Genomic DNA, 72,089 nt, shown 5'->3' on the forward strand with positions numbered 1-72,089 from the left:
AATAGAATTTCAAAATCCAAGAAAATATTTTAAAGACTTGGTCGTCACTTGTTTAAATAAATTCATTTATTTTTTTACTTTGCTTCTTATAACTTTCAGAAAGACAATTTTAGAGAAAAAATACAACCTTAAAAATGGTTTTCGGATTTTAAAACACATAAACCTTTTTACCTTTTAAATTTCTTTCTCTTCTTTCCTGACAATTTAAATCAATGTTCAAGTAAATGTATTGTTTTTATCGTAAAGAATAATAAATACATTTTAATTCAATTCTTCATTTTAGCTTCTGTTTTTTCGACGAAGAATATTTGTGAAATATTTCTTCAAACTTATTATGATTAAAATTCAAAAAAAATATTCTGGCAAATCTAGAAAATCTTTAGAATCAAATTTAAATCTTATTTCAAAGTCTTTTTAATTTTTTAAAAATTTTTCTTCTGGAAAATCTAGAAGAAATAATGATTTGTCTCTGTCAGAAATATAGCTTGGTCCAATTGGTTATATATTTTGACAAAGGGCCGATTGTATTTTAACCTATTTAAAACAAGTCATCAAAATTATAAAATTAATCTTAATCAGGAAAAATTACTAATGATGTTCCATAAATTAATTTTTTTAATTTTTTCAAAAAGATTCGAATTATCTAGTTTTTCTTTTATTTTTTTGGGGGTGAATTATTAATTTTAAAGAGTCGAAATTGAAGATAAACTATGTTCCAAAATTTAACTTTCCATTTTTTGCTGTTTTCTCCTCTTTTAAACCATTCAATTAAGTGTTTTTTTCATCATTTATTCTCTACAAAAAAACCTTCAAAATGTACGACGGAATAACGAACAGAAATACCCATTTATATATATATATATATATATTAAAGGTAAATCGAGCAAATTGGCTATTTCTGGCAATTTATTTAGGTGTGTATCAAACTGGTAGCCCTTCGCATTAATCAGTACCCAAGAAGTTGCTCTTGGTATCAAAAATGTTGGTGACCCCTGCTGTAAAATCATACATTTTTATGGATACTGCAATTGATATGCGTGCAAAAGTTTAATACATACTGTATGTTCAAACCAACCAAGTTATTATAGCAGATTGCAGAACGATATGCCACAGTGTAACTCTAAGTAAAACTGAAACAGAATAAATAGTGGCATCTATATTGCAAAATGTAGTGTGACCCAAGCCTAATTCTCTGCTATGACCTTTCTGCTAAACTAGGAGCCTCCTCTTTTCTGATTGGATCACTGCTTTGTGCCAACATCAGAGCATTCCTTGCTTCCTTTTAAGGAGTAAGGTCAAACATGTCTTGGCGTGTCAGCTTACACGGGTCTTCTTGCTTAGGTTGCATGTTTATTTCTGGTGGACAGCAGCTTTATGTTGTAAAATTATTCAGCAACTTAAACACCTGTGTTGTTATGGAGAAAATTGACATTTTATTACAATAGCTCTGCACTCAGTTGCAAATATACAACATAATTAACAGTCAACAATGAGATAAAGTGCTTCAACTTTGTCATCATGACTTAAAATAAAATATTTTCATACATTTGTACAGTATAACAATATGCTGATGCTGATTTCAGAATGTGAAGTGTTATTTCTGATTGATTTACGTGGACCCCGACTTAAATAATTTGAAAAACATATTTGGGTGTTACCATTTAGTGGTCAATTGTAAGGAATATGTACTGTACTGTGCAGTGTGTCTCCCATAACAATGTGACCTCGGACTACGTTAAGGTAACGTGTGGAGTTCCCCAGGGTTCGGTCCTTGGCCCTGCACTCTTCAGCATCTACATGCTGCCGCTAGGTGACATCACACGCAAATACGGTATTAGCTTTCACTGTTATGCTGATGACACCCAACTCTACATGCCCCTAAAGCTGACCAACACGCCGGCTTGTAGTCAGCTGGAGGCGTGTCTTAATGAAATTAAACAATGGATGTCCGCTAACTTTTTGCAACTCAACGCCAAAAAAACGGAAATGCTGATTATCGGTCCTGCTAGACACCGACCTCTATTTAATGATACAACTCTAACATTTGACAACCAAACAATTAAACAAGGCGACACGGTAAAGAATCTGGGTATTATCTTCGACCCAACTTTCTCCTTTGAGTCACACATTAAAAGCGTTACTAAAACGGCCTTCTTTCATCTCCGTAATATCGCTAAAATTCGCTCCATTCTGTCCACTAAAGACGCTGAGATCATTATCCATGCGTTTGTTATGTCTCGTCTTGATTACTGTAACATACTATTTTCGGGTCTCCCCATGTCTAGCATTAAAAGATTACAGTTGGTACAAAATGCGGCTGCTAGACTTTTGTCAAGAACAAGAAAGTTTGATCACATTACGCCTGTACTGGCTCACCTGCACTGGCTTCCTGTGCACTTAAGATGTGACTTTAAGGTTTTACTACTTACGTATAAAATACTACACGGTCTAGCTCCATCCTATCTTGCCGATTGTATTGTACCATATGTCCCGGCAAGAAATCTGCGTTCAAAGGACTCCGGCTTATTAGTGATTCCCAAAGCCCAAAAAAAGTCTGCGGGCTATAGAGCGTTTTCATTTCGGGCTCCAGTACTCTGGAATGCCCTCCCGGTAACAGTTCGAGATGCCACCTCAGTAGAAGCATTTAAGTCTCACCTTAAAACTCATTTGTATACTCTAGCCTTTAAATAGACTCCCTTTTTAGACCAGTTGATCTGCCGTTTCTTTTCTTTTTCTCCTATGTCCCACTCTCCCTTGTGGAGGGGGTCCGGTCCGATCCGGTGGCCATGTACTGCTGCCTGTGTATCGGCTGGGGACATCTCTGCGCTGCTGCTCCGCCTCCGCTTGGGATGTTTTCCTGCTGGCTCCGCTGTGAACGGGACTCTCGCTGCTGTGTTGGATCCGCTTTGGACTGGACTCTCGCGACTGTGTTGGATCCATTATGGATTGAACTTTCACAGTATCATGTTAGACCCGCTCGACATCCATTGCTTTCCTCCTCTCCAAGGTTCTCATAGTCATCATTGTCACCGACGTCCCACTGGGTGTGAGTTTTCCTTGCCCTTATGTGGGCCTACCGAGGATGTCGTGGTGGTTTGTGCAGCCCTTTGAGACACTAGTGATTTAGGGCTATATAAGTAAACATTGATTGATTGATTGATACTGTGCAATCTACTAATACAAGTTTCAATCAATCAATCAATTAATTTAAAATGTTACTTGTTTTGAGACTATCAAACACCCTAACAAGTTGACATTCTTTAATATTTAGAAATAAAAACATGCCGCCGAGCTTGCACAGAAATATAAAGTAATCTCCAAAATATAGTCAGAGCTATTTATCTTTAATACAAAAATAAACCTAAGAATATGACCCAAAAAAGTTTTCATAGATTCCAAAAATATTTCCAAACAAGTCTTCATTTGGTTCTTATGCAACAGTTCACTACCACTCTAGGAAACACAAAAATACACCACTTGGTTCTGTACATCTGCAGCAACAAGTTTCATTTTTCCATTAAACAGTATGGATATGGAACGTTGTTTGACCCTATTTATTTTCTAATACAGTTGAATCCTTATTTACTTTTTAATAAGGATGGAATGTTTAGCAATGTTTTTAGTGAGACTTTGACTTTATTTTATTGTCATTCAAATTTGAACTTTACATTAAAGATCAGATCAGAAATACTTTATTAATCTCTGAGGGGAAATTACAATTTTAAGCACAATCCCTTTCAAGATCAGACAAACATTACAGGTAGACAGAACGGAATCCCCGTCTAAGCTTGGGCCCCTGGAAAGGGGGTCCAGACTGAGGCCAAGAGAAAAAACACTCATAGCCATAGCACACATCCCTCTTACATGTGTGTAAGAGGGAAACATCAAACATCAAAGAACACAAAGGACATTATAAGTTAGGAGAGCAGAGGTGATGCAAAAAGACACTTCTACGTACAGCTATGAATAAAAAGTAAAAGAAACATATACACTGTGGCCATCATCTGCTGTGGTGGAGGGATCCTAGCCAGAGACAGGAGCAGACCCAACAAAGCAACCAAGAGAGCCGACTCCACTCTCGGCTGCCCACTATTACGGCCAGTGTCCAGTCAAAATGGATGAGCGAGGATACGTCCAAGAAGACCGAGGTGTCCGATACCTGCCAATTCAGCCAAGACACTGTGAAACTTGTCCTTCCCGGTGCTCAGCACTAGCTCTGCAGTCCTGTCTCTTCATCCACATATCCTCTCCTCCAGTCTCTCCAAACGGACTCTGGTGTGGCAGAGACCAGGCAGCTGGTCTCCATGGCCAAAAGGCTCCCGGGAGGCAGATCCAGAAGTCCACAAAAAGCACCGCAGAAGTCACAAAAGTGACACCCCTTGCCACACAGTCCCAAAGGATCCCGGACCAAAAAGCAAAAAAAAAAAAAAAAAAATATGTATATATATATATATATATATATATATATAGTCATCTGTATTCTTATTGGTACTAATGTATATGTAATAAATGCAAAAAAACATGTGATTTTTTTTTTTCAATGACAGCACAAGTGGTTGTACACCAATGACATAATTTAACATCTCACAGAAGTAAAGTCTTTTATCATCACCTCCTTTTAAAGTCCTAAACAAATCAACTATGTTTGCAGTGCAAGGTGCAATGCCGTTGTTTTGTCACCTTCTTGTAAAGACCTCACAGATCCATCAACACAGTTACTTACGATTACACTATTAATTAAAATTACACTCAGTGAATTATTTTTTATGTATGGCATTCATGTGCAGAGCACAGACCTTTTACATGATATATCCTCTAAGACATGAGGTGGCGACTTGTCCAGGGTGTACTCCGCCTTCCGCCCGATTGTAGCTGAGATAGGCGCCAGCGCCCCCCGCGAGCCCGGAAGGGAATAAGCGGTAGTAAATGGATGGATGGATATCCTCTAAGACAGAGGTCACCAACCTTTTTGAAGCCAAGAGCTACTTCTCGGGTACTAATAAATGCGAAGGGCTACCAGTTTGATACACACTTAAATAAATTGCCAGAAATAGCCAATTTGCTCAATTTACCTTTAATGAATAAATCTACATATATAAAAAAATGGGTATTTCTGTCCGTCATTCCGTCGTACATTTTTTTTTCCTTTGACGGAAGGCTTTTTGTAGAGAATAAATGATAGAAAAAAAACACTTAAATGAACGGTTTAAAAGAGGAGAAAACACGAAAAAAATGAAAATAAAATTTTGAAACATAGTTTATCTTCAATTTCAACCCTTTAAAATTCAAAATTCAAGCGAAAAAAATTAAGAGAAAAACTAGCTAATTTGAATCTTTTTGAAGAAATTAAAAAAATAATTTATGGAACATCATTAGTAATTTTTTCTGATTAAAATTAATTTTAGAATTTTGATGACACGTTTTAAATAGGTTAAAATCCAATCTGCACTTTGTTATAATACGTAACAAATTGGACCAAGCTATACAAAGACAAACCATTATTTCTTCTAGATTTTCCAGAACAAAAATTTTAAAAGAAATTCAAAAGACTTTGAAATAAGATTTAAATTTGATTCTACAGATTTTCTGGATTTGCCAGAATAATGTTTTTAAATTTTAATCTTTATAAGTTTGAAGAAATATTTCACAAATATTCTTCGTCGAAAAAACAGAACCTAAAATGAAAAATTAAATTAAAATGTATTTATTATTCTTTACAATGAAAAAAAAAAACCTTGAACATTGATTTAAATTGTCAGGAAAGAAGAGGAAGGAATTTAAAAGGTAAAAATGTATATGTGTTTAAAAATCCTAAAATCATTTTTTAGGTTGTATTTTTTCTCTAAAATTGTCTTTCTGAAAGTTATAAGAAGCAAAGTAAAAAAATAAATGAATTTATTCAAACAAGTGAAGACCAAGTCTTTAAAATATTTTCTTGGATTTTCAAATTCTCTTTGAGTTTTGTCTCTCTTAGAATTAAAAATGTCGAACAAAGCGAGACCAGCTTGCTAGTAAAGAAATACAATTTAAGAAATAGAGGCAGCTCACTGGTAAGTGCTGCTATTTGAGCTATTTTTAGAACAGACCAGCGGGCAACTCATCTGGTCCTTACGGGCTACCACGTTGGTGACCCCTGCTCTAAGATATATAATATAAATCAATCAATCAATCAATCAATGTTTATTTAAATAGCTCTAAAGCACATGTGTCTCAAAGGGCTGCACAAACCACAATGACATCCTCGGTACAGAACCCACATAAGGGCAAGGAACAACTCAGCCCAGTGGGACGTTGATGACAGTGACTATGAGAAACCTTGGAGAGGACCGCATATGTGGGCAACCCCCCCAGGGGAGACCGAAAGCAATGGATGTCGAACGGGTCTAACATGATATTGTGAATGTCTGGTCCATAGTGGATCCAACATGACAGTGAGTCCAGTCCATAGTGGATCCAATATAGTAGCGAGAGTCCCGTCTATCGAGGAGCCAGCAGGAGACCATCACAAGCGGAGTCGGATCAGCTGCGCAGAGATGTCCCCAACTGATACACAGGCGAGCGGTCCATCCTGGGTCCCGACTCTGGACAGCCAGTACTTCATCCATGGCCACCGGACCTGTGCCCCCCCCCCCCCACACTCCCCTTCCATAAGGGAGAGGGGGGCAGAGGAGAAAAAGAAAAGAAACGGCATATCAACTGGTCTCAAAAGGGGGTCTATTTAAAGGCTAAAGCAGTGTTTTTCAACCACTGTGCCGCGGCACACTACTGTGGCGTGAGATACGATCTGGTGTGCCGTGGGAGATGATCTAGTTTCACCTATTTGGGGTAAAAAATGTTTTTTGCAAACCAGTAATTGTAGTCTGCAAATGATGTGTTGGTGTTGCCTAGAGCAGGGGTCACCAACGCGGTGCCCGTGGGCACCAGGTAGCCCGTAAGGACCAGATGAGTCGCCCGCTGGCCTGTTCTAAAAATAGCTCAAATAGCAGCACTTACCAGTGAGCTGCCTCTATTTTTTAAATTGTATTTATTTATTAGCAGGGTGGTCTCCCTTTGCTCAACATTTTTAATTCTAAGAGACAAAACTCAAATAGAATTTGAAAATCCAAGAAAATATTTTAAAGACTTGGTCTTCACTTGTTTAAATAAAGTCATTTATTTTTTTCTTTTGTTTCGTATAACTTTAAGAAAGACAATTTTAGAGAAAAAATACAACCTTAAAAATTATTTTCGGATTTTTAAACACATACATTTTTACCTTTTAAATTCCTTCCTCTTCTTTCCTGACAATTTAAATCAATGTTAAAGTAAATTTATTGTTTTTATTGTAAAGAATAATAAAAACATTGTAATTTAATTATTAATTTTAGCTTCTGTTTTTCTACGAAATTTTTGTGAAATATTTCTTCAAACTTATTATGATTAAAATTCAAAAAAATTATTCCGGCAAATCTAGAAAATCTTTAGAATCAAATTTAAATCTTATTTCAAAGTCTTTTGAATTTCTTTTAAAATTTTTGTCCTGGAAAATCTAGAAGAAATAATGATTTGTCTTTATCAGAAATATAGCTTGGTCCAATTTGTTATTTATTTTAACAAAAAGCCGATTGTATTTTAACCTATTTAAAACATTTACAATTTATCTTAATCAGGAAAAATTACTAATGATGTTCCATAAATTCTTTTTTTAATTTTTTCAAAAAGATTTGAATTAGCTAGTTTTTCTTTTCTTTTTTTCGGGTGAATTTTAAATTTTAAAGAGTCAAAATTGAAGATAAACTATGTTTCAAAATTTAATTTTCCTTTTTTTCCTGTTTTCCCCTCTTTTAATTAAGTGTTTTTTTCATAATTTATTCTCTACAAAAAACCTTCTGTAAAAGGGAAAAAGATCTACGACGGAATGACAGACAGAAATACTCATTTATATATATATATATATATATATATATATATATATATATATATATATGTCTTGATGCGCTTCGACGTCACTTTCAACCTGAGAAATAACAGCTACCAACCATTCACGAAACCCAACACAACACTCCAATACGTGCACCATGACAGCAACCACCCACCCACCACCACGAAAAGAATATCTACCGGAATTAATAAAAGGCTATCGATGCTGTCATCTAGCAAAGCTGAATTCGACCAAGCAACCCCCCCGTACCAGAAAGCACTTGATGAAAGCGGATACAACTTCACCCTCACATATGAACCCACTCCAGGAAACCAACCAAAAAAAGAGCAGAAAACGAAACAACATCATCCGGTACAATCCGCCATTCAGCAAAGACGTCTCAACCAACATCGGCCGCAAGTTCCTCACTGTGATCGACAAACACTTCCCCAAAGGCAACACCCTAAGAAAAATATTCAACAAGAACAACTTTAAATTGAGCTACAGCTGTATGAATAACATACAACAAATCATTTCAAACCACAACAAAGCAATTGCAAAAGGACTGCCTACCCCCAGACTAAACGACTCTGAAACCAATAATGAATGTAACTGTCGCAAGAAACCTGATTGCCCTCTCAACGGAAGGTGCTTACAGACATCAGTCGTTTACCAAGCAAAGGTAACACGCAAGGACATTAACACATCCGAAACGTACGTAGGATTAACCGAAGGAGCGTTCAAAATAAGATGGAATAATCACAACGCCTCCTTTAGAAACCAGACTTTGCGGAATTCTACAGAACTCAGCAAACACATTTGGAACCTCAAAGACAATAATGTTGAATATTCAATAACATGGCAAATTCTTGCATCCAGCACACCTTACAACAGTGGTAATAAAAGATGCAACCTATGCTTAAAAGAGAAACTGTTTATTATATATCATCCAGATCTATCATCCCTCAACAAGCGCAGTGAAATCATTTCAACATTCCGCCACAGACGGAAACACCTCCTAGGTAACACATGAGCCAATCACCACACCCTACGCCTGCTTGTACCCACCCACTCTGTGCCCTATATAAACCATTGTATGTGAATGCTTCCATTAAAATCTCCTGATGATTGAGGGAACCCCTCATGAAACAGTTCTGTAGAGATGAAGTAGTCTTGTGATTTTTTCCCACACCTACATATATATATATATATATATATATATATATATATATATATATATATATATATATATATATATATATATTAAAAGGTAAATCGAGCAAATTGGCTATTTCTGGCAATTTATTTAAGTGTGTATCAAACTGGTAGCCCTTCACATTAATCAGTACCCAAGAAGTAGCTCTTGGTTTCAAAAAGGTTGGTGACCTCTGTTCTAGAGTAACCGTGTAATACTCTACCATATCAGTAGGTGGCATAGCTCGGTTGGGAGAGTGGCCGTGCCAGCAACTTGAGGGTTGCTGGTTCGATTCCCGCTTCCGCCATCCTAGTCACTGCCGTTGTGTCCTTGGGCAAGGCAATTTACCCACCTGCTCCCAGTGCCACCCACACTGGTTTAAATGTAACTTAGATATTGGGTTTCACTATGTAAAGCGCTTTGAGTCACTAGAGAAAAGCGCTATATAGATACAAATCACTTCACTTCACTTCATGTTGAAAACAGCGGGAAGCAGTGTGCAGGTAAAAAAGGTATTTAATGCTTAAACAAAAAAAATCAACAAAAGGTGAGTGCCCCTAAGAAAAGGCATTGAAGCTTAGGGAAGGCTATGCGGAACCAAACTAAAACTAAACTACAAAGTAAACAAAACCAGAATGCTGGACGACAGCAAAGACTTACAAAGTACATTCGTACATGACAATCAAAAATGTCCCCACAAAAAAGGATAATCCATCCATTTTCTACCGCTTATTCCCTTGGGGGTCACTGAAGCCTATCTCCGCTACAATCGGGCAGAAGGCTGTGTACACCCTGGACAAGTCGCCACCTCATCACATGGTAAAAACAACTGAAACATTCTTGATTGCTAAAACAAAGTAGATGCGGGGATATCGCTCAAAGGAAGACATGAAATTGCTGGAGGAAAATGCCCAAAAAAATAGGAGCACAAGACAAGAAGTAAAACACTACACACAGGAAAAGAGAAAAAAAGTCCAAATAAGTCATGATGTGATGTGACAGGTGGTGACAGTACACCTATTTTGAGACAAGAGCTATAGTGATGCATGCTTGGTTATGCTTTAAAGTCATATCCAACAATTGCAACCACAAATTTTTACTGTCAACTGACTTTCGTTTTTTTAGTGATTTCTGCTGGTGGTGTGCCTGCGGATTTTTCCAACGCAAAAAAATGTGCCTTGGCTCAAAAAAGGTGGAAAAACACTGGGCTAGAGTATACAAATGAGGTTTAAGATGAGACTTAAATGCTTCTACTGAGGTGGCATCTCAAACTGTTACCGGGAGGGCATTCCAGAGTACTGGAGTCTGAATAGAAAATGCTCTATAGCTCTATAAATCAAGACAATCAATAGGCATTTTAATGTAGGTGGGTGTGCAGTTAAACAAGGTGTGTGTTCAGATGGTGACGACAGACCTGTCAGCGAATGCTATCTTGCTTAAGAGTTTTTTTTTTTTTAATGATTGATTGAGACTTTTATTAGTAGATTGCATAGTTCAGTACATATTCCGTACAATTGACCACTAAATGGTAACACCCGAATACGTTTTTCAACTTGTTTAAGTCGGGGTCCACGTTAATCAATTCATGGTACAAATATATACTATCAACATAATACAGTCATCACATAAATTAATCATCATAGTATGTACAATGAATTATTTACGTTATTTACAATCCGGGGGGTTTGGTTGATATCAGTACTTCAGTCATCAACAATTGCATCAACAGAGAAATGTGGACATTGAAACAGTGTAGGTCTTATTTAGTAGGATATGTACAGCCAGCAGAGAACATAGTGAGTTCACATAGCATAAAAACAAGTATATACATTACAAATACATTTGATTATTTACATTAGGTTATTTACAATCCGGGGAGATGGGATGTGAATGGAGGAGGGTGTTAGTAAAGGGTTGAAGTTGCCTGGACGTGTTGTTTTAGAGTGGTTTTGAAGGAGGAAAGAGATTACTTACTTTTACACCTGTTGGGAGTGCATTCCACATTGATGTGGCATAGAAAGAGAACGAGTTAAGACTTTTGTTAGATCGGAATCTGGGTTTAACGTGGTTTTGTCATTTACGTTAAGGAAGTAGTTTGACATGTACTTCGGTATCAGAGAGGTGTAGCGAATTTTATAGACTAGGCTCAGTGCAAGTTGTTTTACTCTGTCCTCCACCCTGAGCCAGCCCACTTTGGAGAAGTGGGTTGGATTGAGGTGTGATCTGGGGTGGAGGTCTAAAAGTAACCTGACTAGCTTGTTCTGGGATGTTTGGAGTCTAGATTTGAGGGTTTTGGAGGTGCTGGGGTACCAGGAGGTGCAAGCGTAATCGAAAAAGGGTTGAATGAGAGTTCCCGCTAGAATCCTCAAGGTGCTTTTGTTGACCAGAGAGGAGATTCTGTAGAGGAATCTCCTTCTTTGGTTGACCTTTTTGATCACCTTGGTTGCCATTTTATTCACATGAAAGATTGGCTTCTAGAATGGAACCTAGGTAGGTGACCTCATCTTTCCTGGTGATAACAATGTCACCCACTTTTATAGTGAAGTCACTGACTTTCTTAAGGTTGATGTGGGACCCAAATAGGATGGATTCCGTTTTACCTAAGTGTATGGATAGCTTGGTGTCAGCGAGCCAGGTGCAAATATTAAGGAGTTCAGCACTGAGGATTTGTTCCACCTGTGATACCAGCAGGGCCGAGTCATCCGCAAACAGGAACAATTCAGGAACAGTGTATCGGCTGGGGACATCTCTGGGCTGCTGATCCGCCTCCGCTTGGGATGGTTTCCTGCTGGCTCCGCTGTGAACGGGACTCTCGCTGCTGTGTTGGATCTGCTTTGGACTGGACTCTCGCGACTGTGTTGGATCCATTATGGATTGAACTTTCACAGTATCATGTTAGACCCGCTCGACATCCATTGCTTTCCTCCTCTCCAAGGTTCTCATAGTCATCATTGTCACCGACGTCCCACTGGGTGTGAGTTTTCCTTGCCCTTATGTGGGCCTACCGAGGATGTCGTAGTGGTTTGTGCAGCCCTTTGAGACACTAGTGATTTAGGGCTATATAAGTAAACATTGATTGATTGATTGATAAAAGTCCTAGTATACTGCCTTGGGGGACTCCACAGATTGTAGATTATTATATTGATTATTTTTTTCGCCTTTTTGACTGGATTAAGAATTCCCTGTGGATTACTTGATGGTCTAAATTTTTAAAGAGGAAGGTTGATGAAATTAGCTAGTGGTGGTCGAGAGTAAAGCGCGTTCACTTCAATCTGACACTAACTCTTAGTACCGTGTGTGACTTTTAGGGACTATTGAGGAGGAAATGTTGTATTTTGGGTGGTGTTTCTTCCTCATTTGTGATTATTCCAAGCTGATTATCCGATCATACCCATGTCATTTTTTATGCATCATCTGGATTAAAAAAATACAGATAATTGTATCAATTGTCCAGAATCTAAGCTCTTTCACGTTATCTGGTTCAACCAAGCCAAACCTCCAAGCTGTGGCATAAGCAGTCCATCGCCATGAGTTAAAGTTGCAGTACGTCACTAATTAAATGCTTAGAGGGTGTTCATGTTCGAGAGTGCTGAAACCTACTCAGTGGCCTAGTGGTTAGAGTGTCCGCCCTGAGATTGGTAGGTTGTGAGTTCAAACCCCGGCCGAGTCATACCAAAGACTACAAAAAAATGGGACCCATTGCCTCCCTGCTAAGCACTCAGCATCAAGGGTTTGTCATTGGGGGTTAAATCACCATAAATGATTCCTGGGCGCGGCACCGCTGCTGCCCACTGCTCCCCTCACTTCCCAGAGGGTGATAAATAATAATAAATAAATGGGTTGTACTTGTATAGCGCTTTTCTACCTTCAAGGTACTCAAAGCGCTTTGACACTACTTCCACATTTACCCATTCACACACACATTCACACACTGATGGAGGGAGCTGCCATGCAAGGCGCCAACCAGCACCCATCAGGAGCAAGGGTGAAGTGTCTTGCTCAGGACACAACGGACGTGACGAGGTTGGTACTAGGTGGGATTTGAACCAGGGACCCTCAGGTTGCGCACGGCCACTCTGCCACTGCGCCACGCCGTTGTATATAATAATATACATCGATGTATATAATAATATACATCGAGAAATACGCCCCCTGGTGTCTGAGCCGTCATCTCCCTCTGTTAAACCACAACAGGAGTGGTGCAACACATTCTACAAACACATTTATTGTGTATAGAAACTTTATATGTGTGTTGTTTGGTCCGGGATGGAAAAGAAAAAGGACTGCATATTCCAAACTATAGAGCGCACCTGTATATAAGCCCCGCCCACTACATTTTCAGGAAACAAAAAACTATTTTTCCATATATTAGCCGCACCGGACTATAAGCTGTAGATATATATATATGTTGTGGAGGGAGGTGTGGCCAGCGAGCCTGAAAGAGCAAAGGTCACCGCCTCCGTCTATGGTGCTGAGGACGAGCACCGTCACACGGGGACGGGGCATGTGCTGATGGCAAGACACAGCTGACAGGTGATTAATTTCCCAGGTGGCACGTGTGGATCTAATCATTTGTTGTCTTTAGCGGTGAGCGGCCGAGAGCAGAGGACGTTAAAAAGTTTGTTAAAAACTGCACGCTTGGCTCCTGTGCCGTGTCTACAGTGGAACTGCCAGGAAGCCACTTCTAAAATTTTGTAAAATTAGTTATTTTGACGGAAATATTTAGTAAATGTTTATTTACATACCTTTTATTTGTTTTCAAAGTGTGTGTGTAACACGGCAGTAAAACGGCTGATCAAACAAAACAGAAGCCATCGTCATGATGGCGCCATAGCAAACAATAACACACCTTTTATAGTAATCGCCTTGTGGTGATATATTATCTGCAGCGGACTAAAAGGCGAAAATATACACGTTGTGACGTGAGTTATTTACACAGAAAGTTTATTTACATGATCAAGGGGATGGGTCAAATGCAGAGGACACATTTCATCACGCCGAGTGTGTGTGTGACAATCATTGGTACTTTAACTTAACTTTAACTAAATCGTCGTGAACCGTCCTCTTCCAGGTTTTAAAGCATCAAAGATACCTATGATCATACATGGAAAAAAAAGACAACACCTCTTTGTTAGGGTGGTGTTTGGAGTGATTTATGGTCTCCATCACCACCCTAAGTAGCAGCTATTTTTTTTATTTTATTTGATCCATTCATTTAATTCAGGCAATGACACACGAAAAAGTACAAGGTAGACAACACATAATAATATTAATTATTATAATCCTCCAATGATCCAGTTTTGCCTAAAAGGGAGTGAGAAGAAGATAATTTATTTAATCCCACCCCCAGTTGTCCATTCACTGTTACTTTGTTCAAGGATTATGACACAAATGTTGCATCATGGAGGCATTACCAAAAATAACATTAATAATTACACTGTAACAATAATTTGTAGCAACAATGAAGAAAGAATGAACAATACCAATAACGGTAAGGGACAAAATACAAACAATGGAAATAGACAAAATAGCAATAATGGCAAGGAATTTTGAGCACATGTTAAGACTATGAGACAGAGTACAACAGCAAGTCAAATTAAAGACCCTCATCTCTATATTTTTAATAGTTTGGCATTGCTTGTGTTGTAAGTCTAGTTTGTTTCAGAGTTTTACTCCGCATACAGACACACAAACACATTTACGAGTGGTTTGAGCTCTCGGCAATGAAAACTTATCCAAAACCTCTCAAGTTATGAGAGGTTGTAGGTTAGGCGGCAATAATTTTTAAAATGCTTTATATAAGATTATTGATGCATTATATTTAACAAGGTCAGCAAATTCGAGTAACTTTGATTGCATAAACAGATTATGAGTGTGTTGTAAAAAAAAAATGTTGTGAATGATCCGCACTGCTCTTTTCTGTCATACTGTAAGATCAGAAGATTAATTGTGTTGTGGTAAGTATTCCCCCACATTTCAACACAATGTGTAAGGTATGGGAGTACTAAAGTGCATTATAGAGTACTGAGTGCATTTTAATTAAGGTATAGTTTTGCTTTGTTTATAATTGACAGGTTTTTGGAGATTGTTTTTTGAATGTGTCTGACATGGGGTTTCCATGATAGTTTACTATCAATTATTACTCCCAAAAATGTATTCTCATTTACAATTTCAATTTGGGTACCATCAATACTTATTTTTTGTTCAGACGTTATGTTGCGATCACCAAACATCACTATCCTAGTTTCATTTATATTCAAAGATAATTTATTTGTGTCCATCCATTTATTTATTACGTTTAGTTCTGTGTTGACTGTATTTATGAGCTCACTATAGTCATCACTGCTTTAGAACATATTTGTGTCGTCTGCCAATAGTATACATTTTAGTACTTTGGATGTATTAAACATATCAGTAATATACATATCAACAGAGTAGCCAGAAATTGTACTCAAGTTAGAGTACTGTTACTTTAGAGATGTATTACTCAAGTAAAAGTAAGGAGTCGTCACCCAAATATTTACTTGAGTAAAAGTAAAAAGTATGTTGTGAAAAAACTACTCCAGTACTGAGTAACTGATGAGTAACCTGTTTGTTTAATGATGACGGCAACAAGTAATGCACAAAAACATAAATATTGCAGTGAACAAATTCAGAGCCAGGAATATCTCTTTAGCAACTAAAACAATAATATATATTAAATATTATATATTTGGTTACACTGTATTGAAAACATTTTGAAAATGAATTTTACCTTTGCAACCTCACTATACTATTGGCTAAGTTTTATATTCATAAATGTAAGTTTCTCAATACCCGACCTGTTTTTTGTGCCTTTAAAAAAGATTTAGAACTTTACATTAAAGGCCTACTGAAACCCACTACTCCCGACCACGCAGTCTGATAGTTTATACATCAATGATGAAATATTAACATTGCAACACATGCCAATACGGCCTTTTTAGTGGACGAAATTGCAATTTTAAATTTCGCGCAAAGCATCCTGTTGAAAACGTCGCGGTATGATGACGAGTGCGCGTGACGTCACGGATTGTAGCGGACATTTTCTTCCAGCCCCGATCCCAGCCATAAGTCGTCTGCTTTAATCGCATAATTACACAGTATTCTGGACATCTGTGTTGCTGAATCTTTTGCAATTTGTTCAAGTAATAATGGAGAAGTCAAAGTAGAAAGATGGAGGTGGGAAGAGGTGTAATGCAGCTGCCTTTAGCAACACAAACACAGCCGGTGTTTCCTTGTTTAAAATTCCCGAAGGTAATAACAATAATAATAATAATAATAATAATAATGGATTAGATTTATATCGCGCTTTTTTATTGTTATATACTCAAAGCGCTCACAGAGAAGTGGGAACCCATCATTCATTCACACCTGGTGGTGGTAAGCTACATATGTAGCCACAGCTGCCCTGGGGTAGACTGACGGAAGCGTGGCTGCCAGTTTGCGCCTACGGCCCCTCCGACCACCACCAATCATTCATTCACCAGTGTGAGCGGCACCGGGGGCAAAGGGTGAAGTGTCCTGCCCAAGGACACAACGGCATCGACTTTGATGTCAATAGGTGGGAAGCGAACCTGCAACCCTCAGGTTTCTGGCACGGCCGCTCTACCCACTACGCCATGCCGCCCCATAAACTTGTGAATTACGCTCCCAACTATGTCTTTTGGAATGTGTAATGTCTTTGCTATTTTCTCATATCCATATCCTTTCTTATGAAGAGAAATTACCTCCTCTCTTGACTTCTTTGACCACTCCCTGGACTTCACCATGTTGCAAATACACCATTGACCATCTACAAGAAGCTGAGCGTCACAGTCTTTTTCAATCAGTTTAATCGTTGCTCGTTATGGTTCTAATCACATCTACAGGTGTTTTCAACACCTGATTGAAAAGACCTTATTCAAATTCTGTTCTTAAGAGTTATGATCTTCAAGGGGTTGAATAATTTGGTCAATGAGATATTAAAAGAAATGACACTGTTTGGTATGTTACAATCAATCAATCAATCAATGTTTATTTATATAGCCCCAAATCACAAATGTCTCAAAGGACTGCACAAATCATTACGACTACAACATCCTCGGAAGAACCCACAAAATATAATGTTGCAATTCAAGTTGCATTCGTCTATTTAATGCATCTTTATTTGATATGACTATAAAGAAAATATGGAATATATGTCCAACTTGCTAAAACACCAAAATTGTGTGGTGGTTGAATAATTTTGATCACAACTGTATATATATATATATATATATGTATGAAATACTTGGCTTTAAGTGAATTCTAGCTATATATATTTATTTTATTATATATATAAATGAAAGAAAGTTGAATTTCAGACGGCACCTATCAAATAAATGAATAAATAAATGGGTTGTACTTGTATAGCGCTTTTCTACCTTCAAGGTACTCAAAGCGCTTTGACACTACTTCCACATTTACCCATTCACACACACATTCACACACTGATGGAGGGAGCTGCCATGCAAGGCGCCAACCAGCACCCATCAGGAGCAAGGGTGAAGTGTCTTGCTCAGGACACAACGGACGTGACGAGGTTGGTTCTAGGTGGGATTTGAACCAGTGACCCTCGGGTTGCGCACGGCCACTCTTCCACTGCGCCACGCCGTCCCTAATGCACAGTAATAAAAGTAATAAAAGCACAGTTGTTCTACTAACTGTACTGTGCTTGATGGGTACTAAAAAACAACAACAACACTTACCTTTCACTATTTGAGTAACCTTTGTTCTGCCATTTGCGTATTGGCGATCTATTTGTTGTAGACATCCGCAAATGAGAACGGGATGTTGCTTCCAGCTATCAGCAAAGCCATCTTTGTCTCAGCATAAGATACACCATCGGGTCTCTATTTTGCAATATGGGCCATAATACTGGGTTGTGAACGATGCTGCGCTGCGGACGCTTTGTGCTTTGCTGACTGACCGTTCATATCTATTCACTGTTTTCAATGGAGAAGTCTGTTCTACAAAATTTACAGGCAACATACCCCTTCCCCTTCGAACTCTCCTGGATAAACTGAAATTCTTGTTTCCAATCGTTCTGGAACTTGCAAGCGTATTTCCTCATTTTGCTTGTCGACGGTGTAATATATTGGTTTGGAGTCAACAACCAGGCGACGTGATGAAGTTACTTCTCTTTACTGCGGGCTTCAGAACAGACATTGTATTCTAAGTACAGAAGATGGCAGTATTATCCTGTTTAAGAGGGTCACAACATTGAGTCAGGTTCATTGGCCTCCAGCTCCGTCTGAATTTCGGGAGATTTTCGGGAGAAATTTTGTCCCGGGAGGTTTTCGGGAGAGACACTGAATTTCGGGAGTCTCCCGGAAAATCCGGGAGGGTTGGCAAGTATGTATAGGATTTATGACAAATAAATCAGCTCCTACCTGCACGCTTCGTCCGGAGTTGTCAGTCTGCACCCTGGGAGAACGACCAAGCAGTAAGCTGCAACCCCGGCGCAACAGAAGGAAGTCAGCCATATACCGTTCTCTCGCAACGGACTTGGAGGAAGTAGATGAAGGTACAAGCAGAGTGCTGGGAGCGATGGAGGCAGAGACGCTCCGCTATTACCCTGAGGAGCTTGACAACATGGTGTGGGACCAAGGTGGTTCGCTGGTACCAAACGTGCCAGCGAAGACAGAAGCCGTCCAAAAAGGCTTTATCTCTCCGTCAACACGTGCCAATCCCGCAATTTCTTCCCAGGGCGGGGGTCAGCAACCCGCAGCTCTGGAGCTGCATATCTTTAGCGCCGCCCTAGTGGCTCTCTGCAGCTTTTTCAAAAATATATGAAAAATGGAAAAAGATGAGAGGAAAAAAACATATTTTTTGTTTTAATATGGTTTCTGTAGGAGGACAAACACGACACAAACCTCCCTAATTGTTATAAAGCACACTGTTTGTATTAAACATGCTTCACTGATTCGAGTATTTGGCAAGCGCCGTTTTGTCCTACTAATTTTGGCGGTCATTGAACTCACCGTAGTTTGTATACATGTATAACTTTCGTCGACTTTCTAAGACGTGTTTTATGCCACTTCTTTTTCCGTCTCATTTTTTCCACCAAACTTTTAACGTTGTGCATGAATGAGTTTTGTTGATGTTATTGAGTTGTGTGGAGTGCTAATCAGACATATTTGGTCACTGCATGACTGCAAGCTAACCGGTGCTAACATGCTATTTAGGCTAACTATATGTACATATTGCATCATTATGCCTCATTTGTAGCTAAATTTGAGCTCATTTATCCATCCATCATCTTCCGCTTATCCGAGGTCGGGTCGCGGGGGCAGCAGCCTAAGCAGGGAAGCCCAGACTTCCCTCTCCCCAGCCACTTCGTCTAGCTCTTCCCGGGGGATCCCGAGGTGTTCCCAGGCCAGCCGGGAGACATAGTCTTCCCAACGTGTCCTGGGTCTTCCCCGTGGCCTCCTACCGGTTGGACGTGCCCTAAACACCTCCCTAGGGAGGCGTTCGGGTGGCATCCTGACCAGACGCCCGAACCACCTCATCTGGCTCCTCTCGATGTGGAGGAGCAGCGGCTTTACTTTGAGTTCCTCCCGGATGGCAGAGCTTCTCACCCTATCTCTAAGGGAGAGCCCCGCCACACGGCGGAGGAAACTCATTTCGGCCGCTTGTACCCGTGAGCTCATTTAGTTTCCTTTAAGTCCTCATAATACAATTTATATCTCATGACACATTATCTGTATGTAATATGGCTTTTATTTTTTTGCGGCTCCAGATGGATTTGTTTTGTATTTTTGGTCCAATATGGCTCTTTCAACATTTTGGGTTGCCGACCCCTGCACTATACTGTAACAACTACATTATTTGAAATACATTTTCAATTTCAGGTTTTAAGTTTCATTAATCTTCCTTCTTGTTGAAACAGTGCGATTGAAAAGACGTTTGAAATAATAAATATACACCTTGTAAAAAAATTATTATTAGATTTTTCAAAATATCTGAGTGAATCTGAGTGAATATAATTTATTTGATATATGAATGAAACTTACACACGTAACAATTGATGTAAAGTATCTAAAAAGGCTAAACACCAAGAATGACCAATCCTTACTTATGTGATTCTAAAAGTATGAAGCATTTAAATACCTGTTTTATGTCAGCCGTAAACACTAAACTGTGGAATGAATTCCATGTGACAGCCTGTGCAAACACTTTAGGTTTATGGTGACATCTTGATGTTGACGGCCTCTTTTTTTCTGGTATGGGGATTATTATCATCTTTTATAAGTCCAGTGCGATTTCATAAGGCCGTTTTCTTAATACTGTCAATTTTTGTTGAGGTCAATATCAATCTATAGGGTAGTAAGTCGAAACCAATAAAACTGCCTGAAACAATTGTAGTTCAATCTTATTAATAGTTAAATGCAGTAATGCAAATTACAAGTCTCTGTGAGTGAGCTTGTGGTCTGCAATATCCATCCATCCATTTACTACCGCTTATTCCCTTTTGGGGTCGCGGGGGGCGCTGGCACCTATCTCAGCTACAATAGGGCGGAAGGCGGGGTACACCCTGGACAAGTCGCCACCTCATCGCAGGGCCAACACAGATAGACAGACAACTTTCACACTCACATTCACACACTAGGGCCAATTTTTTTTAGTGTTGCCAATCAACTTATCCCCAGGTGCATGTCTTTGGAAGTGGGAGGAAGCCGGAGTACCCGGAGGGAACCCACGCATTCACGGGGAGAACATGCAAACTCCACACAGAAAGATCCCGAGCCTGGATTTGAACCCAGGACTGCAGGAACTTCGTATTGTGAGGCAGATGCACTAACCCCTCTGCCACCGTGAAGCCCAGCTGCCATTTAACGACAATTCAAAGAGTTCTTCGTAAAATAGAACCATTTGTTGATTATTTTTATTTAATGTTATGTATATTGTTATTAGTGTTTCCCAAATGTGTTTTATATATATTTAGGTTTGTAGACATGTTCAATTGATTCATGTCTTAGTAGGCAAGTGTGTCCTTTCTCTGTGCTGATTGCATTATTAGTTATGGTAAATGCACAATTGAATACAGACAAAATAACTGAAGCTTCACATTTACCCTTGATAAATTATTGTATGTCATTGTACAGTATAGAAGGCTAAGAGACTATATGACGCTTGAAAGGGAGTTTTCAATAAGCCATTCAAGTTTGTAAGTGGTCTCCTAACTGTCTTTTTGAAGAAGCAGCAGCAACTGTCCTGAATGCCAAAACTTTGACCTCCATCACCTGACCTTCAACCTGCAACACAGCTTCACTTTTCATTCTGGAAACTCTAGCTAAATTGACCAAGTGTAATTAGATAGAGTGCAGCATAACAAATAAAATCCACATGCATGCTTCTCTTTTCCAATTTAAAAAAAAGTTAATTTACTTTGTTTATTATGTTTGAATAGCAAATACACATTTGAAATTATGCAGAATACTATGTTGTCTGTTATTTTTGTTTCCAATGTAGTGTGAACAGGGTTTGCCAAAGTGAATTAAACTGTAGGGATTTGCTAAAAGTGACAGCCATCAATCAGTTACCTTGCACCAAACAACAAGAGTGGTCCCGCACAGGCACATCAAGTGTTTTAATCAAGTCTTGACGAACAACAATGAGTTACACAAACTCAAATAGACTGTCACCATATCAGTGTTCCAAATGCCTACATCAATGGAAATAGAAAACATGTTAAAATATAAACTGGACAATCACTGGTTAGGAAGACAAATCAGCTGCTCTGTTATATAAAAGCAATGAAATATAACAGACAGTAAACATGGATTTGCTGTAAGCAAAAAATGTTGGTAACTGTGAGTACTTCTAGATCTAAATCAATTACTGTATTGATTAATTCGAATGAATCTCTGTTTGTTTAAACAGACAGTTGAATTTTCCACAGGGAAAACTGCAAGTGCATGAAACTTTTCATATTTAGTATCTAGTCTCAGCTGTCATTGTAACCATATTTGGCATGTTCAATTTTTAAATCAGCTTGGTAAGCAAACCAAACCAAATATAAGGAGTGGAGTTGGAGCTTCACGGTGTGCGGCAGTTAGCTGGTGACCTTCCTACTGGTGGTAAGGCATTCTTTAGCTTTCCATTATGACCTTTACTCAGATTTCATAGCATTTTTAACAACATCGTTGTGTTGACCAAGAAAGTTACATTTGCTATATTTGCTACATTTACTAGACTAACTAAACCCTTTTCCCCCCCAAAAAAAACAGAATTGTGGAATACAATATACTTCTCACTGGCAGGAAAGGTAAGGTATATTTTACATTAAAATTATAGTGTTTGTAAAATACTATTAGGAAGACATTTTGTTTTATTTAAAAAATGTAAGTCATGGATTTTGATATTTGGGTTCTTCAGAATGCTGTGCACAGCTGGTACCAGATTGCTTTTATGGAGTTCCGTTCAAAGTTTGCCCATTGGCCCCGAAGGAGCCAAAATAATTGTCATGTTTCTCAATTGGTCCTTTGATCCAGACCTAAACCACCACCATGAGTACCGACGCAGAAATGGCCTTATATGGCAAAGCTGCCATCTACCTCCGTAAACCAGAGAGGGAGAGAATTGAGGCTCAGAGCAAACCATTCGATGCCAAGACAGCCTGCTATGTGGCTGATGTCAAAGAACTGTACCTGAAGGGAACAATCATCAAGAAAGATGGTGACAAAGTCACCGTCAAAGTCCTGGATACTCAGCAGGTTGGAATATTCTTTACATTTTCTCAGCTGAAAGGATGTGATCCATTCTTACTGTGACTAATGTCATCTTTTAGGAGAGGACGGTTAAAGAAGATGACGTCACTCCGATGAACCCTCCCAAGTTCGACAAAATTGAGGACATGGCCATGATGACCCATCTCAATGAAGCCTCTGTCCTGTATAACCTCAAAGAGCGTTATGCAGCTTGGATGATTTATGTACGGAAATAAGCCCACTGAGAAGTATAGTACAAACTTGTATGTACAGTTTTAAGACATGCGGTTAACTGTGTTACACCTCTGATCTCTATCAGACCTACTCTGGGCTTTTCTGCGCAACAGTGAACCCCTACAAGTGGCTCCCAGTGTACGATGCGGAAGTTGTGTCTGCTTATAGAGGCAAGAAGCGTATGGAGGCTCCACCCCACATCTTCTCTGTCTCTGACAACGCATATCAATTCATGCTTACCGGTATGTAACAGGCTGAATAATATCACATTTCTACTTATCAAAATATTGCTGCTGTAGAAATACGCAATTGATGTACTTTTCTATTTTAACAGATAGAGAGAATCAGTCTGTCTTGATCACGTAAGTGTTTGTTTCTATTTAAATTAGTAGCAAAAAAAAAACATGTTTAAATTAGTTTGCCTTTATTGACAGTGGAGAATCTGGTGCCGGAAAGACTGTGAACACCAAGCGTGTCATTCAGTACTTTGCCACAATCTCAGTTGGCGGAGATAAGAAAAAGGATAGTGCAGGATCAGCACAATTTAAGGTATTTAAAATTACAAAAAAAAAAAAAGATATATTCTAAGACAAAAACAAACAGTTTGTTATTCTTATTTCCAAACCTAATTACAGGGTTCACTTGAGGATCAGATTATTGCTGCCAATCCTCTTCTGGAAGCCTATGGTAATGCCAAAACTGTTAGGAATGACAACTCTTCTCGTTTTGTAAGTACAGCTACCTTTTGCAAGAGAATAACTGTTTTACTCTTATCCAATTAATGACTGTTAAACAACCCTTTGTTTAAAACAGGGTAAATTCATTAGGATCCATTTTGGCACAACTGGCAAACTGGCCAGTGCTGATATTGAGACTTGTAAGTACAAAACATTCAAACAGTAAATTTATGTTGGAGTAAAAGTGTGTTAGACTGTAATTTCCATATGTTATTTGCAGATTTGCTGGAGAAGTCCAGAGTGTCATTCCAGCTTCCTGATGAGAGAGGCTACCACATCTTCTACCAGATGATGACCAACCACAAACCAGAACTGATTGGTATGAAATGGAACAGTTTAATTAAATTTTAAAAAGCTACATCATTCAAATGTGTCCAGTGAAAAAGTTTGCAAATTATTACATTTGAATTTGCAGAACTGTCACTCATCACAACCAACCCCTACGACTTCCCTATGTGCAGTCAGGGACAGATCAGTGTGGCCAGTATTGATGACAAAGAAGAACTGGAAGCCACCGATGTAAGTCAAAGTATCTTACAAATATATTCAGTTATTTGAACCTATGTTTGTGTTATCTATAAATAACTTAATTGCACACAGAATGCCATTGATATCTTGGGCTTCAGCCATGAGGAAAAGATGAGCATCTACAAAATGACTGGTGCCGTCCTCCATCATGGTAACATGAAGTTCAAGCAGAAGCAGCGTGAAGAGCAGGCTGAGCCTGACGGCACAGAGGGTACACAAATACAGTCATCTCAGTCAAACTTTGCAGCGATAGTACAGGTGTAGCAAGTTACTGTGAATGGAAAACTATGGCAGGTTTATTTTTAACAGTACTTTTTCCAAAACAATTTAGAAGCTGACAAAGTTGCCTACTTGTTGGGTCTGAACTCTGCTGACATGCTGAAGGCTCTGTGCTATCCCAGAGTGAAAGTCGGAAATGAGTATGTCACCAAGGGACAGACTGTAGCTCAGGTAAATATGACATTTTTGGTGAGGTATGTTTACTTACATGTATGCACATAATATGGTTTGAACTGAGGTCTGTAATGGGTTGTACTTGTAAAGCGCTTTTCTACCCCTTTTTAAGGAACCCAAAGCGCTTTGACAGTATTTCCACATTCGCCCATTCACACACACATTCACACACTGATGGCGGGAGCTGCCATGCAAGGCACTCACCAGGACCCATCAGGGGTGAAGTGTCTTGCCCAAGGACACAACGGATGTGACTAGGAGGGTAGAAGGTGGGGATTGAACTAGTAACCCTCAGATTGCTGGCACAGCCACTCTACCAACTTTGCCACGCCGTCCCGCTAATGCAGGAAATTATGTGTAACTAGATAGATAGATAGTTCTCTATTTATTCCTTCAGGAGGGTTCCTTCAGGAAAATTAAAATTTCCAACATACCTATGTAGATTTGTATTTCAATCAATCAATCAATGTTTACTTATATAGCCCTAAATCACTAGTGTCTCAACGGGCTGCACAAACCACTACGACATCCTCGGTAGGCCCACATAAGGGCAAGGAAAACTCACACCCAGTGGGAGATCGGTGACAATAATGACTATGAGAACCTTGGAGAGGAGGAAAGCAATGGATGTCTAACATGATACTGTGAAAGTTCAATCCATAATGGATCCAACACAGTCGCGAGAGTCCAGTCCAAAGGGGATCCAACACAGCAGCGAGAGTCCCGTTCACAGCGGAGCCATCAGGAAACCATCCCAAGCGGAGGCGGAGCAGCAGCGCAGAGATGTCCCCAGCCGATACACAGGCAAGCAGTACATGGCCACCGGACCGGACCAGACCCCCTCCACAAAGGAGAGTGGGACATAGAAGAAAAAGAAAAAAAACGGCAGATCAACTGGTCTAAAAAGGGAGTCTATTTAAAGGCTAGAGTATACAAATGAGTTTTAAGGTGAGACTTAAATGCTTCTACTGAGGTGGCATCTCAAACTGTTACCGGGAGGGCATTCCAGAGTACTGGAGCCCGAAATGAAAAAGCTCTACAGCCCGCAGACTTTTTTTGGGCTTTGGGAATCACTAATAAGCCGGAGTCCTTTGAACGCAGATTTCTTGCCGGGACATATGGTACAATACAATCGGCAAGATAGGATCGAGCTAGACCGTGTAGTATTTTATACGTAAGTAGTAAAACCTTAAAGTCACATCTTAAGTGCACAGGAAGCCAGTGCAGGTGAGCCAGTACAGGCGTAATGTGATCAAACTTTCTTGTTCTTGTCAAAAGTCTAGCAGCCGCATTTTGTACCAACTGTAATCTTTTAATGCTAGACATGGGGAGACCCGAAAATAGTACGTTACAGTAGTCGAGGCGAGACATAACAAACGCATGGATAATGATCTCAGCGTCTTTAGTGGACAGAATGGAGCGAATTTTAGCGATATTACGGAGATGAAAGAAGGCCGTTTTAGTAACGCTTTTAATGTGTGCCTCAAAGGAGAGAGTTGGGTCGAAGATAATACCCAGATTCTTTACCGTGTCGCCTTGTTTAATTGTTTGTTTGTAAAATGTTAGAGTTGTATTATTAAATAGAGTTCGGTGTCTAGCAGGACCGATAATCAGCATTTCCGTTTTTTTGGCGTTGAGTTGCAAAAAGTTAGCGGACATCCATTGTTTAATTTCATTAAGACACGCCTCCAGCTGACTACAATCCGGCATGTTGGTCAGCTTTAGGGGTATTTCACATTAATTATAATGTATGTGCCTCAATCAATCACTGCATCTGTTTCATTCAGGTCAATAACTCAGTGACAGCCCTTGCCAAGTCCATCTATGAGAGGATGTTCTTGTGGATGGTCATCCGTATCAACCAGATGTTGGACACTAAACAGTCAAGGCAGCACTTCATCGGTGTGCTGGATATTGCTGGTTTTGAAATCTTTGATGTAAGCTTCATTCGTATGAAATGAGTAAATCATATTTTCAGACATTAGTCATGGTGATGGACTGGTGTAAATTACTTTTCTTCCGGTAGTTCAATAGCATGGAGCAGCTGTGCATTAACTTCACTAATGAGAAGTTGCAACAGTTCTTCAACCACCACATGTTTGTCCTGGAGCAAGAGGAGTACAAGAAGGAGGGCATTATCTGGGAGTTCATTGACTTTGGCATGGACCTGGCTGCCTGTATTGAGCTGATTGAAAAGGTAAGTATTTGATTCAGAACAATTATTAGAAACTAATTGAATGGACTCAATAGTGTTTTATTGCTATTGCACTTGGAAAAATAAAACAAGATAATTCGACTGAATCGCTCAAAATGTTTATATCTACTCATTACTTTAGCCAATGGGTATCTTCTCCATCCTTGAAGAGGAGTGCATGTTCCCCAAGGCCACTGATGTATCCTTCAAGAACAAGCTCTACGACCAGCATCTTGGCAAAACCAAAGCCTTTGAAAAGCCAAAACCCGCAAAGGGCAAGGCTGAGGCCCACTTCTCCCTGGTGCACTATGCTGGCACAGTGGACTACAACATCGGTGGCTGGCTGGACAAGAACAAGGACCCACTGAATGATTCTGTTGTGCAGCTGTACCAGAAGTCTCCAGTTAAACTTCTGGCTTTCCTATATCCTCCTGCTCCTGCTGAGGGTATGCGAATATTCGTGCGTAATAAGGTTTTGTATACCGACAACAAAAGTGACATTTTCTGTAATGCTTTTTTCTCCATCAAATTATAAATAGACACAAGCAAGAAGGGAGGCAAGAAGAAGGGTGGTTCTATGCAGACTGTGTCCTCACAGTTTAGGGTAAGATCTAGTTTTCATACAGTAGATCTGGTATGATTTCCAATTTCAATGTGCAATACTTGTTAAATTGTGTAACAATATTACCTGATTGGGACTTTCAGGAGAACTTGGGCAAACTGATGACCAACTTGAGAAGCACTCATCCTCACTTTGTGCGTTGTCTGATTCCTAATGAGTCAAAGACTCCAGGTAATAAAATCATTAACATATTAGTTGTAAGATAAATAAGATTTAAACTGATGTTATTAAATTCTGAAAGTTGATCAAAAATAATGTTGTTTTCCTTTACATCAGGTTTGATGGAGAACTTCCTGGTCATCCACCAGCTCAGGTGTAACGGTGTGCTGGAGGGTATCAGAATCTGCAGGAAAGGTTTCCCCAGCAGAATCCTCTACGGTGACTTTAAGCAGAGGTATATTTAAAATACTTGTCATCATCATTTTAAATCATCCTTGACCACTAATAATATTCACTGACTCGTTCCCTGAAAAGGTACAAGGTACTGAATGCCAGTGTCATACCTGAAGGACAGTTCATTGACAACAAGAAGGCTGCAGAGAAGCTGCTTGGTTCAATTGATATTGACCATGACCAGTACAGATTTGGTCACACCAAGGTAAACAAATTATTGAGTTTAAAGTTCTATGTGTAATGTGATTAGTTGTTTTTTAAATATTGATTGTATTCTAAAGCAGGGGTTCTCAAACTTTTTTCAGTGATGTACCCCCTGTGAACATTTTTTTAATTCAAGTACCCCCTAATCAGAGCAAAGCATTTTTGTTTGAAAAAAAGAGATAAAGAAGTAAAATACAGCACAATGTCATCATTTTCTGATTTATTAAATTGTATAACAGTGCAAAATATTGCTCATTTAAAGGGTTCTTTTTTTAACTATTTGGAAAAAAATATATATAAATAACGTAAAACTTGTTGACAAATAAACAAGTGATTCAATTATAAAGATTTCTACACATAGAAGTAATTATTAACTTAAAGTGCCCTCTTTGGGGATTGTAATAGAGATCCATCTAGATTCATGAACTTAATTCTAAATATTTCTTCACAAAAAAATTAATATATGGCACATGTCCACAAAAAATCTAGCTGTCAACACTGAATATTGCCTTGTTGTATTTTTTTTCCACAGTTTATGAACTTACATTCATATTTTGTTGAAGTATAATTCAATAAATATGTTTATAAAGGATTTTTGAATTGTTGCTATTTTAAGAATATTAAAATCAATCAATCAATCAATGTTTATTTATATAGCCCCAAATCACAAATGTCTCAAAGGACTGCACAAATCATTACGACTACAACATCCTCGGAAGAACCCACAAAAGGGCAAGGAAAACTCACACCCAGTGGGCAGGGAGAATTCACATCCAGTGGGACGCCAGTGACAATGCTGACTATGAGAAACCTTGGAGAGGACCTCAGATGTGGGCAACCCCCCCCTCTAGGGGACCGAAAGCAATGGATGTCGAGCGGGTCTAACATGATACTGTGAAAGTATTGGCTCCAACACAGCCGCGAGAGTTCAGTTCAAAGCGGATCCAAGACAGCAGCGAGAGTCCCGTCCACAGGAAACCATCTCAAGCGGAGGCGGATCAGCAGCGTAGAGATGTCCCCAACCGATACAGGCGAGCGGTCCATCCTTGGTCCCGACGAGCGGTCCATCCTGGGTCTTGACTCTGGACAGCCAGCACTTCATCCATGGTCATCGGACCGGACCCCCTCCACAAGGAAGGGGGGGACATAGGAGAAAGAAAAGAAGCGGCAGATCAACTGGTCTAAAAATGAGGTCTATTTAAAGGCTAGAGTATACAGATGAGTTTTAAGGTGAGACTTAAATGCTTCTACTGAGGTAGCATCTCGAACTGTTCCAGGGAGGGCATTCCAGAGTACTGGAGCCCGAACGGAAAACGCTCTATAGCCCGCAGACTTTTTTGGGGCTCTAGGAATCACTAATAAGCTGGAGTCTTTTGAACGCAGATTTCTTGCCGGGACATATGGTACAATACAATCGGCAAGATAGGATGGAGCTAGACCGTGTAGTATTTTATACGTAAGTAGTAAAACCTTAAAGTCACATCTTAAGTGCACAAGAAGCCAGTGCAGGTGAGCCAGTACAGGCGTAATGTGATCAAACTTTCTTGTTCTTGTCAAAAGTCTAGCAGCCGCATTTTGTACCAACTGTAATCTTTTAATGCTAGACATGGGGAGACCCGAAAATAATACGTTACAGTAATTGAGACGAGACGTAACAAACGCATGGATAATGATCTCGGCGTCTTTAGTGGACAGAATGGAGCGAATTTTAGCGATATTACGGAGATGAAAGAAGGCAGTTTTAGTAACGCTTTTAATGTGTGACTCAAAGGAGAGAGTTGGGTCGAAGATAATACTCAGATTTTTTACAGAGTGACCTTGTTTTATTATTTGGTTGTCAAATGTTAAAGTTGTATTATTAAATAGAGGTCGGTGTCTAGCAGGACCGATAATCAGCATTTCCGTTTTTTTGGCATTAAAAAAATATATTATGTACCCATTGGCCTATCTTCAAGTACCCCCAGGGGTACGCGTACCCCCATTTAAGAACCACTTTTCTAAAGGGTTCAAACCACAAATATGTGCTGACTTTTAATTAATGTTGGGTGGATGAACACCTGCTGAACTGTATGTTTCAATCTGGTCAGGTCTTCTTCAAAGCAGGTCTTCTGGGTACTCTTGAGGAAATGAGAGATGAAAAGCTGGCAACTCTGGTCACAATGACTCAGGCCCTCTGTCGTGGTTATGTCATGAGAAAGGAGTTTGTGAAGATGATGGAAAGGAGGTATGTTGAAAATCCTGAAAACACAACCAGTATAAAAAACGATAGTAAATTAGTCGAATGATTTCAAATACACAGTGTCCGTAACTAATCATTTATATCCACAGAGAGGCCATCTATACCGTCCAGTACAACGTGCGCTCATTCATGAATGTCAAACATTGGCCATGGATGAAGGTGTACTACAAAGTTAAACCTCTGCTGAAGAGTGCTGAAACTGAAAAAGAGCTAGCCCAGATGAAGGAGAATTATGAGAAGATGGCCACTGACTTGGCTACGGCGCTTGCTAAGAAGAAAGAAATTGAAGAGAAGATGGTGTCTCTGCTGCAGGAGAAGAATGATCTGCAACTGCAAGTGGCATCTGTGAGTTCAAATCGACCTTAAATGTCATGTTTTTTTTTGTGTCCGTACGATAGTGTGTGTTTACAACCCACATGATATCCCAATGTAAAACAGGAGTCTGAGAATCTGTCAGACGCTGAAGAGAGATGCGAGGGTCTAATCAAGAGTAAGATTCAGATGGAAGCAAAACTCAAAGAGACAACTGAGAGGCTGGAAGACGAGGAGGAAATTAATGCTGAGCTTACTGCAAAGAAGAGAAAACTAGAAGATGAATGCTCTGAGCTCAAGAAAGATATTGATGACCTGGAACTTACCTTGGCCAAAGTGGAGAAGGAGAAACATGCCACTGAGAACAAGGTAAGGAATCATCATTTTATATACAATTGTGGCCAAATTTTAATACGCAGTACACTCATCATGAACATGAATATCATATTAATTTGGGACTCTTGTAAATGTAAACGTAAATGAGCTATCCTGTCCGGGTTGGAATGATTATACAACATACATTTTTATGTTGACCCTGTGCGGATTTTCCCCTATCCGCACAGGGTCAGAAATATACGCACAGATTCATATAAATACTTGGTCAAATGTCCTTTTGCTAGTTTAACCTCAACCAGAGTTTTTTTTAAAAGGAAACATTGGTAGAATTAATTAGGTAAGTTTGCTTTCTAAATCAGGTTATGGTCAGGGTTTTGGAAAGGCCTGTGGAAACTATTAAACTCTGATTAAAATAGGGACTTTGGTGAAATGTTATTACAAATACAAGTACAGGGCTAAAAATAAACTCAGGACAAAGTAAAACAAAAAGTAACTGATTTAAAAATAAAAAAGCAACTGATCGAAAACATAATTAGAGTAAATATACAACACACAAAATAATCATGCCTTTATCAATCAATGTGGAAAAAAACGCTAGAGGTTTTTGGCGTGAAAAATGTGACGAAATATTGATTAGTTTTAGGCAAAAATATCATCGTTTCACAGTATCTCAGTATTGTAATTACAGCACTCATATTTACTAATTTAAAAATGTCTTTATTATTTTATTAAAATTTTTTTTTTAAACAATATAAAACAACATGACAAAAGTCAAGTGTATGTATATAAAAAAAAACAAAAAACAACTGCATTCCTTCTAAATAATGCATGCCATCTACTCTTGCAAAATCTGTGACTCAAGTGACAACAACTTAAATATTTTCTTGTTACAAAAACTCCATTTATTTGATGAGTTTTGAGAAAAATGTTCTGCCTCAATTGTAACTGTATTTTAGCGTGAAAGTAAAACATAACATTATCTCTGTGCTTCTATTCTTACTCAAGGCTCCAATATCAGATATGTAACAGCTGTATCGTACCATATACCCATGGCAGCAAAACAACACCATAGCATGATGAGTACCACCACCGTGCTTGGTATTTAGGGCAGGTATTTTAGGTTTGAAAACATTACTTCGATTATTCCAAATATACTTTTTGTCAGTGCTGTCAAGCCATTAAAAATCAAAAATGAATCAATTATGACCTGTAATTAATTAATCTAATTAATCTCAATTTTTAAACTCTCCTAAATGCTCAATTCCGAGAAAAGCCATTAGTTACATTATTGTAAAAGTAAATACCCAGCCAGAAAAAGTGGCTTCATGAAGTCATTGGATTTTAACCAGGCATACAGCAAACAGCCGTTTACTAAAACAAAACATCACGTTAATATAAAATATTAAAGGGTTAGGGACAGAATTTCTAGGCGCAGTCAAGGCGTTGAGGGGTTCCGGTTTCGTGGCTGCAGGATTAGGTCTCTGCTTTTTGCAGATGACGTGGTCCTAATGGCTTCATCTGGCCGGGATCTTCAGCTCTCACTGGATCGGTTCGCAGCCGAGTGTGAAGCGACCGGAATGAGAATCAGCACCTCCAAGTCCGACTCGATGGTTCTCGCCCGGAAAAGGGTGGAGTGCCATCTCCGGGTTGGGGAGGAGACCCTGCCCCAAGTGGAGGAGTTCAAGTACCTAGGAGTCTTGTTCACGAGTGAGGGAAGAGTGGATCGTGAGATCGACAGGCGGATCGGTGCGGCGTCTTCAGTAATGCGGACGTTGTACCGATCCGTTGTGGTGAAGAAGGAGCTGAGCCGGAAGGCAAAGCTCTCAATTTACCGGTCGATCTACGTTCCCATCCTCACCTATGGTCATGAGCTTTGGGTCATGACCGAAAGGACAAGATCACGGGTACAAGCGGCTGAAATGAGTTTCCTCCGCCTAGTGGCGGGGCTCTCCCTTAGAAATAGGGTGAGAAGCTCTGCCATCCGGGAGGAACTCAAAGTAAAGCCGCTGCTCCTTCACATCGAGAGGAGCCAGATGAGGTGGCTCGGGCATCTGGTCAGGATGCCACCCGAACGCCTCCCTAGGGAGGTGTTTAGGGCACGTCCAACCGGTAGGAGGCCACGGGGAAGACCCAGGACACGTTGGGAAGACTATGTCTCCCGGCTGGCCTGGGAACGCCTCGGGATCCCCCGGGAAGAGCTAGACGAAGTGGCTGGGGAGAGGGAAGTATGGGCTTCCCTGCTTAGGCTGCTGCCCCCGCGACCCGACCTCGGATAAGCGGAAGATGATGGATGGATGGATGGATTAAAGGAAACACATCAAAAAAACTGTAAAAATCCTTTTTTGAGTAATACAAAAACAAGTATTGAATGTTGAACTTTTCATTGAACTGCTTTTTGTCTGCCTCAGCTAATAAAAAATAAACAAAACAGACCCATCTGGGTAACCCATTGCTGTAGGTAACAGTGGAACATTAAAATCTTACTGTTCATCATTACAAAATAAAGTGATTAGGGTGCAGGGGACATATAATTGCATTTTTTTTTTCTTGGGGGAAGCAAAGTACTTTTCATAGGCTCTGAGTTAAATGTATGCTGATTTGGAGTGTTCATACACAGGGTGTTCTCCTCCAGTTCAGTTTGGCAAAGAGCTAATTGAGCCCAGCACGACATAAGACTGTAATTAATAAATTGCAATTAGCACAATCATTTGATACTCCTACTTGTTGTTATTGTAGCCAAATAGAATATTCCTACTTCAGCTTGTACTTCAGCAGTTACACATTTCAGAGTAAGGGTTTTTTTAAGGGTACTTTTCTAAAACTGGCTTCCCTGTGGATTTTGACACTAAACCTGCTCAGTTGCCTAGTGGTTAGAGCAGGGGTCGGGAACCTTTTTGGCTGAGAGAGCCATGAAAGCCAAATATTTTAAAATGTATTTCCGTGAGAGCCATATCATATTTTTTAACATTGAATACAACTAAATCCGTGCATTTTTTAAGTAAAACCACAATTTTTAGAGTATACTAAGTCTCTAATTATTTTTAATAACTTTGTTATTTTTTGAACATGTGCGGTTGAAACAGATGGATGGATTAAAATGCATGAGAATGTTTTATATTTTGAACGTTATTTTTAACATCGTGATTATCAGCGGAATTATTCATTACTTATCGTGTTAACCAATGTCAGCTAAGATTTATCTGAGAGCCAGATGCAGTCATCAAAAGAGCCACATCTGGCTCTAGAGCCATAGGTTCCCTACCCCTGGGTTAGAGTGTCTGCCCTGAGATCGGTAGGTTGTGAGTTAATACCAAAGACTATAAAAATGGGACCCATTACCTCCCTGCTTGGCTCTCAGCATTAAGGGGTTGGAATTGGGGATTAAATCAGTAAATCATTCCCAAGCGCGGCAACCGCTGTTGCTCACTGCTCCCCTCACCTCCCAGGGAGTGGAACAAGGGGGATGGGTCAAATGCAAAGTCATTTCACCACACCTAGTGTGAATATGAATATCAGTTGCATTTTAACTTTAATGTTCAAATTCCAGTTAATTTCATGCTTCAGCCTTGGTGGGTAGTGTTGCCATTTGAGAAATGACAACTTATGATACCAGGAACCTCAAACTGTCATATTTTCAGGAAGATTTCCATAAATATCCAATTTGATGTTGGACCATCTGCTACAGTAAATCATTACAACAGACAACATATTGTAAAGCTTAATATGCATATTATCTTTTTCTCTTCTCCATTTAAAGCACTTTCTTGTGATCGACATAACATGTGATGGTGGTTGTTTGATCAAACTGTTGGATAAATTGTTTATTACAGACCATCTATGTCTCCTTGATTTGATTTAAAAAAAAAAAAGGTTGGTTTTGGAAATTAGGTCACTTTCAAGTCGATTGAGCAAAGAAATCAAACAATGTACTAATATGATCCGCTTCAAGAAACTCTTCAAACTTAAAGTGTCTGCAAAGTACAAAGGCGAAGAACCATAATAAGCATTCTGAATTGATCTCATCCAACCATTTATTTTCAAGATTAAAGGCCTACTGAAACCCACTACTAACCACCACGCAGTCGGATAGTTTATATATCAATGATCAAATATTAACATTGCAACACATACCAATACGGCTTTTTTTATTTTACTGAATTACAATTTTAAATTTCCCGGGAGTTTCGTCTTGAAAACGTTGTGTAATGATGACGTGTACGCAAGACGTCACAGGTTTTAAGGAAATATGAGCGCTGCACACACACACACAGCTAAAAGTCGTCTGCTTTAACAGCATAATTACACAGTATTTTGGAGATCTGTTTTGCTGAATCTTTTGCAATTTGTTCAATTAATATTGGAGAAGTCCCGGTAGAAAGATGGAGTTGGGAAGCTTTAGCCTTTAGCCACACAAACACACGCTGATTCCTTGTTTAAAATTCCTGGAGGTGAAACTTTACTATGGATCAGAGCACGGTCAAGCAAACATGAATCACGACAGAATGTCAACCAGCAGTTTTCGGTGAGAAAATTGTGGTAAAAAGTCGCTTCTTACCGGAGAAAAGTTGAGCTTGTGCCGTCCATAAAGCTGCCGTCGACTCCCCTGAGACATTGGCGTCAAGACACCTCCGACTATCAGGTACTATTTACCCCCTAAAACACTAGCAACACAGTAGAAAGATAAAGGATTTCCCAGAATTATCCTAGTAAATGTCTCTAAAAACATCGGAATCCATGCCAATGCAATCACGTTTTTTTTTAAACTTATTTTTTTTTTCTAGTCCGTCGCTATCAATATCCTCAAACACGAATCTTTCATCCTCGCTCAAATTAATGGGGAAATTGTCGTTTTCTCGGTCCGAATAGCACTTTTTGTTGGAGGCTCTCATTAAAAACAATGTGAGGATGTGAGGAGCCCCCACACGTGTGACGTCATCGTCTGTGACTTCCGGTAGAGGCAGGGCTTTTCTCTTAACACCGAAAGTTGCGAAAATTATCGTGGATGTTCTCTACTAAATCCTTTCAGCAAAAATATGGCAATATAGCGAAATGATCAAGTATGACACATAAAATGGACCTGCTTTCCCCGTTTAAATAAGAAAATCTCATTTCAGTAGGCCTTTAATCCTACTCATCTCAGCGTATTAATATAACTAACTTACTTCACCAATTATTATTTATTTATTTATATTGCTATTACTTATGGAGTACATTGTGGATAAATTGAGAACAGGAAGTGAACTAAAGTTTTAGCAACTGCTGTGTAAAGGAAAAGAGGTTGTATTAAATAAGCTACGCTTCTTCCTACTCCTTTTCGAACATGTTGAATAGAGAAAGTGAAAATTGTGATGTATCATGTTGTATGCATGCATGTTCCAAATAAACTCACACTCAAAGTAAACCAGCAGCTACTGGCAGAATAGCACCCCCACTTGGCTGTAAAAAGACATGTGAGACAATGCACAATACCTGGAGCGATGCAGGTTGAATGCTGTTTGTGTTTGCTAATTGTCATGTATTAAAAGGGGTCAAATTATCGTACAGAGGGATTCATTTATTTTACCAATCCGATAATTATTGTACACTTGGTGATTATGAAGCTGTTATTTAACATCCTAATTAATTTCCTTTCATCTGAGTGTTACCGTTTTGGTCTATTTCCAGACAGGAAATAGACCAAAACACTTTCACTGTTGGAACACTTTCACTTACCTTATCCACATACAATTGTTTGAACTGATCTTAGAATCTACGTTTTTATTGAACTGTCCAAAATGTACAACACATTAAATCCATATTTGTCTTTGTTTGATCTTTCCTGACCTTGGAGACTTTTATCAATCTAAGTATTGGTCCATTAAATTAGTGCCGTCAATAAATCATATAAAGAAACCTCTGTAGTTAATCATGATCTCTAACTGAATAATAATTGTAGAACGTTCATCAGCATGCACTCATTAAAATATTTAGGAGAATGTTCCGAAAGGTACGAGCGATAGAAAACGGATGGGTGGAGATTTATTTATGTTTCTGATTATTAATATCAATATGATAGGTTGATTAGCAACACTAACTTGGCCCTAGTGTGTGAATGTGAGTGTGAATGTTGTCTGTCTATCTGTGTTGGCCCTGCGATGAGGTGGCGACTTGTCCAGGGTCTATACCGCCTTCCGCCCGATTGTAGCTGAGATAGGGAATAAGCGGTAGAAAATGGATGGATGGATGGATGGATTATTATACTTTTGCTGACGACCAAATCCGCAAAATCCTAAATATGTATAAAATTGTGCACTCAATTATTTTTAGTACAAATTATTGAAGATGTATGTTGTACGATCATTACCATTTGGAAAAAAATAGTTCAAATTATTCTTTAAAAGGCCCAAATAAAAATGACATTCATGCCCATAATGAGTGCCTGTAGGCCCCTGAATATAAGTTACCTGGATATTTACAGAAAAGCTCACATTATAACATGTGGATTTTGAAAATAAAAAAAATACATCTTTCCATTATAGGTGAAGAACCTGACTGAGGAGATGGCTTCTCAGGATGAGAGCATTGCTAAACTGACCAAGGAGAAGAAAGCCCTTCAGGAAGCTCACCAGCAGACACTTGATGACCTGCAGGCTGAGGAAGATAAAGTCAACACTTTGACCAAAGCCAAGACCAAGCTGGAACAGCAAGTGGATGATGTAAGCGTTATATAGATTATTAAGTGACATATTTAAGTTATATAGGCCCTGCGATGAGGTGGCGACTTGTCCAGGGTGTACCCCGCCTTCCGCCCGAATGCAGCTGAGATAGGCCCAGGGACAAGCGGTAGAAAATGGATGGATGGATTAAGTTATATAGTTATCTGTAGTATACCTACTCAGTGGCCTAGTGGTTAGAGTGTCCGCCCTGAAATCGGTAGGTCTTGAGTTGAAATCCCGGCAGAGTCATACCAAAGACTATAAACATGGGATCCATTACCTCCCTGCTTGGCACTCAGCATTAAGGGATGGAATTGGGGGTTAAATCGCCATAAATGATTCCCGGGCGCGGCCACCGCTGCTGCCCACTGCTCCCCTCACCTCCCAGGGGGTGATCAAGGTTGACGGGTCAAATGCAGAGAATAATTTCGCCACATCTAGTATGTGTGTGACAATCATTGGTACTTTAATTTTAACTTTATAAAAATAAATTGTGGATTAAATGTCATAATGACTGAATAATTTTACTATACAGCTTGAGGGATCTCTGGAACAAGAGAAAAAGCTGCGTATGGACCTGGAGAGAGCCAAGAGAAAGTTTGAGGGTGACCTGAAACTGGCACAGGAATCCTTAATGGATCTTGAGAATGACAAACAGCAGTCTGAGGAGAAACTTAAGAAGTAAAAACAATATCCTTAAATATGATTATTGACATGTATTAAACTTGAACCATTTTACATATTCACACTTTGCCATTTTTACAGGAAAGACTTTGAAATTAGTCAGCTTCTTAGCAAAATCGAGGATGAGCAGTCAATGGGTGCTCAATGCCAGAAGAAGATCAAAGAACTTCAGGTGAGTTTTTTGTCTTGTTTAAGATTTGATTGTTGCATAAATGCTTTATATTGCATTTCAAAATGTAAAAAGTAAACCAACAACATGTCTGATTAGGCCCGCATTGAGGAACTGGAGGAGGAGATTGAGGCTGAGCGTGCTGCTCGTGCCAAAGTTGAGAAGCAGAGAGCTGATCTCTCCAGGGAACTTGAGGAGATCAGTGAAAGGCTGGAGGAGGCTGGAGGTGCCACTGCTGCTCAGATTGAGATGAACAAGAAACGCGAGGCTGAGTTCCAAAAGCTGCGCCGTGACCTTGAGGAGTCCACCTTGCAGCATGAGGCCACTGCTGCCGCTCTGCGAAAGAAACAGGCTGACAGTGTTGCTGAGCTGGGTGAGCAGATTGACAACCTCCAGCGTGTCAAGCAGAAGCTTGAGAAGGAAAAGAGTGAATACAAAATGGAGATCGATGATCTCTCCAGCAACATGGAGGCCGTTGCTAAAGCAAAGGTGCATAAACATGTTACATTGTCTTCAAACAAACGCTTTAAAGGCCTACTGAAATGAGATTTTCTTATTTAAACGGGGATAGCAGGTCCATTCTATGTGTCATACTTGATCATTTCGCGTTATTGCCATATTTTTGCTGAAAGGATTTAGTAGAGAACATCGACGATAAAGTTTGCAATTTTTGGTCGCTAATAAAAAAGCCTTGCCTTTACGGGAAGTAGCAGACAATGTCACGGGTTGTAGGGCTCCTCACATCCTCACATTGTTTACAATCATAGCCAGCAGCAGCTATAATAATAATAATAATGGATTAGATTTATAACGCGCTTTTCTATTATTAGATACTCAAATTGCTCACAGAGAAGTGGGAACCCATCATTCATTCACGTCTGATGGTGGTAAGCTACATTAGTAGCCACAGCTGCCCTGCGGTAGACTGACGGAAGCGTGGCTGCCAGTTTGCACCTACGGCCCCTCCGACCACTACCAATCATTCATTCATCATTCATTCACCGGTGTGAGCGGCACCGGGGGCAAAGGGTGAAGTGTCCTGCCCAAGGACACAACGGCAGCGATTTGGATGTCCATAGGTGGGAAGCGAACTGCAACCCTCAGGTTTTTGGCATGGCTGCTCTAGCCACTACGCCATGCCGGACCGAGAAGGCGACAATTTCCCCATTAATTTGAGCGAGGATAAAAGATTCGTGGAAGAGGAAATTTAGAGTGAAGGACTAGAAAAAGACAAAAAGTTAAAAACAAGTAAAAAAAATAAAAAAGGAAATTGCACAGTGGGAGCGATTCAGATGTTTTTAGACACATTTACTACTATAATTCTAGGAAATCCCTTATCTGGCCATTGTGTTGCTAGTGTTTTAGTGAGTTAAATAGTACCTTAAAGTTGGAGGGGTGTGGCCACGGGTGTGTTGACGCCAGAGTCTCTGAAATCCCGAAGCTGCAGCAGGACAGAAGCTCCGCTGATCTCCGATGAGAGGCGACTTTTTACCACAATTTTCTCACCGAAAACTGCCGGTTGACATGTAGTCGGGATCCATGTTCGCCTGGCCGCTCTGATCCATAGTAAAGCTTCACCACCGGGAATTTTAAACAAGGAAACACTGTGTGTTTGTGTGGCTAAAGGCTAAACGCTAAAAGCTTCTCACCTCCGTCTTTCTACTTTGACTTTTCCATTATTAATTAAACAAATTGCAAAAGATTCAGCAACACAGATGTCCAGAATACTGTGTAATTATGCGATTAAAGCAGACTATTTATATCTTGGATCGGGCTGGAAAATAATGTCCGCTACAACCCGAGATGTCAAACGCACGCGTCATCATACCGCAACGTTTTCAACACGACAAACTAAAAAGGCTGTATAGGCATGTGTTGCAATGTTAATATTTCATCATTGATATATAAACTATCAGACTGTGTGGTGGGTAGTAGTGGGTTTCAGTAGGCCTTTAATACTGTAAAATATGTAAAAACTGACCAATGATTTCCATAATGTCTTGCACACCAGGGTAATCTTGAAAAGATGTGCCGAACTCTTGAGGACCAATTTAGTGAACTGAAGACCAAGAATGATGAAAATATTCGTCAGCTCAATGACCACAGTTCACAGAAAGCTCGTCTTTTGACAGAAAATGGTAGGCATAACCCAACTTTAGATTACAATGATTTCCTGTTTTTAGATGTAAAACTGAACACACACTAACGTGATGATTATGTCCAAAAAAGGTGAGTTTGGTCGTCAAATTGAAGAGAAGGAAGCCCTTGTCTCACAGCTGACCAGAGGCAAACAAGCCTTCACCCAACAGATTGAAGAACTAAAGAGACAGATTGAAGAGGAGGTCAAGGTTAGTTTTAATAAATAAATATTATTGTACCCAGTGGTTAACATGTTGTAACGCAGTTAGGAGATCATACAATTGATTAAACGCCATGGCATCGTTTTGTGCAGTTTGCATGTTCTCCCTGTGCGTGTGTTGTTTGTATACTTTCTTGTGACACAATCCGTAAAAGGCACGTTGAGCTAATTGGAGACTCTCAATTGTTCATAGGTGTGACAGTGAGTGTGAATGCTTGTTTGTCTATACGTGCCCTGAGACGGACAGGTGACCAGTTCAGGATGTGCCCCACAGCTCGCCATTTGTCAGCAAGTCAACAAGTGGTATTGGAAATGAATGAATGAATGTTGAAAAACATGTGTATTTTACAAGGCAAAGAATGCTCTTGCCCATGGACTTCAATCAGCACGCCATGACTGTGATCTGCTGAGGGAGCAGTTTGAGGAGGAGCAGGAGGCTAAGGCTGAGCTTCAGCGTGGTATGTCCAAGGCCAACAGTGAGGTGGCTCAGTGGAGAACTAAATATGAAACTGATGCCATCCAGCGAACTGAGGAGCTTGAGGAAGCCAAGTGAGTACATTCAATTACATGTCTATAGATTAAGGTTTTGACATCAATAGCTAGCTGTTTTTTTTAAAACATTTTTGTTTCATCATACTTATATGAGCCCTGCTTTAACAGGGTTATTAAGATTATTATACAATATACCTGCATGCCTTTAGATGCAGATATGTATACATACAGGGGATTTGAGAATGCTGATTAAGAAACATATTTATAAACAGGAAAAAGTTGGCACAGCGCCTTCAGGAAGCTGAGGAACAGGTTGAGGCTGTGAACTCCAAGTGTGCTTCTCTGGAGAAAACGAAACAGAGGCTCCAGAGTGAGGTGGAAGACCTCATGATTGATGTGGAGAGAGCTAATGGGCTTGCTGCCAACCTTGACAAAAAGCAGAGGAACTTTGACAAGGTAAAACTTCGTATTTTGTGCTATCAAGACATTAAAAGTCAGATAAATACTAAATGTATTGATCAAAATATATTGTGAAAATGGCTGGACTAGGTGTTGGCAGAGTGGAAGCAGAAGTTTGAGGAGGGACAAGCAGAGCTCGAGGGAGCTCAGAAAGAGGCTCGTTCTCTTGGCACTGAGCTGTTCAAGATGAAGAACTCATATGAGGAAGCTCTGGATCACCTGGAGACCATGAAGCGTGAAAACAAGAACCTGCAGCGTAAGTTTTTCATATAAGTTGGCAACTTTCAATAGATTCAACATGTGATGTACACTATGCGTTTCTATAAATATTTATCATTCTTCATTTTAAATACTTTCTTATCTTTCTGCAGAGGAGATTTCCGATCTGACTGAACAGATCAGTGAAACGGGGAAGAGCGTTCACGAGCTTGAAAAGGCCAGGAAACAGGTGGAGACAGAAAAGTCGGAGATTCAGACAGCTCTTGAAGAGGCTGAGGTGATTGAAACTAATATACTGGGACTCTTGATGACATACGGAACATGAATTATTATACCTCAGTGCAAAGACTAATAAATAATTTTCAATGGCAATAGGGAACTCTGGAACATGAAGAGTCTAAGATCCTGCGCGTCCAGTTGGAACTCAACCAGATTAAAGGAGAAGTGGACAGGAAGCTCGCCGAGAAAGATGAGGAAATAGAGCAGTTTAAGAGGAACAGCCAAAGGGTGATTGAGTCCATGCAGAGCACTCTGGATTCTGAGGTCAGGAGCAGAAATGATGCCCTGAGAATCAAGAAGAAGATGGAAGGAGATCTGAATGAGATGGAGATTCAGCTTAGCCACGCCAATCGACAGGCTGCTGAGTCTCAGAAGCAGCTGAGGATCGTACAGGGACAGCTGAAGGTATTGAGCTATATCTCACAATGTGGTGACTGGTCCTTAATGTTATGTCGATTTTATTCAGGATGCACAGCTACACCTTGATGATGCCATCAGAGCCCAGGATGATCTAAAAGAACAGGCCGCTATGGTGGACCGCAGGAATGGTCTCATGGTTGCTGAAATTGAGGAACTTAGAGCTGCTCTGGAACAAACAGAGAGAGGTCGTAAAGTTGCTGAGCAGGAGCTGGTGGATGCATCTGAGCGTGTTGGACTTCTGCATTCTCAGGTAAACAAATACATAATTATTTAAGAAAAAAAGTTTTGTTATCACTAGACTTTACACTGAAAATATGAATATTTTGATATCTTAGAACACAAGTCTGATAAACACAAAGAAGAAGCTTGAGTCCGACCTGGTCCAGATTCAGGGTGAAGTGGATGACACAGTTCAAGAAGCAAGAAATGCAGAAGAGAAAGCCAAGAAGGCCATTACTGATGTACTTTAGTTTTTTCTTCATAAAGTCTTCCTCGCTTCTCTTCTAAATAATTTCCTAAAAACAATGAATTTTGTCCTCCTAGGCTGCAATGATGGCTGAGGAGCTGAAAAAGGAACAGGACACCAGCGCTCATCTGGAGAGAATGAAGAAGAATCTGGAGGTTGCGGTCAAAGACCTGCAGCACCGTCTGGATGAGGCTGAGAATCTGGCCTTGAAGGGTGGCAAGAAGCAGCTCCAGAAACTTGAGTCCAGAGTAAGATAGTTATATCGAGAAAAAATACTATCAGAGAGTATGCCTGTTGCATAAAACATTGTTTTCTCCAGGTGCGTGAGCTTGAGGTAGAGGTTGAGGCGGAGCAGAGACGTGGTGCTGATGCTGTTAAGGGTGTCCGCAAATATGAGAGGAGGGTGAAGGAGCTCACTTACCAGGTGATTATTGCCATTAGTATCAAAAAAGTGGCCTTAAATTGATATTTACTTACATTTGCAAACACATATTTCTATTACAGACTGAGGAGGACAAGAAGAATGTCAGCAGGCTGCAGGATCTGGTTGATAAGTTGCAGCTCAAGGTGAAGGCCTACAAGAGGCAGGCTGAGGAAGCGGTAAGGAAAAAATCCAGAGTGCAAAAAGTTATACTATTTATCCAAATGAATTTGTAACTGGATGTTGTGTCTCACTTTGCAGGAGGAGCAGGCTAATGTTAACTTGTCCAAGTGCAGGAAGGTCCAGCATGAGCTGGAGGAGGCTGAGGAACGTGCTGACATTGCAGAGTCTCAGGTCAACAAACTGAGAGCAAAAAGCCGTGACTCTGGCAAGGTAATTATCAGTATGGCAACTAAATTAGATATAATGGTAACGTATAATATTGATATAATTTCTGTTGAATTAGATATTTTGGCACATGATCTCTTATTTAGTTTTCAATCAGTTGGAAATAAGCTTTTTTTTCCGAAATTAGTAAATACATTATTTACTCTGTTTACAGGGAAAAGAAGCTGCTGAATAAAACACACTGTGTTTTTTTGTGATCAATCACAATTGAAAATAAAAGTTGAGATCTGCTCTTAAACTTCTGTCTATTGCTTTTATATTTACACATGGTGTTTTGTTTTACCACCAAAATATTTCTACACTTTACTTTGTCAACAGAACTACAAAAGGTATCCATATGACTGTGACATCTAAGTTAGAAGCAAACCCATTGTCAAATATCTGATTCAACAATACTTAATATTGTACCTCAGGAGAAACTGCAGAAACAAAATACATTTACATTTACATTGGATTAAATGTATATTTGGATAACAAATACTGATGGGGTAAAAATAGCAGCAATAATGAACTCCAACTTTTTGGAAGCAACTTTTTATGTAAATGGCAGACAGCACAATATTCATTGTACACTCAGTTTGGTATCATGGGTTTTCTGTTACATTATGCTTAGAAAGCATTCAGCTGCACTTCTCTACATTGTTGTCAGCTATTGAATCCATCCATCCATCCATTTTCTACCGCTTATTCCCTTTTGGGGTCGCGGGGGGCGCTGGCGCCTATCTCAGCTACGATCGGGCGGAAGGCGGTGTACACCCTGGACAAGTCGCCACCTCATTGCAGGGCCAACACAGATAGACAGACAACATTCACACTCACATTCACACACTAGGGCCAATTTTAGTGTTGCCAATCAACCTATCCCCAGGTGCATGTCTTTGGAAGTGGGAGGAAGCCGGAGTACCCGGAGGGAACCCAAGCATTCACGGGGAGAACATGCAAACTCCACACAGAAAGATCCCGAGCCTGGATTTGAACCCAGGACTGCAGGAACTTCGTACTGTGAGGCAGACGCACTAACCCCTCTGCCACCGTGAAGCCCAGCTATCGAATCATATTTTATAAATATCAAATAAAAACCTCACAATATCATATCTCCCTCAGTCAGGCCACATACATATTATAGACAATCACACCACGGAGATTTGAATCGTCCACATGGCATTATAAGGAACATAATTCAATAAAATGATCTATAAAATCCATCAAAAGAACAAAATAAAAAACATTCAATTTGGTTAACTTTGAACTTAACTGAAGATGTTAAAATGTACCAAAGAAAATTCAAAACAACAACAAAATGACAGGTACTTCTAAAACGATATTCAATGGACCGTCAAATGACAAAAATATTCAGGGTTTGTACACAAAGATCAAATTACTTTTTAACAACCGTGTTGCGTGTGAAGCCAAAAAGGCACATGCAGCTATGTCTGCAGATTTGTTATACGTGTTAATGCCTTGATATGCGTGTGAATGCCAGAGACATATCTGTTACAAAGAATTACAAATAACTGACATGTCTTTTGTAAGTCAAAATAAACTTCTAACAGAGTTACCGATTCAATATTCCTTTTTTTTCTTCTAATAATTTATTATTATAAAACATTTGCTTTTGATTTTTTTTGTTATCATTTTGTGAGACTCCTCTACTTGATTTGACTCATACTTCTTAGATCAACTTTTTCAAATAGAGTTAAATCTCAAATTCTGAACTACAATCAAAGTGCATCTATGGAATATATATCTCATAGAGTACTTGGGATCTGTTGTTGTCAATGGTAATCTGATTATTTAGGTGAATGGTCCCGCGACAAATGTTCTAAGTCATGTAAGCATCAGCTGTCCTGTTGGTAATCTTTGTCATGTGTCCCAAATTTTATTTCCGCTTGGTAAGCGAAGCGTGTTCATACACAAAAGAAGGATGAACATGTGGGGTGAATTGTAAATGCTAATGATTTAATTGTTGGCAAAAAAAAAATATATATATATATATATATATATATATATATACATACATATATATATATGTATTTAAAATTTTGATGGTGAAACTATGGTGTTTTTTTAATGGGTTCTGAAAAAAACTATTCACATTCGAAAACCGAAAGATACAACAGTAATCAGTGATTTAAAGCTCCCAAAAAATAAGTTCTCAAAAAATGTTTGCCAATTATGAAATGGTTTAGTAATGAGCTTACAGTGTATGCACAAGTACAACCCAATGGATGGGAAACAAATCCAGTGATGGTTATCTTTTCCAGCAGATGTTTAATCAAAATGAATATTTCTGTCAATTTAGGTCATACTAAATGTTGGTCATCTGGGAACCTGCAATGCTAAAAAATATACAATCAATAAAACAGTTGACTTTCGGAAAATGCAAACTTTAGGTCAGCTATTCCAAAAGTATTACATTTGCACAGCGGGACTACATAAACTTGTAACTGTTTAAGCTGGGAACAGCATTCATGAAACCGGAGTTGCCACACAGCCTGTGAAGACAGCTGTCTTGATAAAAATACAATATAATAGTGTGCCAAAGACAAATGAAAATGCAGCTGTAGTGCAGTCAAATTGAAAATGTCTTCAGAGTAAAGACCACAAAGGAATGGAAAGAAGCTATTTGTACTTGCAGGTGTCCAAAACAAAAGTATAATAATAGCGGCCATAAACAACACTTTCAGTACAGACCACATTTTTCGAATTTGTTTGGAATATATTAATAACACACACTCTTTAAATTAATTACAAGTAAAAACATGAAGTTACTATTTAATTTTTTTTTCTTAAACAAGAAAGCAAAAAAAAACAAAAAACCGAACTGGTGCATATAAAATCCAAAAAACTAGAATGTAACACCCCATATTTCCATGGACGTCTGCTTTCACAGTTATTCACACCACATTTGGCTTGTGTTCCCTATTTAACACTTGCCTTATATGCGAACAAGACTCAATATAAAAGGAGACCAAGAGGACACAGCAGTGTGTGGTGGTGGAGCCTTGAAGACCCCAGTTTGTGGTAAGTAAAACTGTTATGCCGGGTTTAAGACTTGTATCTTCCTTCTTTAAAATATGCATTACGATATTGTTTGAAAACATTTTTTTGTATTAAACATAAATTCTTTGTTATTTCAACAGGACTGTGACATTCAACTAATATTTAACGAATAGACAGTCAGGTATGAAAACATTTCAGTTACATTGTTTTATTTTCATTGTTTAGTTTCCAATGTTTAATTTGCATGAATAATTTGAACAAATGTTGTGTTGTGCAGTATAATTAAGTCCAATTAAGTGTCCATAGAGAACTAACAATCAAACATTAACAATGAAGAAAACAACAGCACAGGTGTGAATATGAGTTTGAATGTTTGTTTGACAACTGTATCTACAGTATAGTTTAAGTCCCATGGTACAGGCTGTATTATATCGGTCAACATATGTAGTAGTAAAATGTATATACTTGTTTTTATATACAGTACGTTTAAATGTAAACGTAGGTAGTATACATGTAACTATATTGGTTCCTAACAAATAACTGGTAAATTATATATTTGGGTTTTTACAAGGCTGAACACTGCTGATACCAGATTGCCTTTATGGAGTTCCGTTCAAAGTTTACCCATTGGCCCTGAAGAAGCCAAAATAGTTGTCTTGTTTCTCAAATGTTTGTCTGACCCAGACCTAAACCACCACCATGAGTACCGACGCAGAAATGGCCTTATATGGCAAAGCTGCCATCTACCTCCGTAAACCAGAGAAAGAGAGAATTGAGGCTCAGAGCAAACCATTCGATGCCAAGTCAGCCTGCTATGTGGCTGATACCAAAGAACTGTACCTGAAGGGAACAATCATCAAGAAAGAAGGTGGCAAAGTCACCGTCAAAGTCCTGGACACTGAGGAGGTTGGAAACTTCTTTCAATAGTTCTGCTCAAAGGACGTGATCAATTCTTACTGTGACTAACGTCAACTTTTAGGAGAGGACGGTTAAAGAAGATGACGTCACTCCGATGAACCCTCCCAAGTTCGACAAAATTGAGGACATGGCCATGATGACCCATCTCAATGAAGCCTCCGTCCTGTATAACCTCAAAGAGCGTTATGCAGCTTGGATGATTTATGTACGGAAATAAGCCCACTGAGAAGTATAGTACAAACTTGTATGTACAGTTTTAAGACATGCGGTTAACTGTGTTACACCTCTGATCTCTATCAGACCTACTCTGGGCTTTTTTGTGCAACTGTGAACCCCTACAAGTGGCTCCCAGTGTACGATGCGGAAGTTGTGTCTGCTTATAGAGGCAAGAAGCGTATGGAGGCTCCACCCCACATCTTCTCTGTCTCTGACAACGCATATCAATTCATGCTTACCGGTATGTAACAGGCCGAATAATATCAAGTTTCTATTTATCAAAATATTGCGGCTGCAGAAATACACAATTGCTACTTTCCTATTTTAACAGATAGAGAGAACCAGTCTGTCTTGATCACGTAAGTTTTTGTTATTAATTTAAACGAGTAAATAACAAATAGAACACTTCAAAACATGTTTGAATTAGTTTGCCTTTATTGACAGTGGAGAATCTGGTGCCGGAAAGACTGTGAACACCAAGCGTGTCATTCAGTACTTTGCCACAATCTCAGTTGGCGGAGATAAGAAAAAGGATAGTGCCGGATCAGCACAATTTAAGGTTTGTAAAATTACAAAAATAGGATATATTCCAAGAGAAAAACAAATTAGTTTGTTGATCTTATGTCTAAACCTAATTGCAGGGCTCACTTGAGGATCAGATTATTGCTGCCAATCCTCTTCTGGAAGCCTATGGTAATGCCAAAACTGTGAGGAATGACAACTCTTCTCGTTTTGTAAGTATAGCTACCTTTTGCTAGAAAATAACTGTTTTACTCTTATCCAATTAATGACTGTTAAACAACCCTTTGTTTAAAACAGGGTAAATTCATTAGGATCCATTTTGGCACAACTGGCAAACTGGCCAGTGCTGATATTGAGACTTGTAAGTACAAAAAAAACAACAACAGTACATTTATGTCGCAGTAGAAGTGTGCTCGACTGTAATTTCCATATGTTATTTGCAGATCTGCTGGAGAAGTCCAGAGTGTCATTCCAGCTTCCTGATGAGAGAGGCTACCACATCTTCTACCAGATGATGACCAACCACAAACCAGAACTGATTGGTATGGAGTGGAACAGTCATTTAAAAAAAGCTACATCATTCAAATTTGTCCAGTGAAAACGTTTTCTAATTATTACACTTGAATTTACAGAACTGGCACTTATCACAACCAACCCCTACGACTTCCCCATGTGTAGTATGGGGCAGATCACTGTGGCCAGTATTGATGACAAAGAAGAGCTAGAAGCCACCGATGTAAGTCAAAGTACCTGAGAAACAAAGTCATTTGAATTAATGTCCTACTTAAGTTAGGATAAGTGTTTTTTTCCCGTAATCATACTATCATCTTTGTAAATAACTTATTTGCACACAGAATGCCATTGATATCTTGGGCTTCAGCCATGAGGAGAAGTTGAGCATCTACAAAATGACTGGTGCCGTCCTCCATCATGGTAACCTGAAGTTCAAGCAGAAGCAGCGTGAAGAGCAGGCTGAGCCTGATGGCACAGAGGGTACGTAGTTACAGTTATCTCAATCAAAATATGCAGGAATAGAACAGACATAGCAAGTGACTGTGATCGGAAAACTATGCCAGATTTATTTTTAACAGTACTTTTTCAAAAACAATTCAGAGGCTGACAAAGTTGCCTACTTGTTGGGTCTGAACTCTGCTGACATGCTGAAGGCTTTGTGCTACCCCAGAGTGAAAGTCGGAAATGAGTATGTCACCAAGGGACAGACTGTACCTCAGGTAAATATGAGCTCTTTATAGAGTTAAATGTTCACTTAAATGATAAGTTCTTTACATTACAGCCCATTGTTTGAAATAAATATTTTGAATCAGACGATTATATGCATCTCCTTGTTTTCAAATTTATGTTATACTAGTTGGGAGGTATTTGGATTGTGCATAAGTTGTCCGAATACAAAAAAACATTACAAACTAATTACCTTACCAAAATAATATTAAACATTATAAATTAAAAAAGAACTGGCAAATATTTACATTTATTCTCAGCTCATTAAGATACTGTATGTTAATCATATTGTATGTACAGTATGTGCTATGAATGTGCCACACAGGTTTTCAAGTGATTATTATTCATAAAATTATCTGCAGCTGATGTGTTTATACAATTCCGGTGGCATTAGTTTTAATGTATTTACATTGTGTGTCAGTTACCTAAATGTATTAATATAAAAAAATACATTACTATACTTCTAATAAATTAATACATTTAATACTTTTAAATTACACATTTTTTTTCCATTCAGGTCAATAACTCAGTGACAGCCCTTGCCAAGTCCATCTATGAGAGGATGTTCTTGTGGATGGTCATCCGTATCAACCAGATGTTGGACACTAAACAGTCAAGGCAGCACTTCATTGGTGTGCTGGATATTGCTGGTTTTGAAATCTTTGATGTAAGCTTCATTCGTATGAAATGAGTAAACCATGTTTTCAGATGTTAGTCATCGTGACAAATTTGTTGTAATCTACTTGTCTTCCCACAGTACAATAGCATGGAGCAGCTGTGTATTAACTTCACTAATGAGAAGTTGCAACAGTTCTTCAACCACCACATGTTTGTCCTGGAGCAAGAGGAGTACAAGAAGGAGGGCATTATCTGGGAGTTCATTGACTTTGGCATGGACCTGGCTGCCTGCATTGAGCTGATTGAAAAGGTAAGTATTCGATTCAGAACAAATATTTGAAACTAATTGAATGGACAAAATAGTGTTTTATTGCTATTGCACTTGGAAAAATACAAGATGATTCGACTGAATCACTCAAAATGTTTATTTCTACTCATTATTTAAGCCCATGGGTATCTTCTCCATCCTTGAAGAGGAGTGCATGTTCCCCAAGGCCACTGATACATCCTTCAAGAACAAGCTCTACGACCAGCATCTTGGCAAAAACAGAGCCTTTGAAAAGCCAAAACCCACAAAGGGCAAGGCTGAGGCCCATTTCTCCCTGGTGCACTATGCTGGCACAGTGGACTACAACATCACTGGCTGGCTGGACAAGAACAAGGACCCACTGAATGATTCTGTTGTGCAACTGTACCAAAAATCTCCAGTTAAACTTCTGGCTTTCCTGTATCCTCCTGCTCCTGCTGAGGGTATGCGAATATTCATGTTTAATAAGGTTGTGTTTGCCGACAATAGAATTAACATTTTTAACACACACAGCTATTAAATTTACTTGTAATGCTAAATAGTCACCAAAATATTCCACAGAAGCTGGAGGCAAGAAGGGAGGCAAGAAGAAGGGGGGCTCTATGCAGACTGTGTCCTCACAGTTTAGGGTAAGATGTAGTAAGCGGTAGAAAATGAATGGATTTTTAATTTCAGTAAGTAAACATGTGTTACACTTTTATACATTATTACCTGGTTGGGACTTTCAGGAAAACTTGGGCAAGCTAATGACCAACTTGAGAAGCACTCATCCTCACTTTGTGCGCTGTCTGATTCCTAATGAGTCGAAGACACCAGGTAAAGAAAGATATAAATAAAGTATTTAATGTGAGATACTTAAGCTTTAAAATGCTGATACTAAATACTGAATGATGATTAAAAAAATAACTATTGTATTTAACAACAGGTCTGATGGAAAACTTCCTGGTCATCCACCAGCTCAGGTGTAACGGTGTGCTGGAGGGTATCAGAATCTGCAGGAAAGGTTTCCCCAGCAGAATCCTCTATGGTGACTTTAAGCAGAGGTATATTAAACAAACTATTAATCATCATTATACATCCTCCATGACTAGCCAAATAATCCACTGACTCCTTTCCTGAAAAGGTACAAGGTACTGAATGCCAGTGTCATCCCTGAGGGACAGTTCATTGACAACAAGAAGGCTGCAGAGAAGCTGCTTGGTTCAATTGATATTGACCATGACCAGTACAGATTTGGTCACACCAAGGTAAGCCGTTGCACAGATAAGGGGGTTAAACATTCTCGATAATACTTCATTTGTTGTTGTTTTTTTTAAAATATTGATTATATTCTAAAAAGGTTATAGCCACAATTGTGTGTTTCATTTATTTTGGGTGGATCAACTAGTGTTGAACTGTATTTTTCAATCTTTTTAGGTGTTTTTCAAAGCAGGTCTTCTGGGTACCCTTGAGGAACTGAGAGATGAGAAGCTGGCAGCTCTGGTCACAATGACTCAGGCCCTCTGCCGTGGTTACCTCATGAGAAAGGAGTTTGTGAAGATGATGGAAAGGAGGCATGTTGAGAATTCTAAAAATATAATCGGGATCAAAATAAAATAATAAAATAGTCACAGTCTCATAACTTATCATTTATATCCACAGAGAGGCCATCTTTACCATCCAGTACAACGTGCGCTCATTCATGAATGTCAAACATTGGCCATGGATGAAGGTGTACTACAAGATTAAACCTCTGCTAAAGAGTGCTGAAACTGAAAAAGAGCTAGCCCAGATGAAGGAAAATTATGAGAAGATGACCACTGACTTGGCTGCTGCTCTTGCAAAGAAAAAAGAAATTGAAGAGAAGATGGTGTCTCTTCTGCAGGAGAAGAATGATCTGCAACTGCAAGTGGCATCTGTGAGTACAAATCGACCTTAAATGTCATGGGGTTTTTTTTTGTGTCCGTACGATAGTGTGTGTTTACAACCCACATGATATCCCAATGTAAAACAGGAGTCTGAGAATCTGTCAGATGCTGAAGAGCGATGCGAGGGTCTAATCAAGAGTAAAATTCAGCTGGAAGCCAAACTCAAAGAGACAACTGAGAGGCTGGAAGACGAGGAGGAAATTAATGCTGAGCTTACTGCAAAGAAGAGAAAACTAGAAGATGAATGCTCTGAGCTCAAGAAAGATATTGATGACCTAGAGCTTACCTTGGCCAAAGTGGAGAAGGAGAAACATGCCACTGAGAACAAGGTAAGTAATATCTATCTATCTATCTATCTATCTATCTATCCATCTATCTATCTATCTATCTATCTATCTATCTATCTATCTATCTATCTATCTATCTATCTATCTATCTATCTATCATCAATCAATGTTTATTTCAATAGCCCTAAATCACAAAAGTCTCAAAGGACTGTACAAACCATTACGACAACGACATCCTCGGAAGAACCCTGTCTGTCTGTCTGACTGTCTACTAAGCTATCTATCTTCAGTTAACACAATCTGCCATTTGATAATAAGAGTTTATTCATCTTAAAGGTGAAGAACCTGACTGAAGAGATGGCTTCTCAAGATGAGAGCATTGCTAAACTGACCAAGGAGAAGAAAGCCCTTCAAGAAGCCCACCAGCAGACTCTTGATGACCTGCAGGCTGAAGAAGATAAGGTCAACACTTTGACCAAGGCCAAGACCAAGCTGGAGCAGCAAGTGGATGATGTAAGACTTAATAAGTTATATGTATTCTAAAAATAAGATTTGGTTTGAATGTCATAAAGACTGAATCATATAACTATACAGCTTGAAGGATCTCTGGAACAAGAAAAGAAGCTGCGTATGGACCTGGAGAGAGCCAAAAGAAAGCTTGAGGGTGACCTGAAACTGGCACAGGAATCCATCATGGACCTTGAGAATGACAAACAGCAGTCTGAGGAGAAAATTAAGAAGTACAAACTTAATGTTAATATGAATAGAAATCCTAATATGTATAAAGTTTGTAAATGTTCTAAAGATTTGCACTTTGACATCTTTTCAGGAAGGACTTTGAAATTAGTCAGCTTTTGAGCAAGATCGAAGATGAGCAGTCAATGGGTGCTCAGCTTCAGAAGAAGATCAAGGAACTTCAGGTGAGTTTTTTGTGTTTAGTTGAGATGCCGTTGCTGTATATGTCTTCAATATTGTTCAATGTTTCAAAATGTAAAAAGTAAACCAACAACATGTCTAATTAGGCCCGCATTGAGGAACTGGAGGAGGAGATTGAGGCTGAGCGTGCTGCTCGTGCCAAAGTTGAGAAGCAGAGAGCTGATCTCTCCAGGGAACTTGAGGAGATCAGTGAAAGGCTGGAGGAGGCTGGAGGTGCCACTGCTGCTCAAATTGAGATGAACAAAAAACGCGAGGCTGAGTTCCAAAAGCTGCGCCGTGACCTTGAGGAGTCCACCTTGCAGCATGAGGCCACTGCTGCCGCTCTGCGAAAGAAACAGGCTGACAGTGTTGCTGAGCTGGGTGAGCAGATTGACAACCTCCAGCGTGTCAAGCAGAAGCTTGAGAAGGAAAAGAGTGAATACAAAATGGAGATTGATGATCTCTCCAGCAACATGGAGGCCGTTGCTAAAGCAAAGGTGCATAAACATGTTACACTGTCTTTATTTAGTATCTCTCTCACACACACACACACACACACACACACACACACACACACACACACACACACACACACACACACACACACACACACACACACACATGCATATACAGGTGCATCTCAATAAATGTTAACCTCTTGGAAAAGTTAATTCATTTCAGTAATTCAATTTATAAAAGTATCAATCAATCAATCAATGTTTATTTATATAGCCCTAAATCACAAGTGTCTCAAAGGGCTGCACAAACCACTACGACATCCTCGGAAGAACCCACATAAGGGCAAGGAAAACTCACACCCAGTGGGCAAGGAGAACTCACCCAGTGGGACGTCGGTGACAATGATGAGAACCTTGGAGAGGACCACATTTGTGGGCAACACCCCCCCCCCCCCCCCCCCCCCCCCCCCCCCCATAGGAGACCAAAAGCTATGGATCATCCATTATATTCTCTAGATACACGATACACAGTTAAATATTTCATCTGGTTATTTGTTCAGATACCTAATAATTTTATTATTAGAAATTACAGCTCATAAAAAAACAAATTCAAATTAAATGTACTTATGCAATCAAATGTTTGTCATTTTCAAAAAAAATAATTGTCAATTACTGTTCAAACTGCACAAACATCCTAAAACTTTTAATTGGTCTCAAGGTCTAAAATTGGCTGTCATTTGCAAAATATTTACATTTATTAAAATGCACCCGAATATGTTTATATACTAAATTAAATAAATACACATTCCAAGATCTAAAACAAGTGTATTAAAATCCATAAATTGGTGTTAATAATGCTTTCCAAAAAAGGGAAATCTTGAAAAAATGTGCCGCACTCTTGAGGACCAACTTAGTGAAATAAAGACCAAGAATGATGAGAATCTCCGCCAGAACAATGACCTGAATGCACAGAAAGCTCGTCTCTTGACAGAAAACGGTAGGCATGTGAAACAAACTTCTAGTTTTTAGGTGTGAGACTAAACATGCAATAAAGCTAAACATTAATCTCCAATGCTAAACATTGATCTCCAAACAAGGTGAGTTTGGCCGTCAAATTGAAGAGAAGGAAGCTCTGGTCTCACAGCTGACCAGAGGAAAACAGGCTTACACCCAGCAGATAGAAGAACTGAAGAGGCAGATTGAAGAGGAGGTCAAGGTAAGAAATATTATTTACCAAAAATTGTCTCGAGTAAAAATCAATTCATACATCTGATTTTACCAGGCAAAGAACGCTCTTGCCCATGGACTACAATCAGCACGCCATGACTGTGATCTGCTGAGGGAGCAGTTTGAGGAGGAGCAGGAGGCGAAGGCTGAGCTGCAGCGTGGCATGTCCAAGGCCAACAGTGAGGTGGCTCAGTGGAGAACTAAATATGAAACTGATGCCATCCAGCGAACTGAGGAGCTTGAGGAGGCTAAGTGAGAACAATTTAGACAAACTGAAATTCCATGACCACAAGGTTTAGACTGCATCTTTCTTATAAGTTTAATATTCCTATTTAATTGAAAAACAAAAGTATCTGCAGCCATGTTTTCAGTAGGTCAACATTGTCATAATATACAAATTAGAGATGTAATTGGACGTAGATTGTTATCCAAAAATGCATTTAGGAATTGAAAATTCTCATTGAGAAACATGTTTGTAATCAGGAAAAAGTTGGCACAGCGCCTTCAGGAGGCTGAGGAACAGATTGAGGCTGTGAACTCAAAGTGTGCTTCTCTGGAGAAAACGAAACAGAGGCTCCAGAGTGAGGTGGAAGACCTCATGATTGATGTGGAGAGAGCTAATGGGCTTGCTGCCAACCTTGACAAAAAGCAGAGGAACTTTGATAAGGTAATATTTCTTATTTTGTGCTATCAAGACATACCAAAAGTCAGATAAATACTATATGTATTGATCAAAATATATTGAAAAAATGGCTGGACTAGGTGTTGGCAGAGTGGAAGCAAAAGTTTGAGGAGGGACAAGCAGAGCTCGAGGGAGCTCAGAAAGAGGCTCGTTCTCTTGGCACTGAGCTGTTCAAGATGAAGAACTCTTATGAGGAAGCTCTGGATCACCTGGAGACCATGAAGCGTGAAAACAAGAACCTGCAGCGTAAGTTGTTCACATAATTAGGCAACTTGCAGTTTATGATATTATATGATTTACAGTATGTGGTGGCAATACAAACAATGTCCATCCTAATTGTTAACCTTTCTTTATCTTTCTGCAGAGGAGATTTCCGATCTGACCGAACAGATTGGTGAGACTGGGAAGAGTATTCATGAGCTGGAGAAAGCCAAGAAACAAGTGGAGACAGAGAAGTCCGAGATTCAGACAGCTCTTGAAGAGGCTGAGGTGAATGAAACTAATATACTGGGACTCTCGATGACATACATGAATTGTTATACCTCAGTACAAAGACTAATATATAATTTTCAATGGCAATAGGGAACTCTGGAACATGAAGAGTCTAAGATCCTGCGTGTCCAGTTGGAACTCAACCAGATTAAAGGAGAAGTGGACAGGAAGCTGGCTGAGAAAGAAGAGGAAATGGAGCAGATTAAGAGGAACAGTCAAAGGGTGATTGAGTCCATGCAGAGCACTCTGGATTCTGAGGTCAGGAGCAGAAATGATGCCCTGAGAATCAAGAAGAAGATGGAAGGAGACCTGAATGAGATGGAGATTCAGCTGAGCCACGCCAATCGTCAGGCTGCTGAGTCTCAGAAGCAGCTGAGGATCGTACAGGCACAGTTGAAGGTACTTTATTGTGATGATCCATACCACACACTAGCTATGTGCACACGGACACATTTTAACCGGATTGAAAGCCTAACCGGAATAAAAATGCTTCATATAAACACTCCATTCTGAATATTCTGACTCGATCACACACATCAAAATGTAATGCCAATTGAGACGGGTGGTATATGCCGAAAGTCATTCGGATTGTAGGGCATGAAAACACATCTTCCGAAATTTAGGATAGAATTATGCTAAGTGGGCATGTTTTCAATGTCAGCTTTACTTTGGTTGTGGAGCGGGGACTAAATGAAATAGTGTCGGAATGAAGCGATTGTCATGCTGCTGTCTCCCCCCATTCAACATGTACAGATGTAGCCTTGTACGTTGTTGAGTTTGTTGCTTTAAAACGAGACTAGCAAAAATCCAAGTATGTTCTTGATTGTGATGTGTAACAATAAAAGAAGGGATCCAGTTGTCGTCTAAACAATATGTTTTATTCACAACATTACAGCTACTCCAAGTGCTAACTGCTAGCCTCAAACACATACACAGAATGTCATAACATAAAGACGTGCCTCAAACTGTACATAATCACAGCATAAAAAGAACAGAGCAGCTCCATTTCAAAAAGAGAGTGACAACATAAGTTGTGAACAGAAGAAAAACATGATAAATAAATAGCTTGATAACGTTGGACAAGTGGAAATGCACACAGCCATGTCTGTTCACACCGAAAGTCACTGCCTCGTCAGCACCTGCAGTGAGCAAACGTGTCCTAAAGATGGCGCCATAGCACGAATAATAACACCTTTCTGTTTATGTTAGGTTCTGCGCATGTCAAAGTAGAGTATTCCGATTCAAGGTGTGATGCATGAAAATGCATGTCATAATCAGATCATTTTCAGGGTCCATGTACACAAGAACATTCTAAAGTTAAAGTTAAAGTACCAATGATTGTCACACACATACTAGATGTAGCGAAATTATTCTCTGCATTCGACCCATCACCCTTGATCATCCCCTAGGAGGTGAGGGGAGCAGTGGGCAGCAGCAGTGCCGCGCTCGGGAATCATTTATGGTGATTTAACCCCCAATTCCAACCCTTAATGCTGAGTGCCAAGCAGGGAGGTAAAGGGTCCCATTTTTATAGTCTTTGGTATGACTCGGCCAGGATTTGAACTCACAATCTACCGATTTCAGGGCGGACACTCTAACTACTAGGCCACTGAGTAGGTGAAAATTGAATGCTGATCAGATTAAATAAATGTTGTCCATGTACACCTGGCTACTGTGCTGACTGGTCCTTCATGTTTCCATTCATTCACCTATTATGTTGATATGTTGTTAACCAGGATGCACAGCTGCACCTTGATGATGCCGTCAGAGCCCAGGATGATCTAAAAGAACAGGCCTCTATGGTGGACCGCAGGAATGGCCTCATGATGGCTGAAATTGAGGAACTTAGGGCTGCTCTGGAACAAACAGAAAGAGGTCGTAAAGTTGCTGAGCAGGAGCTGGTGGATGCATCTGAGCGTGTTGGACTCCTGCACTCTCAGGTAAACAGTTAGTTTGAAGAGAAAAGTTTTAGTTTGGATATCTTAAGGCTGTTCACTCACAAGAAAAGTATGTTGATATCTTAGAACACAAGCCTGCTGAACACTAAGAAGAAGCTTGAGTCTGATCTGGTCCAGATTCAAAGTGAAGTGGATGACACAGTTCAGGAAGCAAGAAATGCAGAAGAGAAAGCTAAGAAGGCCATTACTGATGTACTTTTCCCTTTTTTTCCACTTCATAACATTTAGTCAAATTTGCAACTAGATACACTTTTCAAAAACCATCAATGGTGTCCCTACTAGGCCGCAATGATGGCTGAGGAGCTGAAAAAGGAACAGGACACCAGCGCTCATCTGGAGAGAATGAAGAAGAATCTGGAGGTTGCGGTCAAAGACCTGCAGCACCGTCTGGATGAGGCTGAGAATCTGGCCATGAAGGGTGGCAAGAAGCAGCTCCAGAAACTTGAGTCCAGAGTAAGATAGTTATGTTGAGAAAAAAGCTATCAGAGAGTAAGCCTGTGGCATAACACATTAATTTCTCCAGGTGCGTGAGCTTGAGGTAGAGGTTGAGGCGGAGCAGAGACGTGGTGCTGATGCTGTTAAGGGTGTCCGCAAATATGAGAGGCGGGTGAAGGAGCTCACTTACCAGGTGAATATAATTTACCATGCGTCGATCAAAAATACGGCCTCAATTTGAAATATGCTCACATTTGCAAACGTCTTAAATCGCAGACTGAAGAGGACAAGAAGAATGTCAGCAGGCTGCAGGATCTGGTTGATAAGTTGCAGCTGAAGGTGAAAGCCTACAAGAGGCAGGCTGAGGAAGCGGTAAAGATGAAAAATAAAACCCCAAGATCAAAAATGTATACTCTCTACCCTTATAGTTTTTTTTTTAACTGTACGTTGTATCCCTTTCCAGGAGGAGCAGGCCAATGCTCACTTGTCTAAGTGCAGGAAAATCCAGCATGAGCTTGAGGAGGCTGAGGAACGTGCTGACATTGCAGAGTCTCAGGTCAACAAATTGAGAGCCAAAAGCCGCGACTCTGGCAAGGTAAAAATGAATGGGTCAATTAGATGCTTCATTATCATTTCATATTTCTTTCTGGAGTGACTTTTCTAAAGTGACTCATGGAAAATAATGGTTGTTATTTTCTTTCAGGGGAAAGATTCGGCTGAATAAAGTATACAATGATTGATGGGATGTTTCAACTCATATAATATGATTGGAAATGCACCAAAATAAATGTCTGTAATTAAAATATCTTTGATAGTTATTTGTGTCCGTCAATGTATTCTTTAGAATATAAATCTTTCTCAGCTTAAAACATTAACGTAATATAATTTATGAATTAAAACACACGACTTGTGATTTAATTAATAGAGTATATTATTTAAAATATTATCTCACATGGATCTAATTCAAAGTTTTTACAAACCAACTGGTCATTTAGTCAACAAAATCATTTCGTTGGGTTATAAAAAGAATTTTGAGAACTGCGTCAACTGAAATGTCTTGTTTTGTTTATTGTTTTACTGTGCCCCCCCCATTCAACTTTACTGTAAAGCTAAAACTACTTTCCCTGGGGTCCACAATACACACATATAGTAAATAAAAACATACTGTAAAGCATAACACAGCTTTGGTACATTTACTTTAGACATTGACAACATGTTATATAAACATGCAATTAATGATACAACAAGACATATTGCATTAAAATGTGGTCATCCGTTAAAAGTATGACATTTATTTTACCTGTTTTAACATTAAGAAGACCATTTTTAACATTGCTTTTAAGATATTATATTATATTATACATAATATATTGTATCATATTGACTTAGAAAGTTAAATAATTTGGAAGTAAAGTGGCACTGTGATGTGTGCTTATTAGTAGTAGAAAGAGACCTGCATTTTGTTTTCATACTGGTTGTAATTTGGCAGCCTAGTGCAAAGCGAGCTGCTCTATTCTGGATTGTAGCTTTTTTGATACATTTGCTAAGGTGATGGAGCAATAGTCAGAGACAACTGACTCAAGACGTTAAAACCATTTTAAGGTATTAGTTTATTCAAAACACGCATCGAGTTATTATAAAAACAAAACAATCAGTTGTTGTGGTTAAAAAAAAAGAAAATGATCGTTCACCAAGCTTTGTTTTCCTTTTTCCTTACAGCGCATATTTGTCTATTTCCTAGCCAAAAAAATAGCATTACTTATCTTACTAAACAAAATACAGTTGTCTCCCCCCACATTGCGCTTCGAAATTTAGGGCTTCACAGTATTTTTAACCTGAAGTAAGCATTTTCAAGCATAGACATAGTAAATGAACTGAACAAACTGCAGTTGTATTAGCCACCAGATGAGAACAAACCAATTAGAGCGCACTGTTCAGTATCATGGCAACTGATTGGCTCAGCCTCAGGCAGCATTATTACATTGAATGAAACAAGTGTAAAAAAGTAATGATTCCTACTTTGCCGAAATTAATTTACCAGACTATTATTCATCAAACTGCAACAATCAAAAGCTATTAACAAAGGGTCTACCATAATACAATTTTATCAGGGAAAAAAACAAAAAAAACCTGTATTGCTTTGAAAATGGAAAACCAAAGCTCTGAACCCCGACTCCGAACCACCTGTGAAACAGCTGCAGTTGAAAAAGGACCTTTTAGTTTGTGCCTCTCAGCTTACCAGCATCTCGGAATGGAGGGCGGCAAGAATGTAGTGCCGATCCTTAGTACAGGAGCAAGGGTTATGCTCATCTTCAGTGGAAACACCAACATATTCTACTAAAAAAGGAGGTTGTGCAATTAGGAGCATGGTTTGGAGTCATTTCTGCACCCAAAGAACAAGTGCGAGAGTACGTCCAGCTTGACATTGCTTGATCCTGGTAAAATCGAAAAATCTACAGATCAGTTGGCATCTTAAGTTCAGTTTCTTGACTGAGTGGTTCCTCTGATCAGTCTAACCCAGGAATGGCATCTTGGCCCCCTTCAACCAGTGCCTCATTGCCAATATCAAAATTCCTCAAAGAATGGGAGATGGGGCGGTAGAAGAAGGTTTAGGGGCGAAGATTGTAGTTGGTGTTCGCACTCCTACATTGAATGCATCCACATCTATGATCCACATCTATGATGCGCATACTGCATGTCTCAAGTGTCTCATAAGCACAGCCTCAGATTAGAATGGAATGGAATGGAACTTTATTGTCATCGCACTTAGAAAGCACGACAAAATGAGTTTGCAGAAGCAGAAGGGAAACTTTGGTGAGGGGTTAAGCAATTATGCTGGAATTCCAGAGAATTAACCAGTAAAAATTGGCAAAGCCATAGAACGTTTTTGCATGAAGACCCTCTGCAAGGGCCGTCATATTGTAATACAGCAGAAACCTTGGCAGGGTTCATCTGGAAGTTCTTTTGTGCTATGAAGAAATCCAAAGAATGAAACACAGGCAAGAAATTGGAATGTTTTTGCTTTAACCTGCAGCAAGTTTTCGGGCAGTCGGCGTAAGACAGCCCAGACATGAATGATATACTCTGATGTTTGGAGAGATGAAGATGACCCATGTGCGAAATAGGACGCTTGCACATTCGGCACCTTTTTTTATTTATTTTGTTTGTGATGTAGCGGCTGGCTACGGGGTGTTAGCCAATGACTTTGGCTGGGGGGGCGGGACTTCCGGGAAGAGATAGGGAAGTGACGTTGTTGAGAGAGAGTGAGTGTTGGAGTTGCCCGGGAAGAGCGTTGGAGAGACACATGAGAGCTGTTGTATGGTTGTTTTGTATCTTGTGCAATAAAGATAAGATAAAACGGAGAAGTTGTACGAGCCTGCATTCTTGGGATTATTACACTGGTGTCAGAAGTAAAACGGCGAGTTCGAAAGAGACTTTGTCGCGGTAAGGACGCATTAGCCAGTTAGCTTCAGTCTGTGAGTTAGCTAAGACCGCTAGCCGTTTATCATGTTTAGCTCCGGTGAAAGGAAGTATAAAGTGGAGTGGGATGACGCTGTTTTGGAGCGGGTGACTGTCGAACAGCCGCGCTACTGCTCGCACACTAGCGGCTCGTCGACCCGTGAAGATGTAAAGTTGCCGCCGCCGCCCGCAACCTCCCCACCCCACCGTCTGCTGCATCAGTGAAGACGCCAACATTTGCCGGAGGATGGGATTGGGAGGCCTTCCACGCTCAATTTGAACTGTTGGCAGACGCTAGAAGGTGGGAAGCAAAGGACAAAGCATTGCAATTGGCTTTGTGTCTAGAGGGAGAGGCTCTTTCGTGCCTCCTGCTGCTGGATCCTGAACAGCAGCAATGCTACACAGCCCTGGTGGGGGCGCTCAAGAGGAAGTTTGGGAGATGGTCACAGCCAGCACTTTTAAAAACTGAACTGAGAGGGAGGTGCAGGAAGCCTGGCGAGCCACTCCAGGGGCTCGCTAATGACTTTGAGGGCCAGGTGCGCCGTGCATATGGTCACCTGCCTGCTGAGGCACGAAACGAGCTCGCAACTGACCTGTTTGTTGGAGCCATTACTCCTCCTGACCTGTGCGTGCAAGTGTAGCTTCAGCACCCGAGGTCCCTGCAGGAGGCACTAGAAGCTGCTGTTGAGAGGGAGATGCTGGGAAGTGCGGCTGCAACTGGGGAGCTGGAAATGAAACCCCATCCAGTGAGGGTGGTGTCGTCACACCCGTCTGGTGACAGGGCGCCGGCTTGGGCGACAGAAATTACCGAACTACTGAGGGCGGTGACTCTGCAAAATAAACGTGGCCCGCACCCCATGCAGGTCTGCTGGGGATTTGGCCAACCTGGACACTTTCGCAGGGAGTGCCCTGCCACTCGTCGTGAGCCGGGAAATGGCGCCGGGCCCGCATAGTAGGGGGTATGCGGGCCCCTACGTTCACCACGAACCCTGACTCGCAGCACACGCTCGTCAGGCAGGGGAGGGAGCCCGTCAGCACAGCCAGGGGGGAGGGGCTCCATCCCCCCCAGAAGCAGACGACGACTCGCCTTCTTCTACTCCTCGCTTTCTGGCAACCGGAGGAGCCCAGCGGCACAGCCAGGGGGGAGGGGGCTCCGCCCCCCCCAGAAGTAGACGACAGCAGTGTGCCACCAATGGTGGTGGGCTGGACACGGGGGGGCCCCAAAGGAGGGGGCTCCTGCCACGTTGCTGTCTATGTCCAGGGGGTGCCTACCGTGGGCCTGGTGGACACAGGGTCATCAGTAACGCCGGTAAGACCAGATGTTCTGCCCAGCAGTACACCACTTGAGCCTACAGCAGTACAGCTCCGCACAGTCACGGGCCAGCTTGCTCCTATGGTGGGGAAGGGGTTCCTGTGGTTATGCGTTGGGGGAAAAAGCCCGCCATTAGTTTGGGTGGCAGACCTGCAAGACCTGCATCTTAGGGCTGGACTTCCTCCAAGTCACTGGGTGCCTGCTAGACATGGGGAGGGGTACACTTAACTTCCCGGGGGGCCCAACAGTTGCCATGGGTACCCTAGTTCCCGGGCCCCTTCCCTTTTCACCGCATGCCTCTACATTCTTGTTGCCTCACACCGCACCAAGTTACTACTCCTGCCCTCACCCTGTCTCCCTTCAGCCAATGAGAGGGGAGACAGAGCTGTGTACTACCCGGGATGCCAGCCCTGGGCAGCCCCGGCCACATCCCCTCGCCCACACCCGGGCCCCCGGTCATAGGAGGAGGGGTGTAGAGAGAGGAGTACGGAGACCTGGAAAAACAGCAACAGGAACAGCTGAAACAGCTGCTGATGGAATTTCAGGGCAGCTTTGCAACAAATGAGAGTGAAGTGGGAAGAACCCACTTGGCAGAGCATGTAATACACTAATTGAGAGACTGGCCCACCCCTCGAGACCAAGGACAGCTGAAAAGCTTCATTGGGTTTCCCTCTTACTATCGGAGGCACGTGCGGGGTTTTGCTATAATCGCCGCGCCCCTATACCGTTTGCTGGAAAAAGGCAAAGACTTTGTGTGGTCCGAAGGGTGCCAGGAGGCATTCTGGGGGTTGAAACGGGCCCTGTGTGAGGCCCCAGTACTCGCCCCACCTGACCTCGCCCTGCCCTTTTTACTGGACACTGATGCCAGTGGAGTGGGGGTAGGGGGTGTACTTGCACAGCCGTGGCAGGAAGGGGAGAGGGTTGTGACATACTTCAGCCAGAAACTCACAAACTCGGAACGTAATTACTGTGTCACCCGCCGAGAATTGCTTGCCGTGGTGCTCCCTATCAGACACTTCAAATACTACCTGTGTGGCCTCCCCTTTGTGATTAGGACTGACTACTCTGCCCTCCAGTGGCTAATGACTTTCCGGGAGCCGGAGGGGCAGGTCGCCAGGTGGTTGGAAGAGCTACAAGGATACGACTTTAAAATAGAACATCGGCCAGGCGTTCGCCACTCCAACGCGGACGCGCTCTCTCGCCGGCCGTGTGCAGCAGACGGATAACGAGCGCAGGGAAGCTCGGGAACAATAGCGGCGGGCAGAAGGCGCTGAGGGTGTGGCCGTCAGTCAGGCCGATAACGTTGTCTGCAGGGCACTACAGACTGTGACGAACACTGATTGGAGGCATGCACAGGAGGATGACACAGACCTTCATCCTGTCTTGCAGTGGGTAGAGGCTGGGCAGAACCCGCCTTGGGAGGCGGTGGCACCATTCTCCAAGGCTACCAGGGGACTGTGGGCCATGTTTGAGTCACTGCGGGTGTCCCAAGGCGTGCTGCAGCGGGCATTTAAGGCCACGGCCACGGGTGAAGAACAGTGGCAGGTGGTGGTGCCAAAGGGACTGCAAGGGGCAGTGCTTAAGGCAGTGCATGGGGAAGGTGGGTCTGGACATTTCGGGGTCGCCAAAACACTTAAGCGGCTGCGACAGGGGTTCTATTGGGGTCGGCAGAAGAGAGATGTGGAAGATTTCTGCCGCCGCTGCGACCCCTGTGTTGCCCGGAAAAGGCCCCACTGGGCGCTCACAGACGCCGCTCCAACAGTTCCCAGTGGGGTGCACCATGGACAGGGTGGGGATTGACATTACGGGGCCGTACCCACGGTCGGAGAAGGGGCACCGCTATGTCCTTTCCACCATTGACTATTTTACAAAGTGGCCAGAGGCATACGCCATTCCCAACCAGGAGGCAGAGACCATTGCTGATGCCCTGGTGGAGGGCATGATAAGTCGGTTTGGCGTCATGGCGTCTCTGCACAGTGACCAGGGCACAAACTTTGAGTCCCGGGTGTTTGCCGCCTTGTGCGAGCGCCTGGGCATCCACAAAACCCGCACTACCTCATTGCACCCTCAGAGTGATGGGTTGGTGGAGCGATTCCACCGCAACCTGGGAGACCAGCTCGCCATTGTCACGTCCCACCACCAGCGTGACTGGGACGGACACCTACCGCTGGTGCTGATGGCGTGTCGCTCTGCTGTCCAGGACTCCACGGAGTGCACACCGGCGCTTCTCATGCTAGGGAGAGAGATGCGCACACCAGCAGAGCTGGCCTTTGGCCGCCCTCCTGATGCCCCGGCCTTCGCTGCAGGACCAGAGTACGCCAGGAAATTACTGGACCGGCTGGACTCAGCCCACAGTTTCGCTCGGGAGCAGCTGCAGGAAGCTGCTGTGAAACAAAAGCGCTACTATGACGTGACGACCCGAGGGAGGGACTTCGTGCCAGGCGAGTTGGTCTGAGTTTACAACCCGATTAGGAAGAAGGGCCGCAGTCCCAAGCTGGACAGCAAATGGACAGGGCCCTGTAGGATACTCCAGAAGCTGGGAGAGGTTGTGTATCGTGTCCAGCTTCCCCCCCCGGGGACGGAAAGTGACCCTCCACAAGGACAGACTAGCCCCCTACCGGGGGAGGGTCCCCCTTCCCCTGCCTCGGATACACAGGTGACCTCTCCCTTGCCCACCCAGCCCTTTCCCAATACCCCACTTATGCCCCAGGGAGAACCAATTTCCCCACCCCTCATGTCCCCCGCCCCCTCCAGCTCCCTCCCGAGGACTGGCACACCTGATCCAGTTGTCCCATTCCTGGGGACTGGAAGGGAGCGGCCGAGGCGGAAAAAGAGGCCTCCGGACCGCTTGCAAGACTTTGTGGTGTCCTTAGACTAGGGAAAATGGTGGGGGGTGTTGTAAACCTGTTTTGTGTGATGTAAAGGTTACGTTGTCTACATTGTTTTGTTTGCACTAATGTGTTTCTCTGATTTACATGCTGTTGTGATGTCACCAAATGTTGCCTTACGGGTCAGTCCTCGAGGGCGAGGACTTTTTGTAAGGGGGGGTGATGTAGCGGCTGGCTACGGGGTGTTAGCCAATGACTTTGGTTGGGGGGCGGAACTTCCGGGAAGAGATAGGGAAGTGACGTTGTTGAGAAAGAGTGAGTGATGGAGTTGCCCGGGAAGAGCGTTGGAGAGACACATGAGAGCTGTTGTATGGTTGTTTTGTATCTTGTGCAATAAAGATAAGATAAAACGGAGAAGTTGTACGAGCCTGCATTCCTGGGATTATTACAGTATTATGGTTGTACGGTATACCGGTATTAGTATGATACCGCGATACTAATGAATCATTTTCGGTACTATACCGTCTCTGAGACGTACCGGTCCCACACCCTTACCGCGCCCGTAACATTGCTGGTTAAGGGCAGAGGAGCAGATTCAGTCGCACACAACCACAGAGTACTAACAAGGAGACACAGTGTGTAGACAGAAAATGGAGAACGGACGCATTTTGGCTTAAAAACTAAGGATAAAGGTGTAGTTATAACACGGAAACGCCCTCGGGAAGAGGTGTTTTAAAGGCCTACTGAAATTAGATTTTCTTATTCAAACGGGGATAGCAGGTCCATTCTATGTGTCATACTTGATCATTTCGCGATATTGCCATATTTTTGCTGAAAGGATTTAGTAGAGAACATCCACGATAAAGTTACCAACTTTTGGTCGCTAATAGAAAAGCTCTGCCTTTATCGGAAGTCACAGACGATGACGTCACATGTTGATGGCTTCTCACAGATTTACATTGATTTTAATGGGAGCCTCCAACAAACAGTACTATTCGGACCGAGAAAACGACAATTTCCCCATTAATTTGAGCGAAGATGAAAGATTCGTGTTTGAGGATATTGATAGCGACAGACTAGAAAAAAAAAAAAAGTTAAAAAAAACAAAACTCCATTGCATTGGAAATGATTCTGATGTTTTTAGACACATTTACTAGGATAATTCTGGGAAATCCCTTATCTTTCTAGTGTGTTGCTAGTGTTTTAGTGAGTTTAATATTACCTGATAGATAGATAGATAGATAGATAGATGGATAGATAGATAGATAGATGGATAGATAGATAGATAGATAGTACTTTATTAATTCCGTCAGGAGAGTTCCTTCAGGAAAATTACAATTTTCAGCACAATCCCATTCAAGATCAGACAAACATTACAGGGAGACAGAACAGGATCGCTGACGGGTCTGCCGGCTTCCAGCGCCCCTTACAAAAAAGATGACATACAGGTAAACAAGCGGGGGGGGGGGGGGGGGGGGGGAATAGAAGATTAAAATAAAATTAAAAAATCGGTCTTAGCCTAGGCCCTGGAGTGGGGGTGCAGACTGAGGCCAAGGGAAAAAAAAACAAAAAAAAACAACAACTATATAGTCGGAGAAGTGTGTCCACTGGTGTGTTGACAAGCAGTGTCTCTGAGGGAAGTCACGAAGCTGCAGATGGACGGAAGCTCCGCTGTTATCCGGTAAGAAGCGACTTTTTAACCACAATTTTCTCACCGAAACCTGCTGGTTGATATTTGGTCTGGATTCATGTCTGTTTGTTCGCTGTGATCCATAGTAAATTTTCACCTCCATGAATTTTAAACAAGGAATCACCATGTGTTTGTGTGGCTAAAGGCTAAAGCTTCCCAACTCCATCTTTCTACTCTGACTTCTCCAATATTAATTGAACAAATTGCAAAAGATTCAGCAACACAGATGTCCAAAATACTGTGTTATTAAGCCGTTAAAGCAGACGACTTTTAGCTGTGTGTGTGCGTAGTGCTCATACTTCCTGAAACCCTGTGACGTCTTGCGTATACGTCATCGTTACACGACGTTTCGAAGACGAAAATCCCGGGAAATTTAAAATTGTAATTTAGTAAACTAAAAAGGCCGTATTGGCATGTGTTGCAATGTTAATATTTTATCATTGATGTATAAACTATCAGACTGCGTGGTGGGTAGTAGTGGGTTTCAGTAGGCCTTTAAGACATGGCTACCTAGCTCGTGGATAATAACCATCCGCCGTCGGCAGTGTTCTGGCGACTTTTAAATCACTAATCCTCGCCTCCATGGCGACAAATAAAATACGTTTCTTACAAGTATCATCCCTGCAGGACAAGGAATAGCTAACTAAACATGCTTCACGACACACCGTAGATCACAGGCAACAAAATGTAAACAAACACCATGAGTGGATCTACACCTAACATCCACTGTAATGATATCAAGTACAGTAGCCTATCTAGTCAATACTACTATGATTACGTCAATATTTTTTGGCATCACAACATCTTCTTTCATTTAAAAAAAAAAATTATATTATGTTTATAAACTCAGGAAATAAGTCCTTGGACACATGAGGACTTTGAATATGACACATTTATGGTCCTGTGACTACTTGGTATCGGATTGATACACAAATTTGTGGTATCAGCCTAAACTAATGTAAAGCATCCAAACAACAGAAGAATAAATGATTATTACATTTGAAGAGAAGTGTACATGGGACTTGTTAAAGGAGAAAGTAAGCAGATATTAACAGTAAATGAACAATCCATCCATCTTCTTCCGCTTATCCGAGGTCGGGTCGCGGGGGCAGCAGCCTAAGTAGGGAAGGTCAGACTTTTCTCTCCCCAGCCACTTCGTCCAGCTCCTCCCGGGGGATCCCGAGGCGTTCCCAGACCATGAACAGGTAGATTAAAGGCCTACTGAAACCCACTACTACCGACCACGCAGTCTGATAGTTTATATATCAATGATGAAATCTTAACGTTGCAACACATGCCAATACGGCCTTTTTAGTTTACTAAATTGCAATTTTAAATTTCCCGCGAAGTGTCGTGTTGAAAACGTCGCAGTGTGATGACGCTTATGATGACGCGGGCGTTTGACGTCTCGGGTTGTAGTGGACATTATTTTCCAGCCCGATCCAAGCTATAAGTAGTCTGCTTTAATCGCATAATTAAACAGTATTCTGGACATCTGTGTTGCTGAGTCTTTTGCAATTTGTTCAATTCATAATGGAGAAGTCAAAGTAGAAAGATGGAGGTGGGAAGCCTTTAGCCTTTAGCCACACAAACACACAGTGTTTCCTTGTTTAAAATTCCCGGAGTTGAAGCTTTACTATGGATCACAGCGCTCAAACGAACATGGATCCCGACTACATGTCAACCGGCAGTTTTCGGTGAGAAAATTGTGGTAATAAGTCGGCTCTTACCGGAGATCAGCGGAATTTCTGTCCTGCTGCAGCTGCCGTAACTTCCCTCAGAGATTCTGGCGTCAACACACCCGTGGCCACATCCCTCCGACTTTCAGGTACTATTTAACTCAAGAAAACACTATCAACACAACAGGCAGATAAGGGATTTTCCAGAAATATCCTAGTAAAAATATCTGAATTGCTCCCACTGCAATCGCCTTTTTTTTTCTTTCTAGTCCTTCACTCTAAATTTCCTCATCCACGAATCTTTCATCCTTGCTCAAATTAATGGGGAATTTCTCGTTTTCTCAGTCCGAATAGCTCTAGCTGCTGGTAGCTATGGTTTTAAACAATGTGAAGAGCCCTACAACCCATGACGTCACGCGCAAATCGTCTGCTACTTCCGGTAAAGGCAAGGCTTTTTATTAGCGACCAAAAGTTGCGAACTTTATCATCGATGTTCTCGACTAAATCCTTTCAGCACAAATATGGCAATATCGCGAAATGATCAAGTATGACACATAGAATGGACCTACTATCCCCGTTTAAATAAGAAAATCTCATTTTAGTAGGCCTTTGAAAATTCATTTTCTACACTAGTCCTTTTGACAAAATAATAAAATGAGAAATGACACAATATGTTACTGCCTATTTCAGCAGACTAATTGGGAGCCTTAGTTTTTTTACTTACTGCTAAAAGACAGGTTGTCTAGTATGTGCACTATTTTATTGAGGGACTCAAGTGCAATAAGAAACATATGTTTAATGTACCCTAAGAGTTTTTGTTCAAATAAAGCCTTTGTAGTCCCCTTCTATACACACATACATACATACATGTATATATATATATATATATATATATATATATATATATATAAATATATATATATATATATATACACACACACACACATATACGTACAGTCGAGGTCAAAAGTTTACATACACTTGTAAAGAACATAATGTCATGGCTGTCTTAAATTTCCAATAATTTCTAGAACTCCTATTTTTTTGTGATAGTGTTTGGAGCACATACAAGTTGTGTTGTTTTTTTTTTTTTAATTTGTATTGGTCAAGTGAAAATGTGACCACATCTGCTGTGTCAAAAGTATACATACAGCAATGTTAATATTTGGTTACATGTCCCTTGAAACATGAAACAAAAATTGACCTGTTTGGCCACAATATCCAGCAATATGTTTGGAGGAGACAAGATGAGGCCTTTAATCCCAAGAACACCACACCTAACGTCAAGCATGGTGGTGGTAGAATTATAATCTGAGCCTCTTTTGCTGCCAACATAACTGGTGCTTTACGGAGAGTAAATGGGACAAAGAAAAAAGAGGATTACTTCCAAATTCTTCAGAACAACCTAGAATCATCAGCCCGGAGGTTGGGTCTTGAGCACAGTTGGGTGTTCCAACAGGACAATGACCCCAAACACACATCAAAAGTAAAGTGGTAAAGCAATGGCTAAATCAGGCTAGAATAAAGGTTTTAGAATGGACTTCCCAAAGTCCTGAATTAAACATGTGGACAATGCTGAAGAAACAAGTCCATGTCAAAAAACCAACAAATTTAGCTGAACTGCACCAATTTTGTCAAGAGGAGTTGTCAGAAATTCAAACAGAAGCTTGTGGATGGCTACCAAAAGCACATTATTGCAGTGAAATTTGTCAAAGGACATGTAACAATTATTAAAATTTCTGTATGTATACTTTTGACCCAGCAGGTT

At 40.6% G+C, this 72,089-nt stretch overlaps 1 protein-coding gene and 1 pseudogene across 1 annotated transcript; both read left to right on the forward strand.

Annotated features, from left to right (window-relative positions):
• Nucleotides 1-22,628: 22,628 nt before the first annotated feature.
• On the forward strand, nucleotides 22,629-44,407 carry LOC133563353 (myosin heavy chain, fast skeletal muscle-like; annotated as a pseudogene).
• A 2,669-nt stretch (nucleotides 44,408-47,076) lies between these two features.
• Nucleotides 47,077-60,171, forward strand: LOC133563350 (myosin heavy chain, fast skeletal muscle-like). The gene is made up of 41 exons (XM_061917437.1): nucleotides 47,077-47,193; nucleotides 47,313-47,353; nucleotides 47,857-48,078; nucleotides 48,152-48,295; nucleotides 48,391-48,547; nucleotides 48,638-48,665; nucleotides 48,751-48,865; nucleotides 48,948-49,040; nucleotides 49,126-49,189; nucleotides 49,272-49,370; nucleotides 49,461-49,564; nucleotides 49,683-49,821; nucleotides 49,942-50,060; nucleotides 50,585-50,734; nucleotides 50,825-50,995; nucleotides 51,132-51,435; nucleotides 51,554-51,621; nucleotides 51,721-51,808; nucleotides 51,918-52,035; nucleotides 52,116-52,239; nucleotides 52,409-52,549; nucleotides 52,638-52,889; nucleotides 52,986-53,228; nucleotides 53,523-53,699; nucleotides 53,781-53,926; nucleotides 54,016-54,106; nucleotides 54,209-54,598; nucleotides 55,430-55,556; nucleotides 55,657-55,775; nucleotides 55,842-56,038; nucleotides 56,270-56,453; nucleotides 56,549-56,714; nucleotides 56,833-56,957; nucleotides 57,051-57,359; nucleotides 58,697-58,900; nucleotides 58,985-59,110; nucleotides 59,201-59,371; nucleotides 59,442-59,546; nucleotides 59,630-59,725; nucleotides 59,817-59,948; nucleotides 60,057-60,171. Exons 3-41 carry the CDS (start codon nucleotides 47,872-47,874, stop codon nucleotides 60,075-60,077), a joined length of 5,814 nt encoding a protein of 1,937 aa, XP_061773421.1. The 5' UTR covers nucleotides 47,077-47,193; nucleotides 47,313-47,353; nucleotides 47,857-47,871; the 3' UTR covers nucleotides 60,078-60,171.
• The last annotated feature ends 11,918 nt before the right edge of the window (nucleotides 60,172-72,089 follow it).

Source organism: Nerophis ophidion, linkage group LG12 (assembly GCF_033978795.1).
Source record: "Nerophis ophidion isolate RoL-2023_Sa linkage group LG12, RoL_Noph_v1.0, whole genome shotgun sequence".
Lineage (NCBI taxonomy): Eukaryota > Metazoa > Chordata > Actinopteri > Syngnathiformes > Syngnathidae > Nerophis > Nerophis ophidion.

Coding starts and splice junctions, on each gene's coding strand:
- LOC133563350 (XM_061917437.1), top strand. CDS start 47,872: ATGAGTACCGACGCAGAAATGGCCTTATATGGCAAAGCTGCCATCTAC. Junction 48,866..48,947: donor CCGGATCAGCACAATTTAAG/GTTTGTAAAATT, acceptor ACCTAATTGCAG/GGCTCACTTGAGGATCAGAT. Junction 52,890..52,985: donor TGCAACTGCAAGTGGCATCT/GTGAGTACAAAT, acceptor AATGTAAAACAG/GAGTCTGAGAATCTGTCAGA.